General features: G+C 49.6%; 1 protein-coding gene across 2 annotated transcripts; it reads left to right on the plus strand.

Moving 5' to 3' along the window:
- Window positions 1-15,855: 15,855 nt before the first annotated feature.
- LOC142258069 (serine/arginine-rich splicing factor 5-like) lies at window positions 15,856-50,315 on the plus strand. Of its 2 annotated transcripts, none has more exons than XM_075330515.1 (8): window positions 15,856-15,946; window positions 26,939-27,069; window positions 42,734-42,804; window positions 43,975-44,088; window positions 45,018-45,090; window positions 47,478-47,551; window positions 47,735-47,845; window positions 49,267-50,315. In XM_075330515.1, the coding sequence occupies exons 2-8, from the start codon at window positions 26,944-26,946 to the stop codon at window positions 49,451-49,453; spliced, it is 756 nt and encodes a 251-aa protein (XP_075186630.1). In that variant the 5' UTR covers window positions 15,856-15,946; window positions 26,939-26,943; the 3' UTR covers window positions 49,454-50,315. The 2 variants fall into 2 exon arrangements, with proteins under 2 accessions (XP_075186630.1, XP_075186631.1); XM_075330516.1 differs by having other exon boundaries at window positions 45,021-45,090.
- The last annotated feature ends 21,614 nt before the right edge of the window (window positions 50,316-71,929 follow it).

Here is a 71,929-nt window from a genome sequence, read left to right on the forward strand (position 1 = left end):
GACTGCGGTGATATAAGAAAACACAATACACAGATGATAGGATTAGAAAAGGTGAGTGACTAAATAGGACATGATAGGAAAGGGGCTGATGGTGGCCAGAGAAAAACCCTACAAAAATCCAAAAATCTGATCGTACAAAAAGCCCTCAGATCGCTAGATCTGAACTCCGTCCTATACCAGGCGCTCTTGTCATACCAATGAACAGGAATCATTACAAATTCAAGAAGCAACAAACACATGGACATATAGGAGCAATACTCCAAACATAGCTGCAGGGAGATTTCCAGCTAAGCAACTGAGAGGGAAAATTCCTGCATGTAAATAAACGGACAATAACCACAATAAATGACAAACCCAGAAAAGAGCACAAAGAACAAAACAACATAAGAAAGAACCAAGCACTTATCTGGGGTAGATGTGGTCTGGAGCAAGATGAGTAGGCTGGTAAACTGAAGTACAAATGACAAGTGGCTCAGACTGCTAGCAGACCAAGGTTTAAATAGGCAGAGCGTTAGCAATGGAAACGCCCATTTCTCCAGCACTCTTAGTCTCTGTCCAAACTATTCCTGGCCACAAGAGGGAGCCTCACAGCAGCAAAAGCATAACTGACATTCACAACAGTACCCCCCCTTGAGGAGGGGTCACCGAACCCTCACCAACGCCACCGGGTCGCTCAGGATGAGCATGATTGAAGGCGCGAACCAACCTGTCCGCATGAATGTCAGAAGCCACAACCCAAGAGTTATCCTCCTGCCCATAACCCTTCCATTTCACAAGGTACTGAAGCTTCCGCCTACTGCGACGGGAATCCAGAATTTTTTCAACCTGATACTCCAGATCTCCTTGTACCAAAACAGGGTAAGGAGGCGCTGCTGCAGGAATTATTGACTCCACATGTCTCTTCAACAAGGACTTATGGAAGACATTGTGAATCTTAAATGAGGCAGGCAGAGCCAAACGGAAAGATACAGGGTTGATAATCTCTGAAATCTTATAAGGTCCAATAAATCTGGGCTTAAATTTAGGAGATGGAACTCTCATAGGAATATTTTTAGAGGACAACCACACCATGTCCCCCACTTTAAACCAGGGACCAACAGTCCGACGCCGGTTGGCAAACGTTTGGGCAGTTTCTTGGGATTGAAACAATTTATCCACTACCTGCCCCCAAATCTGCTACATTCTGTTCACTACAGAATCCACCCCCGGACAGTCAGACGCCTCAAGCTGCCCCGAGAGGAACCTGGGGTGATACCCAAAATTGCAGAAAAATGGGGACACCAATGTAGTAGAGCTAGCCCTATTGTTAAGGGCAAATTCAGCCAAAGGCAAAAACGAAACCCAATCATCCTGATCCGCAGAAACAAAACACCAACACAGTTGGTCTGAGGATGAAACGCTGAGGAGAAAGACAGCTGAACATCCAATTTGGAACAAAAAAATCCTCCAAAATCTGGATACGAACTGCACTTCTCTGTCAGAAGATATTTTCGGGAATACCATGCAAACGAACAACATGTTGGAAAAACAAAGGCACCAACTCTGATGAAGACGGCAACTTAGACAGGGGAACCAAGTGGACCATCTTTGAGAATCTATCACAAATCACCCAAATCAGTGTCATTTTCTGAGAGACTGGGAGCTCTGAAATAAAATCCATAGAGATGTGCGTCCAAGGTCTCTTAGGTACCGGCAAAGGCAATAATAGCCCACTAGAACGTGAACAACAGGGCTTGGACCTAGATCAAACTCCACACGACTGCACAAAACTACGGACATCCTGGGACGGGACAGGGAAGGCCACCAAAAAGAGCGACTTACAAGATCCCGAGTACCAAAAATGCCAGGATGAACTGCCAAAACAGAGCAATGAACCTCTGTGAGAACTCTGTTTCTAAAACCATATAGAAAAAATTCCTCTTAAAAATGTCAAATTTTATTAATTATATACTCTAAAAAACTGTCAGTGCAGTCATACAGAATAGCCACTTAAAAGTGGTTAGGCGGGTGAGGGGGACAAGTGCGCCAAAGGTCGATATTTGAGATGTTATTGGGTATAGGTGGGGGTAGGCTAACCTCTCCCTATTAATTCCCCCTACCTACCAGCGGAGTGTAAACACCCTAACACTCGGTGCCCCCGCTCCTCGGCGGCTGTCCCTTACTGACCCTCCAATCCACAGAACCACCATCACCATAAATAGTGTACGTGAAAAGACAGGCAGGTCAAAAAATGTCAGAGTTACTACTCTTTATTAGTCAGTAATTATCAGTTTATCAAATTACAAGGTTCCCTTAGGGAAAAATAGAATGCATTTTCATCCCAAACCGTATGTAAATACACTTGTATTAAACCAATTAAATGCCTTGGCCCCTGCACACCTATCTCAGGGTATAGTATTTAACATCTCTACAAGATTATAGACGTGCAGGCGACAATTGGAGCTGTTAGAGTCACAACTCTTATTGGTCAGTAGTTATCAAATTATCAAATCACAATAATTCCCTTAGGGATGATTCAAGACCTGAAAAGCATGTAGATACATGCACATAAAACCAGATAAATGCATATACACCTGCACACCCGTCTCAGATTATGATATTAAACATCTCTATATGATTATAGTACTTATCTCATAATGTCTGTCATCTCGACGCGTTTCTCCCTCAAATATCTGGGGGTTCATCAGGAGATGTTCAGAAATCCATAGAACCAATACCACAATAGGGATCCGGTTATCACTGTGCCTGGTAGCGCCACTAAAGACCACACTAATCTGGGTCCTGTCTCATTAGTGGTGTTAGGAAGAATGCCTCACCACACCACAGGCCACCTCCACTTAAATCGGCTCGGTCAGTGCCGTATTGCTCCGCCCCATGCAGCTTACCGTCCGTTTCCTTTGAACCGCCGCGCCATTTTCGTGAGCGGTCACTTCCGGTGAGGGTTCCGTCTGACGTCATGCAGGAAATCAATATCCCCCACAAGGCCTTGCTCACACTTCCAGGCCTCAGACGTCCCACCGGAAGTTACGGACTGTGGAACGCACACTGCGTTCCACTTGTAAGCACCTCCTCTCACAGCGACCAGGAAGTCGCGTGTGGTGGGAGGATATTCAAAACAGATCATTCGAACGGTCAATCACGGAACTGAAGAGTCTGACCAGGCTATTCATAGCAGTAAACAAATAGGGGAGGGCGACATAATTAAATCGCCACAAGATTAACCAATGCTTGTCCTATAGGGACAATAAGCACATAGGCATACCTGCCTGCTCCAGTAAATAACTCATCTCACACTTATGGATTTGAAAAAGAGGGGGACCTAAACCACCAAATAACATTTTCGAGGAGAATCATATGAAACTAGTGAAGTTTAACTGTTCATTAATCCCATCCGGGCACATACTACGTAACAGATAAATCCACCTAGTTTCCCTCTGAAGAATTAGCCTATTCCGGTCACAAAGTCTTTCATTTTTCTGTACGGTCTCAATTGCTTTAAATAGGACACTTTTTGTATCCCCATTATGGTATTGAACTACATGTCGGGCTAGCGCAGTGTCTCTTTTGTGGAGAATGTCCCCTATGTGCTCCCCTATCCTTACTCTTAGCTCTCTTTTGGTTTTGCCCACATAATTTTTGGGACATTGACAGGTACACATATAAACCACGCCAGTGGTCTTACAGTTCGCAAAATCCTGGTTGGAAAAAACTCTTCCTGTCACCGCACTAGTGAATGTTTTTGAGGGGTCAATAAATCTACAGAAACTGCAGGACCCAAACTCGAAAATGTTATTTGGTGGTTTAGGTCCCCCTCTTTTTCACATCCATAAGTGTGAGATGAGTTATTTACTGGAGCAGACACTCCTGGAAAGGGAATTGGCCTTAACATTCTTGGTGCCTGGCAAAAAAGAGACCACAAAATTAAACCGGGTAAAAAACAAAGCCCACCTGGCCTGCCGAGGATTCAACCTCTTGGCAGATTCCAGATAGGTAAGATTCTTGTGGTCCGTAAGCACCACAACTTGATGTCTAGGCCCTTCCAACCAATGTCTCCATTCTTCAAATGCCCACTTCATAGCCAATAATTCCCGGTTGCCCACATCATAATTCCGTTCAGAAGGAGCAAACGTCCTAGAGAAAAAGGTACAGGGCTTAAGTTTACCCGAAATAGAGTCTCGTTGAGACAGAACAGCTCCTGCTCCGATCTCTGAGGCATCGATCTCAACTTGAAATGGGCGAGACACATCAGGTTGCTGAAGGACCGGGGCAGAAGTGAACCGCCTTTTAAGCTCCTGGAAGGCCACAACTGCCTCTGGGGTCCAATTCTCAGCATCAGCTCCCTTCTTGGTCAAATCTGTCAGAGGTTTGGCAATGGCAGAAATATTTGCAAACTCCAAAAACCGCTGCAAGGATCTTAGAGAAGTCGGTTGCAACCAGTAGTAAATAGCCTGAACCTTAACCGGGTCCATTTCGATAGCGGCGGGAGACCATATGAACCCCAGAAAGGAAATACTTTGCACACCAAAGAGGCACATTGACTCCTTAAAAGCCGTCTTCCATTCATCACCCTCCTTAATGCGGATGAGATTATACGCACCCTTGAGATACAGTTTCGTAAACCATTTGGCGCTTGAAGAGCAAAGAAAAGATCAGACATCAGAGGCAAAGGGTACTGATATTTGACAGTGATTGTATTAAGAAGGCGGTAATCAATACAAGGTCTCAACGACCCATCTTTCTTTGCAACAGAGAAAAAGCCAGCACCCAAAGGAGAAGATGAGGACCGAATGTGCCCCTTTTCCAATGATTCCCTGATGTATGACCGCATGGCATCATGTTCGGGCACAGACAAGTTGAAAATCCGCCCCTTGGGAAATTTACAACCGGGTACCAACTCAATGGAACAGTCGCAGTACCGGTGTGGGGGCAGAGAATCAGATTCCTGGTCACTAAATACAGCACGGAAATCAGACAAGAAAGCCGGAACATCAACTGTCTGAGCAGACGTGGACGACACGGAAAGGTCCTGATGCAAACCTTGACAACCCCAACTAGCTACCGAAAAGGATCTCCAGTCAAGAACTGGATTATGGGTCTGCAACCACGGAAATCCTAGTACCAAAGTATCATGTAAATTATGCAATACTAAAAATGTACAAGTTTCCTGATGCGCTGGTGCTACTCTCATAGTCACCTGGGTCCAAAATGAGGGTTTATTTTCAGCCAAACAGGTAGCATCAATGCCCCTTAAAGGAATAGGAGTTTGCAAAGGAACCATGGGGAAATTACAATCCCTAGCAAACCCAAAATCCATCAAATTGAGCGCTGCCCCTGAGTCCACAAAGGCCATGGCAGAAAATGAAGAAAATGAGCAAATTAGCGTGACAGACAATAGAAACTTTGGTTGCAAAGAACCCACAGTTAAGCTGGTGTCACACACAACGACAACGACGTCGCTGCTACGTCACCATTTTTTGTGACGTTGCAGCGACGTCCCGTCGCTGTCGCTGTGTGTGACATTCAGCAACGAGCTGGCCCCTGCTGTGAGGTCGCCGGTCGTTGCTGAATGTCCTGCTTCATTTTTTGGTCGTCACTCTCCCGCTGTGAAGCACACATCGCTGTGTGTGACAGCGAGAGAGCGACGAAATGAAGCGAGCAGGGAGCAGGAGCCGGCGTCTGGCAGCTGCGGTAAGCTGTAACCAGCGTAAACATCGGGTAATCAAGGGAAGACCTTTCCCTGGTTACCCGATATTTACCTTCGTTACCAGCCTCCCCTCTTGCTGCCAGTGCCGGCTCCTGCTCTGTGCACATGTGGCTGCAGTACACATCGGGTAATTAACCCCATGTATACTGTAGCAAGGAGAGCAAAGAGCCAGCGCTAAGCAGTGTGCGCGGCTCCCTGCTCTCTGCACTGTGACATGTAGCTGCAGTACACATCGGGTTAATTAACCCGATGTGTACTGTACCTAGGCGAGCAAGGAGCCAGCGCTAAGCGCGGCTCCCTGCTCTCTGCACATGTAGCGACGTTATGATCGCTGCTGCGTCGCTGTGTTTGACAGCTAAGCAGCGATCATAACAGCGACTTACAAGGTCGCTGTTACGTCACAGAAAATGGTGACGTAACAGCGACGTCGTTGTCGCTGTCGCTTAGTGTGAACCCAACATAACAGAAGTAGCCAATCTCCTTTCACGTTTAGGGCAGACAGAGATATTATGAGAAGTGTCTCCACAATAGAAGAACAGTCTATTCTTCCATCTGAACCCCTGCCAACTAGCATTAGAGAGGACCCTATCACACTCCATTGGCTCCAAAGGCTGTTCCACAGGCACAAAACCAGCAGGTATCTTCCTGCGCTCACGTAACAGCCTATCAATCTGAATGGCTAAGGTCATAGAGGCATCAAGACCAGAAGGGACAGGAAATCCCACCATTACATCCTTCACATTATCAGCAATACCCTTCCGTAAAAGAGTCGCAAGCGCGTCATCATTCCATTTGGTAAGGACCGCCCACATTCGAAACTTCTGACAAAACGTTTCTGCAGAATCCAGACCCTGAGTTAAGGACAACAAGGCCTTTTCTGCTTGGTCCACAATATTGGGTTTGTCATATAATAATCCCCAGTCCACATCACTGAGAATCGGATCATCAGACGCCAAAGAGAAGGTCCAGTCCTAAGGGTCACCACGCAGTAAGGAGATGACAATCTTGACCTGCTGTACGGGATTCCCTGAGGACTTGGGGCGCAGGTCAAAAAATAATTTACAATTATTTTTGAAGCTCAAAAATCTCGACCTATCTCCCGAAAAAAAATCAGGAACGGGAATCTTAGGCTCTGCAAGGGGAGTCTGTGCAAGATAAGACTCTATACGACGAACCTTAGCATGAAGATGAGCAACACGCTCACCCAAGTCATCCATGCTAGGAAAAAAAATAATAAATCTTCCACGGAACCCAAAGAAAAAGAGGAAAAAAACAACAATTTTTTTTAGCAGACTTTTTTTTATCTTCTTAAGAGTACCCTTTAAATTTTAGGCCACTTGTACTGTTATGATCCATGGAAGGTCACAATAGATCATTGGCAAAAAGGTGACAAGAGCATGGCAACTAATCTGGCCGCCATCCCCTTACTAACCATCAACACTAGAAGTAGCTGAGGGGTGAACTAACATCCTATGCACCGCGAACTCAGCCGGAGAACTAAAGGATGGAAGGATGAATAACTCTGCCTCAGAAATAGACCGCAAAGGTATAGCAAGCCCCCCACATTCACAGACTACGGTGATATAGGAAAACACAATACACAGAAGGATGATAGGATTAGAAAGAAGGGAATTTTGTTTACTTACCGTAAATTCTTTTTCTTCTAGCTCCTATTGGGAGACCCAGACAATTGGGTGTATAGCTTCTGCCTCCGGAGGCCACACAAAGTATTACACTTTAAAAAGTGTAACCCCTCCTCTCTGCCTATACACCCTCCCGTGCATCACGGGCTCCTCAGTTTTGGTGCAAAAGCAGGAAGGAGGAAACTTATAAATTGGTCTAAGGTAAATTCAATCCGAAGGATGTTCGGAGAACTGAACCATGAACCAAAAGAACAATTCAACATGAACAACATGTGTACACAAAAGAACAACAGCCGAAGGGCACAGGGGCGGGTGCTGGGTCTCCCAATAGGAGCTAGAAGAAAAGGAATTTACGGTAAGTAAACAAAATTCCCTTCTTCTTTGTCGCTCCATTGGGAGACCCAGACAATTGGGACGTCCAAAAGCAGTCCCTGGGTGGGTAAAAGAATACCTCGATAAAAAGAGGCGAAAAAACGGCCCCCTCTTACAGGTGGGCAACCGCCGCCTGAAGGACTCGCCTACCTAGGCTGGCATCTGCTGAAGCATATGCATGCACCTGATAGTGTTTCGTGAAAGTGTGCAGACTAGACCACGTAGCTGCCTGACACACCTGCTGAGCCATAGCCTGGTGCCGCAATGCCCAGGATGCACCCACGGCTCTGGTAGAATGGGCTTTCAGCCCTGAAGGAATCGGAAGCCCAGAAGAACGGTAGGCTTCAAGAATCAGTTCCTTGATCCACCGAGCCAAGGTTGACTTGGAAGCCTGCGACCCCTTACGCTGGCCAGCGACAAGGACAAAGAGCGCATCAGAACGGCGCAGGGGCGCCGTGCGAGAAATGTAGAGCCTGAGTGCTCTCACTAGATCTAACAAATGCAAATCCTTTTCACATTGGTGAACTGGATGAGGGCAAAAAGAAGGTAAGGAGATATCCTGATTGAGATGAAAAGGGGATACCACCTTAGGAAGAAATTCCGAGACCGGACGCAGAACCACCTTATCCTGGTGAAAAACCAGGAAGGGGGCTTTGCATGACAGCGCTGCAAGCTCAGACACTCTCTGGAGTGATGTAACTGCCACTAGAAAGGCCACCTTCTGCGAAAGACGTGATAGAGAGACATCCCGCAGTGGCTCGAAAGGTGGTTTCTGAAGAGCCTTTAGCACTCTGTTAAGATCCCATGGTTCCAGCGGCCTCTTGTAAGGTGGGACTATGTGGCAAACTCCCTGCAGGAACGTGCGGACCTGCGGAAGCCTGGCTAGACGCTTTTGAAAAAACACGGAAAGCGCCGATACTTGTCCCTTGAGAGAGCCGAGAGACAAACCCTTGTCCATTCCGGATTGCAGGAATGAAAGAAAAGTGGGCAAGCCAAACGGCCAGGGAGTAAAACCCTGATCAGAGCACCAGGATAAGAAGATCCTCCAAGTCCTGTGATAGATCTTGGCGGACGTTGGTTTCCTGGCCTGTCTCATAGTGGCGATGACATCTTGAGATAACCCTGAGGACGCTAGGAGCCAGGACTCAATGGCCACACAGTCAGGTTGAGGGCCGCAGAATTCAGATGGAAAAATGGCCCTTGAGACAGCAAGTCTGGTCGGTCTGGGAGTGCCCACGGTTGACCCACCGTGAGGTGCCACAGATCCGGGTACCACGACCTCCTCGGCCAGTCTGGAGCGACGAGGATGGCGCGGCGGCCGTCGGACCTGATCTTGCGTAACACTCTGGGCAGCAGTGCCAGAGGAGGAAATACATAAGGCAGTCGAAACTGCGACCAATCCTTAACTAATGCGTCCGCCGCCAGAGCTCTGTGATCTTGAGACCGTGCCATGAATGCCGGGACTTTGTTGTTGTGTCGAGACGCCATGAGGTCGACGTCCGGCGCTCCCCAGCGGCGACAGATCTCTTGAAACACGTCCGGGTGAAGAGACCATTCCCCTGCGTCCATGCCCTGGCGACTGAGAAAGTCTGCTTCCCAGTTTTCTACGCCCGGGATGTGAACTGCGGAGATGGTGGAGGCTGTGGCCTCCGCCCACAGCAGAATCCGCCGAACTTCTTGGAAGGCTTGACGACTGCGTGTGCCGCCCTGGTGGTTGATGCACGCGACCGCCGTGGCGTTGTCCGACTGTATGCGGATCTGCCTGCCCTCCAGCCACCGATGGAACGCCTTTAGGGCTAGATACACTGCCCTTATCTCCAGAACATTGATCTGAAGAGAGGACTCTGTCGGAGTCCAGGTTCCCTGAGCCCTGTGGTGGAGAAAAACCGCTCCCCACCCTGACAGACTCGCGTCCGTCGTGACCACAGCCCAGGATGGGGGCAGGAAGGATTTTCCCCTCGACAAAGAAGTGGGAAGAAGCCACCACTGAAGAGAGGTTTTGGTTGCCAGTGAAAGAGATACGTTCCTGTCTAGGGACGTCGACCTCCTGTCCCATTTGCGGAGAATGTCCCATTGAAGAGGACGCAGATGAAACTGCGCAAAGGGAACTGCCTCCATTGCTGCCACCATCTTCCCTAGGAAGTGCATGAGGCGCCGTAAGGGGTGTGACTGGGCCCGAAGAAGAGAGTGCACCCCTGTCTGTAGCGAACGCTGTTTGTCCAGCGGAAGCTTGACTATCGCTGAGAGAGTATGAAACTCCATCCCGAGGTAAGTCAGTGATTGGGTCGGTGTCAATTTTGACTTTGGGAAATTGATGATCCACCCGAACCTCTGGAGAGTCTCCAGAGCAATGGTCAGGCTGTGTTGGCATGCCGCCCGGGAGGGAGCCTTGACTAGGAGATCGTCTAAGTAAGGGATCACCGAGTGGCCCTGAGAGTGTAGGACCGCCACCACGGATGCCATGACCTTGGTGAAGACCCGTGGGGCTGTCGCCAGGCCGAAAGGCAGTGCCACAAACTGAAGGTGTTCGTCCCCGATGGCGAAACGCAGGAAGCGTTGATGCTCCGGTGCAATCGGCACATGGAGATAAGCATCCCTGATGTCGATTGATGCTAGGAAGTCTCCTTGGGACATCGAAGCGATGACAGAGCGGAGAGATTCCATCCGAAACCGTCTGGTTCTCACGTGTCTGTTGAGCAGTTTGAGGTCCAGAACGGGACGGAATGATCCGTCCTTTTTTTTTTTTTTTTGGCACCACGAACAAGTTGGAGTAAAAACCGTGACCACGTTTTTGAAGGGGAACGGGGATCACAACTCCTTCTGTCTTCAGAGTGTTCACCGCCTGAAAAAGTGCATCGGCTCGCTCGGGGGGCGGGGATGTTCTGAAGAAACGAGACGGAGGACGAGAGCTGAGCTCTATCCTGTAACCGTGAGACAGAATGTCTCTCACCCATCGGTCTTGGACATGTGGCCACCAGGCGTCGCAAAAGCGGGAGAGCCTGCCACCGACCGAGGATGCGGTTTGGGGAGGCCGAAAGTCATGAGGAGGCCGTCTTGGAGACGGTGCCTCCGGCGGTCTTTGGAGGACGTGACTTAGACCGCCATGCATCAGAGTTCCTCTGGCCCTTCTGTGGCCTGTTGGACGTGGATGATTGGGACCTGGCTGAGGGCCGAAAGGACCGAAACCTCGACTGAATTTTTCGTTGCTGAGGTCTGTTTGGTTTGGACTGGGGTAAGGACGAGTCCTTTCCCTTGGATTGCTTAATAATTTCATCCAATCGCTCGCCAAACAAACGGTCGCCAGAAAATGGCAAACCGGTTAAGAACTTCTTGGAAGCAGAGTCTGCCTTCCATTCGCGTAGCCACATGGCCCTGCGGACTGCCACCGAATTGGCGGACGCTACCGCTGTACGGCTCGCAGAGTCCAGGACTGCATTCATGGCGTAGGATGAAAATACCGACGCCTGAGAAGTCAAAGACGCAACTTGCGGAGCAGAGGTACGTGTGACCGCATTAATCTCAGACAGACAAGCTGAGATAGCTTGGAGTGCCCACACTGCTGCAAAGGCCGGGGCAAAAGACGCGCCTGTGGCTTCATAGATGGATTTCATCAGGAGTTCTATCTGCCTGTCAGTGGCATCCTTGAGCGATGAACCATCTGCCACTGATACTACGGATCTAGCCGCCAGTCTAGAGACTGGAGGATCCACCTTGGGACATTGAGCCCAACCCTTAACTACGTCAGCGGGGAAGGGGTAACGTGTGTCATTAAGACGCTTAGAAAAGCGCTTGTCCGGAAATGCTCTGTGCTTCTGGACAGCATCTCTGAAGTTAGAGTGATCGAAAAACGCACTCCGTGTACGTTTGGGAAACCTGAACTGGTGTTTCTCCTGCTGAGAAGCCGACTCCTCTACAGGTGGAGGCGGGGGAGATAGATCTAACACCTGGTTGATGGACGCTATAAGGTCATTTACTATGGCGTCCCCTTCCGGTGTATCAAGATTGAGAGCAACGTCAGGGTCAGAGCCCTGAGCTGCGACCTCCGCTTCATCCTCCAGAGAGTCCTCAAGCTGGGAACCCGAACAGTGTGATGAAGTCGGGGAAGGTTCCCAGCGAGCCCGCTTAGCCGGTCTGGGACTGCGGTCCGTGTCGGAGTCCTCCCCGTGAGACCTAGGTGTCACCCCAGGAGCACGCTGCTGCGCAGACCGAGAGGGGCCTGGGGGCGATGAACTCACAGTGCCCGAGGCCTGTGCGGGAATCTGGTGCCCCACAGTGATCAGTGAGGGGGGAGGAGAACACCTAAGTATGCTCCAGCCCTCACTGCCGACGTCCAGTCGACCGTCCCGCCCTTACCCCTGACTGGCAGGCCCGGGGGCGGCAGTTATGGTACTAGGCCGCATGAAGCCGGGGACTAAAGTTAATAACGCGGCCGGCAAACAGGCGCTGTCGGCGCGGTAGTCCCGGTCGTCACAAAAAAACAGCAGCCGCTGCAGCGTCTGTGACACAGGCGCTCCATGCACCGTCCCCAAGGGGACACAGAGTACCTTTAGATGCAGGGCCCTGTCCCTGATGATACCAAGTCTCCTGTCCGTCAGATTCCCCCAGGGGCTGCGGAGGGAGCCCGGTCCCAGTAAATGGATGACCGGATAGGATCCCACTTCTCCCAGAGCCTCTAAGGGATGGGGAAGGAAAACGGCATGTGGCTCCAGCCTTTGTACCCGCAATGGGTACCTCAACCTTAACAGCACCGCCGACTTAGTGGGGTGAGAAGGGAGCATGCCGGGGGCCCTGTGGGGGCCCTCTTTTCTTCCATCCAATACAATCAGCAGCTGCTGCTGACTAAAATGGGAGCTTGAGTGAATGTGTGCCTCCTTCAACACAAAGCATAAAAACTGAGGAGCCCGTGATGCACGGGAGGGTGTATAGGCAGAGGGGAGGGGTTACACTTTTTAAAGTGTAATACTTTGTGTGGCCTCCGGAGGCAGAAGCTATACACCCAATTGTCTGGGTCTCCCAATGGAGCGACAAAGAAAGGTGAGGATCCACTGACTAAATAGGACAGGATAGGAAAGGGGCTGATGGTGGCCAGAGAAAAACCCTACAAAAATCTGATAGTACAAAAAGCCCTCAGATCGCTAGATCTGAACTCCGTCCTATACCAGGTGCTCTTGTCATACCAATGAACAGAAAGCAGGAATCATTACAAATTCAAGAAGCAACAAACACATGGACATATAGGAGCAATACTCCAAACATAGCTGCAGGAAGCTTTCCAGCTACGCAACTGAGAGGGAAGATTCCTGCATGCAAATAAACTGACAATAACCACAGTAAATGACAAACCCAGAAAAGAGCAAAAAGAACAAAACAACATAAGAGAGAACCAAGCACTTATCTGGGATAGATGTGGTCTGGAGCAAGATAAGAAGGCTGGTAAACTGAAGTATAAATGACAAGCGGCTCAGACTGCTAGCAGACCAAGGTTTAAATGGGCAGAGAGTTAGCAATGGAAACGCCCATTGCTCCAGTACACCTGATCTGTCCAAACCATTACTGGCCACAAGACGGAGCCTCACAGCGAAAGCATAACTGACATTCACAACAACTTGGGTCCTGACAGTGCTACTGCTGCCATATCTTCATCCTCATCAGATGAGGAGTTTAACTTTGACAAGTATTTGGATGACATGGAGCAGGCAAAGCATTGCCGCAAGGAAAAAGATTTCACTCCGTCTCCTATAGCAGCAGATTGACCATATTTCAGCAATATTTTTCACTTGCTTGCAAAGAAATTGAAAAATTCAACCGTTCATCAAAACTGACTGTGCATGAGGCAATTCCTTTATACCCGGAAATTGATAGAGATGTTGCCCATGTGGTTACAGCTTTGCCTCCAACCCAAGTTACTGTAGAGAGGTTGTTCTACAGCCATAAAATTATTAGGTCAGATTTGAGGTCATCTGCGAAGGAGGCTCTGATGGAAGCAATTCTATTTCTTACAACAAATTCATGGACTGCACAAATGTTATTTAATTTGTTTTTTGTTGAAAACTGCTTTCTGCCACTTACATAGTGTATTACATAGTGTTATTTTTATATATATATATATATATATATATATATATATATATACAGTATATGTAATCTAGATTACATAGTGTATTACGTATTTATAATTTATTACAGTTTTTTGTGTTCTAAATTTGTATTCCAATAAATATATTTTATCTAAATATCTTGATTATTGTATAAAAAAAATGATTAAATGTCTGATGTTCACATTTTACTACAATACATTTTTTTACTTAAATATAAGCTATATATGTGGGAGTTGGAGTCGGTGAAGGGAAATTGAGGAGTCAGAGTCGCAGACTCCACAGCCCGGGTGATATCAGTGATATTAGTTCTGGACCTGTCCGCACAGGTACAATCCCCTGTAGTGACTGCAGCGCTTGTAGAGTGATTAGGACACAGGTATTTGGCGGAACAATCCACTAATAAGGGAAGCAAAGAGCAGAAAATACATCAAGGTCTGCTACACACTGCAAAAATGTGTCACATAGTGCCATACAGTACTCACATAATGCCATACAGTACTCAGAATGCCATACAGTGTCACATAACGCCATAAGTACACACACAGTGCCATACAGTACTCACATAGTGCCACACAGTGTCACATAATGCCATACAGTGCTCACATAGCGCCATACAGTGTGACAGAGTGATACAGTACTCACATAGTGTCATACAATGTTACATAATGCCATATAGTGCTCACATAGCGCCATACAGTGTGACAGAGTGATAGTGTCACATAGTACCATACAGTACTCACATAGTGCTATACAGTACTCACATAGTGCTATATAGTGTCACATAATGCTATAGAGTACTCACATAGTACCATACAGTGTCACATAACGCCATAAGTACTCACATAGTACCATACAGTGTCACATAACGCCATACAGTACTCACATAGTGCCATACAGTGTCACATAATGCCATACAGTACTCACATAGTGCCATACAGTACTGACATAGTGCCATACAGTACTCACATAATGCCATACAGTACTGACATAGTGCCATACAGTACTTATAATGCCATACAGTGCTCACATAGCACCATACAGTGTGACAGTGATACAGTGCCATATAGTGCCATACAGTGTCACATAATGCCATACAGTGCTCACATAGTGCCATACAGTGTCACATAGCACCATACAGTGACAGTGATACAGTGTCACATAGTGCCATACAATGTGACAGAGTGATACAGTGTCACATAGTGCCATACAGTACTCACATATACAAGTGCACAAATATATTACACATTCACCACGCGAAAAGTGGGCCTGTGTACCCCCAAATGCCAGGGCTGAATTTTAGTCCCAGTCCAGCCCTTGGCCAGGCACCATTGTTTTGGCATCACTCAGGCGTGGTGCACGCAAATGTCCGTCTACCATCATGGGGCTGTGCATGTCCATGTTGTTGGATTACGCTATAAAGTTGCAAAATTTTGGCGGAATATGGAATTGAGCAAAACGTTTGGTGTTTTCATGCAGGTTTTTGTCAGCTCTGCCAGTATGGGAGTAACTGGGGTGTGACGGGCGATGTCTGCTCGCCTAATTCATGATGAGCCGTGGCATGTTTTCTGCTGATTCTGGTCCCTGACTGGAGTAAGATTTGTGCACGTCTCAGGGAGCACATCATTTTTTTTTTTTTTTTAGCAGCGCTCATGTGTTTCGAGTTGAGCGCTTATTATTGAATCAGGTGCATGAAATATGAGAAAAATGGACATGTGAAGCAAGAAACAATGAACATCAATGTTTATACCTGTATTCAGGCGTAGTGTACACCTTGTAGGACTGTTTGCAGTTATTTAGTAATGGTGCAGGATTTTAAAGGTGAGGGGGGTTTATTCCACTTTTTTTTTTTCTATTTTTGAGGAGATTTCGGGGGCATCTATTGCCCATAGAGAAATATGTTCTACAAGTGGCCAGAAAATGACTTTTGTGCACATCTGCAGTGGAGGAATCTCTTCACAAAAGCTGCTAATATTTACCACAACTGAGGCGCCATGATGAGCAGAGCACGGCCAGGCCGGAGCCCTGCGGTTTCCATGACAACACGCCTCTCCCCGCGCCGCCATCTTGTTAGAGTCATATCCGGAGGTGCTCGGTCGCCATTTCATTCTCGGGAAGCGGCGGTGGCGTTGGTGAGTTTGCGGTGGAGGGTGATGGTGGATGGGTGCAGGGGAGGGCGCGGGTCCTCCCGGGGAGCGGAGGGTGCAGGGTGATGTACGGGACTGCACAGGGAGGCCCCCGGGGCGGGATGTGAGCAGCAGACAATACTATGCCCGGTATCTCCAGGGAGCGGCGGAGCGGGGAAAATGGAGGCTGTGCACGGTGTGTGCCTGCAGCCCGCCCGCCAGTGCACGCTGGGAGTTGTAGTCTGACCACAGCGGGTGATGGGCCTGATCACTATTGCTATTGTATGGAGCCATCACTGGGGACACGTGATCTCCAGGCTGCGGGCGTCAGGGCCCAGGACGGCGGAGGCACCATGCTCCTGTGTGTTCCCTCCATAATCACAGACACACATGATGGCGCCAGACACCACGGAGGCTGCTGGAATAATGGCCGGGAGGCCCGGGGCAGAAGGGAGGCTGCTGGAATAATGGCCGGGAGGCCCGGGGCAGGAGAGAGGCCGCGTAATGGCCCGGGGGCAGGAGAGAGGCCGCGTAATGGCCCGGGGGCAGGAGAGAGGCCGCGTAATGGCCCGGGGGCAGGAGAGAGGCCGCGTAATGGCCCGGGGGCAGGAGAGAGGCCGCGTAATGGCCCGGGGGCAGGAGAGAGGCCGCGTAATGGCCCGGGGGCAGGAGAGAGGCCGCGTAATGGCCCGGGGGCAGGAGAGAGGCCGCGTAATGGCCCGGGGGCAGGAGAGAGGCCGCGTAATGGCCCGGGGGCAGGAGAGAGGCCGAGTAATGGCCCGGGGGCAGGAGAGAGGCCGGGTAATGGCCCGGGGGCAGGCGAGAGGCCGGGTAATGGCCCGGGGGCAGGCGAGAGGCCGGGTAATGGCCCGGGGGCAGGCGAGAGGCCGGGTAATGGCCCGGGGGCAGGCGAGAGGCCGGGTAATGGCCCGGGGGCAGGCGAGAGGCCGGGTAATGGCCCGGGGGCAGGCGAGAGGCCGGGTAATGGCCCGGGGGCAGGCGAGAGGCCGGGTAATGGCCCGGGAGGCAGGCGAGAGGCCGGGTAATGGCCCGGGAGGCAGGCGAGAGGCCGGGTAATGGCCCGGGAGGCAGGCGAGAGGCCGGGTAATGGCCCGGGAGGCAGGCGAGAGGCCGGGTAATGGCCCGGGAGGCAGGCGAGAGGCCGGGTAATGGCCCGGGAGGCAGGCGAGAGGCCGGGTAATGGCCCGGGAGGCAGGCGAGAGGCCGAGTAATGGCCCGGGGGGCAGGAGAGAGGCCGAGTAATGGCCCGGGGGGCAGGAGAGAGGCCGAATAATGGCCGGGAGGCCCGGGACAGAAGGGAGGCCGAGTAAGGCCCGGGGCAGGAGGGAGGCCGAGTAATGGCCGGGAGGCCCGGGGGCAGGAGAGAGGCCGAGTAATGGCCCGGGGGCAGGAGAGAGGCCGAGTAATGGCCCGGGGGCAGGAGAGAGGCCGAGTAATGGCCCGGGGGCAGGAGAGAGGCCGAGTAATGGCCGGGAGGCCCGGGACAGAAGGGAGGCCGAGTAAGGCCCGGGGCAGGAGGGAGGCCGAGTAATGGCCGAGTAATGGCCCGGGGGCAGGAGAGAGGCCGAGTAATGGCCCGGGGGCAGGAGAGAGGCCGAGTAATGGCCCGGGGGCAGGAGAGAGGCCGAGTAATGGCCCGGGGGGCAGGAGAGAGGCCGAGTAATGGCCCGGGGGCAGGAGAGAGGCCGAGTAATGGCCCGGGGGCAGGAGAGAGGCCGAGTAATGGCCGGGAGGCCCGGGGGCAGGAGAGAGACCGAATAATGGCCCGGGGGCAGGAGAGAGGCCGAATAATGGCCGGGAGGCCCGGGGCAGGAGGGAGGCCAAGTAATGGCCGGGAGGCCCAGGGGCAGGAGGGAGGCCGAATAATGGCTGGGAGGCCCGGGGCAGGAGGGAGGCCAAGTAATGGCCGGGAGGCCCAGGGGCAGAAGGGAGGCCGAATAATGGCCCGGGGCAGAAGGGAGGCCGAATCACTAGTTACGAGTACTGAGCACCCGAGCATGGTAGTGCCCGCTCATCACTAGTTACCAGTACTGAGCACCCGAGCATGGTAGTGTCCGCTCATCACTAGTTACCAGTACTGAGCACCCGAGCATGGTAGTGCCCGCTCATCACTAGTTACGAGTACTGAGCATGGTAGTGTCCGCTCATCACTAGTTACGAGTACTGAGCATGGTAGTGCCCGCTCACCACTAGTTACGAGTACTGAGCATGGTAGTGCCCGCTCACCACTAGTTACGAGTACTGAGCATGGTAGTGCCCGCTCACCACTAGTTACGAGTACTGAGCATGGTAGTGCCCGCTCACCACTAGTTACGAGTACTGAGCATGGTAGTGCCCGCTCACCACTAGTTACGAGTACTGAGCATGGTAGTGCCCGCTCATCACTAGTTACGAGTACTGAGCATGGTAGTGCCCGCTCATCACTAGTTACGAGTACTGAGCATGGTAGTGCCCACTCACCACTAGTTACGAGTACTGAGCATGGTAGTGCCCGCTCACCACTAGTTACGAGTACTGAGCATGGTAGTGCCCGCTCATCACTAGTTACGAGTACTGAGCATGGTAGTGCCCGCTCATCACTAGTTATCAGTCAGATTTGCAATGTTTTGGGCTTTGTCTTCTGAAGCCTGATGTGATGGTATCGGCTCATGCCTTGCTGTATTCAGACACATTGTACAATTCTTTTCTCACGTGGCTGATTATCCTGGAGGGGTCATCGATACGACAGGCGATTGCATCCAGCGTGTGACTAAATATGTGACATGTTGGGAAGAGGTTATCTGACCGCATGCAGACGCTTGTGCTCCCCCTAGTGGTGGCTGCTGAGAGCTGAAGTATAGTCACTGCAGTCACTATAGGAAATGTAGGCACTTATTTTATTTTGGTAACCTTTTTTTTACGCTTAATATTTTAGATTTGGAAACAAGATTGAACCAAGTGATTCATTTTTTTTTTTTTGTTTACATACTGTTGCTGTGTTATAAAGTTAGTGAAACACATTAATTCGACATAGGCTATAGTCATGTTCAGGTCAAAACGTGCCATAAAAGAATATATTTTTATTTTTAGATTCCTGTTTTATCTACAAATATGCTAGTTCAGCTACGGTTAAAACCCAATCCCCCTAGTGTGGCGGGCACTTCAGTGGCATAGCTAGCTTAGTCACTGCCGGCTTCTGCACACTTGGCCATTTGGGGAATTTATACAGTGTGTCCACCCATATCCTGTCCACCGCCATTATCTTGAGAACGGCAGCCGCTATAGGCATAGAAGTGGTGTCTAGGTATAGTAAAGTAGCCATGCACTACACAATGAAACCACCTATAGCGCCACCTGGTGGAAAACAACGGAGTTAGCATTTTTATTTTAAAAACGGAACGAGATAGAGAAAAAAAGTGAATTACAAAGTTGTAGGGCATCATCAATTCAATATGAATCGACACCTTGCATGCAGAAATGCTATAATTAGAACGTGTAAAACTCACAAGGCTGCGGACGTGAAGCGATACCTCATGGAGACCTTCCTACAAGTCATTGGGTATGGTGGCTGTGTGGAGTGGCCTCCACGCTCACCTGACCTGACCCCATTGGACTTCTTTCTGTGAGGTCACATCAAACAGCCGGTGTATGCGACCCCTCCACCAACATTGCAGGACCTACGACGACGTATCACAGATGCTTGTGCAAACGTGTCACCTGCCATATTGCACAACGTGCAGCAAGATACAGTATGCTGTGCAGAGGCCAGATGTGCATTGCAGCTGACGGGGGCCACCAAGAGCATCAAAGTTAAATGAGCGCCATATGCGTGACCAGCATTCAATGTTTGGGGGGGTCATGGGTTTCACATTTCTGTATGCAAGGTGTCGATTCGTATTGAATTGATGATTCCCTGCAACTTTGTAATTCACTTTTTTTCTCTTATTCCATTTTCGAGATAAAAATGCTAACTCCGTTGTTTTCCACCAGGTGGTGCTATAGGTGGTTTCATTGCGTAGCGCATGGCTACTTTACTATACCTAGACACCACTTCTATGCCTATAGCTGCCGCCGTTCTCAAGTTAATGGCGGTGGACAGGATATGGGTGGACACAATGTAACCGATATAGCCAGTCACTGGTCCGATGCTTCATGGCATGCCAGTATAGGACGGAGTGTAGAGAGACCGAGCTGATGACCCACCAGGAAGGCGGTGCTCTATTTTTCGATGTTGGGAAGTCTCCATGAGTTTGTGCAGATTGTTCTGCAGCGTCTGGAACTGTTGCAGATCGGGTACAGCTGAGTGTATCTGTAGGGAAGCCGTTTTCTGACTCCGTTTTGGATGAGAACACACAGAAAAGCTTGGGCAAGAGCGCGGTCACAGCATCCAGGTCCAGAGTCCAAGCACTGAAAAATTGCATAACTACACACGTGGTCAAAACTATTGGTCCCCTTCATTTAATGAAAGAAAAACCCACAATGGTCATAGAATCTGACAAAAGTAATAATAAATAAAAAAAATCTATGAAAATAATCAAATGAAGGTCAGATATTGCTGCTTTTTTGCTTCCACAAAATTTTTGAAAAAATAAAACTCATGAAATAGGCCTGGACAGAAATGATGGCGCCCTCCTCCTCCTTAATATTTGGTTGCACAACCTTTTGAGGCAATCACTGTAATCAAATGGTTCCTGTAACGGTCAATGAGGCTTCTGCTCCTCTCCACAGGTATTTTGGCCGCTCCTTAAGAGCAAACTGCTCCTTGTGTCTGTGGTGTGTGAAGGTTGCCTTTTCCAGATGTTTCAGCTCTTTCCAAAGATGCTCAATAGGATCTAGGTCAGGGCTCATAGAAGCCACTTCAGAATAGTCCAATGTTTTCCTCTTAGCCAGTCTTGGGTGTTTTTAGCTGTGTATTTTGGGTCATTATCCTGTTGCAAGACCCATGACCTGCGACTGAGACCAAGCTTTGAAATTGAGCAGCACATTTCTCTCTAGAATCCCTTGATAGTCTTTGAGATTTCATTTTACACTGCACAGATTATTATTATTATTATTTATTTATAGAGCACCATTAATTCCATGGTGCTGTACATGAGAAGGGGGTTACATACAAAATACGTATACAAGTTACAGTAGACAGACTAGTACAGAGGGAAGAGGGCCCTACCCTTGCGGGCTTACATTCTATAGGATTATGGGGAGGAGACAATAGGTGGGGTGTATTCAAGACACCCTGTGCCAGATGCAGCAAAGCAGCCCCAGAACATAAGAGCCTCCTCCATGTTTCACAGTAGGGACAGTGTTCTTTTCTTGATATGCTTAATTTTTCCGTCTGTGGACATAGAGCTGATGTGCCTTGCCAAAAAGTTCAATTTTTGTCTCCTCCATCCATAGGACATTCTCCCAGAAGCTTTGTGGCTTGTCAATGTGTAGTTTGGCAAATTCCAGTCTGACTTTTGATTTTCCACATTGGCTCAAAGAATGACAGATGGTGCGAACTGACACTGATGTTCCTTGTGTTTGAAGTTCACCTTTAATCTCTTTTGACGTTTTTCTGGGCTCTTTTGTTACCATACGTAATGTCCGTCTTTTTAATTTGTCATCAATTTTCCTCCTGCGGCCACGTCCAGGGAGCTTTGCTACAGTCCCATGAGTCTTAAACTTATGAGTAATGTGTGCAACTGTAGTCACGGGAACATCAAGCTGCTTAGAGATGGTCTTATAACCTTTGCCTTTAACATGCTTGTCTATAATTTTCTTTCTAATCTCCTGAGACAACTTTCCTTCGCTTCCTCTGGTCTATGTTGTCAGATTCAGGTTATTTCTGTGGCCATTGTGGGGTTTTCTTTCATCAAACGAGGGGTACCAACAATTTTGACCACGTGTGTATGGCTGGGATCCCATGTTCTGGCCGTGGGAAGGAGAATGGCAGGATCACTGTATGTGGTCCCTACCTCGTCTCGGCAGGAACATGTGAACACTATATTACAAAGTTGGATTTTATTGATCCTTGCTGCAGCCAATCACTGGGTGCAGTGTTTTTTCCTTGATTGTGAGATTTTTTTTTGGTTGTTTTTTTTGGTTTGCTAAAAGCTAAATAGACACATATGGTTGATGGAGAACCTACAGCAGAGGTGTGAGGGAGAGAGCAGGTTGGTGGTATACTCTAGGTGTTGGCATCGGAGGAGCGCGGGGGCGCTGAACCTGGACGGATTCAGCAATCCAGCCGGCTTCACAGCAAAGCTTGCAATCCATGTATCAAAGAGCTTACAAGCAGGCTCCGTGTACCTAGGACAAAATATTATAGCAATCGCTAGAATTGACATTGCTTTCTCCTAAGACCACAAGACTGTGGCCAGGAGCAGTAAAGAAAATGTAAAGTCCCATCAGATAAAGTGCGGTACACCTTGTTGTGTCTGATCGGCCTTTCATTTATCAGCTCTCAAAGCAGATTCTCTGGGAGATTGTGTCCTGCAAATACATTTTAAAGGGAACCTGTCATTTAACAAAAAATCCCATTAATCTGCAGCCTAATAGCGATCCGAACTTGCCCAGCTTCTGCACCAAGAGCCACGCTGCCGAGAAGAAATGGACTTACGGCATTCGACTTTTAGTCATCGCTCTACATTCAGTGAGCAGCCCTTCCTTCCACTGACTGACAGCCGGCTCTATATGCTGTAGGCTGTCAGTCACTGCAAGAGGCACGTTACAGCAGACGCTCATTATACAGAGCCGTGACTGAACCGCGCCCACACTGTCCTGATGACTGAAAGACAAATGCTGCCAGGAGGAATTCGGTTCATTTCCTCCAGGCAGCAGGGCTCTGTGACCGAGTGCTTGGAAAGTACACTATGAACCTGGGAATGCCAGGGTGTACTAGGGTCAGTATGTCTGATGCTTATACTGCGTATCTTGCCATCTAATGCTTTATCTATAAATCCCTTTATCTGCTGTTTACAGTGAAAAATCAGTTTTTGGTTTTGTCTGTATTTGGTATTTTTCCTTTTTAACTTAAGTTACATTTTAACAAGTGTTCCAGAGGTTTGACACTTAATGTACCCTTTGTTGAAGATTAGCCACGGCTTTGGTATGTTTTTTTCCTGCTGACAGATTCCCTTGAATATTTACTGTCTTCTATAATAGTATTTTGGCTGAGTGCTCCGAGAGGAAGAGTATTAAGGCTGGGGCTACACTTCGCATCCGATGCGAGGTGCTAATGAGCCTCGGCTCCCGCCGTGCTGCGAGCGTCAGCCGAGTGTCCTTATACTGTCATCTGATTTTGCGCTCAGATCACAGCTGCAGGAGAGAGGGAGGGATTAATCTCTACAACTCCTCCATTGTCAGTCTGTGCGTATGTCGCAATGCACTTGGATGTCATCCGAGTGCAGTCCAAAGTTTCATTCGCACGCACAGACTTGTATGGGTGCGAGTGATCCGAGACCTTCTGATTCTCGCAGCATTCTGCGATTTTCTCCGTCAGATAAGGGCTCAGAAATAAAAAAAATCACAGATGGGATCGACCCCCATAGTGTTTATCATTGGTCCGAGAGGAATGCAAATTTTTTTTCTATCGCATTGCACTTGTCTGATTTTACTTGCCGTCTGTCCTAGGCCTTAGGGGTACTGTGCGCTCTGTTCTGTGCTGTTTACCCCAGGCATTATACCACACATGCTGTATGTGATGTCCTGTCCTGTGCTCGTTACAAAGTACCGTAGCTTTTCCAACATACCTGCACATTTTTATTTACACCATTGTAATGACCCAAAACTAAAGTACTTCTAAAACAAATACCCCTGCTATCAGATATTTATGACCTATCCTTAGGCACTACTTAAAGATTAAGGGACCTTAAATAGATAACTGTCAGTGTAGTGGATCTCCTATTTTAAAGGAATTGGTCAGCAGGATTTTACTCTGCTACTGAAAGCAATACAGTGTAGGGGCAGAGAGCCTGATTCCAGTGATGTCACTTACTTTACTACTTGGTGCAGTTTTGCTAGAATCCGTGTGTTTTCTCTGTTGCAGATCTAAGAGTTCTCAGAATGCTGAGCTGTGTATAACCCCGCCCACACCACTGATTGGCTGCTTACTGTATAAACTGCATTGTCAGCAAGCTGCCAATCAGTGGCGGGGGTGGAGTTACACACATTAGCCTGACTGTTTGTTGCATCTAGTCCAGTAGTGATGATCTCCTGCAGATAAAACACTTATTTTATTGAAACTACAGCACACATCCTAATAAGTGACACATCCCTGGAATCAAGCTCTCAGTGGCTAAATCATGCTGCTCTCGGATTAAAAATAAAAAACCTGCTACCTGATTGATTCCCTTTAATCACATGCAATTAGAGTAAGTTGAGCATAGATCCGTCCTTACCAGGGAGGGAGCTATAGATTGTTTCTCAGTATCATGATGATTTATGTCCTCTTTTTGCAAGACAGCTGCGGTCCTCTTCAGTGTATAGGAAGCTCCACATCGGTCCGAATCTGTGACTGATCTGTTCTTTTTACTGTCAATTGTCATCTAAAATTATAGCGACGGGTTTAAAATGGTTGTCCCTATTCAGAAATCTTCCTGACATGCAGTTCGTTCATTCCCGGTCCAGGTCAGTCTCCACAGCTGCCATAATCTGTGTTTGGCTGCAGCGCTGACGTATGCTTGACATCACTGCAGCCAATCCATGAGCTCTGCAGCTTGCGCCACACTTGTGTACCCAAGTATAATGGCAATCCATGGGGAAGTCGAGCATTATTCTAGTAGAATGATAGATTTCCCCATAGACTTACATTATACTCTGTATACGAGTCGAGCCTGTCCTGAGCGTCTTGACTTGCTCGTATAGAGTACCAAGAATGGTAGGGACAGCTCCTCACCAGTCCACATCAGGAAAGGTTTTCTGAAAGGAGACAACCCACCCTTTTAAGTGTGGATCTGGTATTCCTCATATACAGGCGAAGAATGTGGCATGTGTTCACACATTGCAGTATTCCACGTCGGCTGCCTTGGTTAGCGAGAACAATCCGTTCTGGGCCTGTGCTTGTTACCCAAGCTACTCGTTCAGCAAAGCAAGATTTCCCATAGGAAATCATTACAATGCAGAAAATTCCTTCCACAACTTGTTAAATGTCCCATATTCTGCCATTCCCCACACACACACGCACACACGCGCACGCACGCACACAAACACGCACATATTATGCTCACCTTACCTTCCATTCCATCGCCGGCGTGCTGGGACTTGCTGTTCGCTGGTACGGGCTGTGTATCGGGTTACCATCACGACGAGGGAGGAACTTTCGCACCCAGAGCGCTGACGTCAAAGGCAGGAGCCTCTGATTGGCCAGCGCGCTGCCTTTGAGTAGTGGCTGACAGAGGAAGTTCCTGCTTCATCGCTATGGTTGCCGATACACAGCCTGGAGCGGCGAACTACAGGACCCAGGAGGCCGGCGATGGAACGGAAGGCACACATATTATGCTCACCTTACCTTCCATTCCATCGCCGGCTTGCTGGGACTTGCTGTTCGCCGGTACGGGCTGTGTATCGGGTTACCATCACGACAAGGGAGGAACTTTCGCACCCAGAGCGCTGACGTCAAAGGCAGGAGCCTCTGATTGGCCAGCGCGCTGCCTTTGAGTAGTGGCTGACAGAGGAAGTTCCTGCTTCATCGCTATGGTTGCCGATACACAACCTGGAGCGGCGAACTACAGGACCCAGGAGGCCGGCGATGGAACGGAAGGCACACATGTTATGCTCACCTTACCTTCCGTTCCATCGCTGGCCTCCTGGGTCTTGTAGTTCGCGGCGAGGATTCCTCTCTTGTCGCAATGTACCGGTGAACTACAAGAACCATGAGGTCTGCGATGTAAGGTGAGCATAATACTGTGTGTGTGTGTGTGTGTGTGTGTGTGTGTGTGTGTGTGTGTGTGTGTGTGTGTGCTTGTGTGGACTGCAAGAGCGGGTCAGAGCGCGGTGGATGTATGGAACCGGAAGTGTGTGCGGTGAGGATTCCTCTCTTGTCGCAATGTACCGGTGAACTACAAGAACCATGAGGTCTGCGATGTAAGGTGAGCATAATACTGTGTGTGTGTGTGTGTGTGTGTGTGTGTGTGTGTGTGTGTGTGCTTGTGTGGACTGCAAGAGCGGGTCAGAGCGCGGTGGATGTATGGAACCGGAAGTGTGTGCGGTGAGGAGTCCTCTCTTGTCGCAATGTACCGGTGAACTACAAGAACCATGAGGTCTGCGATGTAAGGTGAGCATAATACTGTGTGTGTGTGTGTGTGTTTGTGCGTGTGCTTGTTTGGACTGCAAGAGCGGATCTGAGCGCGGTGGATGTATGGAACCGGAAGTGTGTGCGGTGAGGATTTTGCTCGTACGGCAAGGCTTTCTCGTAAACTGAGTTACAAACTTACAGAAAGCTTTGCTCATTAAGTGAAATTCTCGTTAACTGGGTTACTCGTTAAGCGAGGTACCACTGTATTGCTAAGTCTTGCTTTAACACATCTATACTCCCTCCCACAAAGAAACAATTACACAAGGCTAAAAGTGTAAAAATACATTTAATTGTGATCTCCCGTCTCCAAGGCATCTGACATCTGCACAATATGTAGAAGAAAAGCTCCTGGGATTTGTGCCTCCTCCTGCGCAGCCCCTTTGTGTAAGACTGGGAGCTCACCTGATCATTCCTGGTCTTCACACGGACAGGAGAAGACATGGACTATCCTACTTGGCGCTGGACACCTGCACAGTATCCGGGTATATGAGACGCAGCTGATTTTCTAGGGTAGTGTCCTCATTTCTGCCCGTTGGAGACGATGATGACCCCTCTTACATTATATCATGTACTTCTCTATGAGCGGGTCCTCTGCTGTTGTGAGAGGGCCTGTTTCTGGGGGCGGTCGTCACACTGGTCCTATACAAGTCCTATATAGTGTGCAGGATGTAGCCATTTTTATCTTTCTTTCTAGAACGTTGTACATTTTGTTTTCTTTCCTACAGATAAGATGAGTGGCTGCAGAGTGTTTATAGGGAGGCTCAGTCCTCATGCTCGTGAAAGAGACGTGGAGAAGTTCTTCAAGGGATATGGACGTATCAGAGAGATTAACTTAAAAAGTGGATTTGGCTTTGTGGTAAGTGTCCTTCGTGTTGTTCTCTTTGTATTACCTTGTTTTTCCTCCGAGTGTCTGTAGAATAATAGTCCCCCATGATAAACGTTACACTCCGGAGAGATGGAAAAATAGACTTGTTGACAGAAGACTCGTTTACCTGGTATCCATTGTTGATGCATGGGCTTCATAGAGCAGGCATTGGCTGTATTATCTCAGCCCAGGTGTTTTCACTCTGAAAAGCCGCCGGTGACCAATTTCTCCTTCTATACACACACCCAAATCAAAACGATCCGTGCAGCCTCTGTTAGGAGTCTCCACACAGGCATTGCTCCCACTAGCCAGTTTCCTACTCCACACTGATGAGGGGGAAATACCCCGAAACAGCTGTCTGTTGTACCATGTTTTGGCCTCGGTGGTTTCCTTGACCGGAGACTGCCCTTCCCGTGGTTTTTCCTTCCTGGTGAAAGACCTGGCTAGTTTCCTGCCAGCGTTGAGAAACATGTGATGGTGTCTCCGCGGCTTCCTTGTTCTGTTAGGAGTCTCGACACAGAAAATAGCCAGATATCCCTCCGGGAAGGACCCGGCCAAGGAGTGGCTCTTTTTAGGAGACCACCATAACCACCATATTAAGTGGCCCTTTTAGTCAATATTGAGCTCTTGACGAGTTTAAAGATATGACAAGAGAAATACCAAGGTCAGGTATCCATCCACAGACAGCTGTTTCGGGGTATTGCCCCTCATCAGTGTGGAGTAGGATTCTGGCCAGGTGGGAGCAATGCATAGTAGACCAGCAAAACAAAACAATTACTGATATCGGGGGCAGACCAGCCAGAGAAAACACTGCCGGCGGCTAACAACGGCGCTCAACTCAGTGAAATCCTAGGTGCATTGCCCCCTGGGAAGTATGCAAATCAAAAAGGTCCTAACAGATTCTCCATGGACCTTTTTTGATTTGCACACTTCCCAGGGGGCAATGCACCTAGGATTTCACTGTGTTGAGCGCCTTCGCTGGCTGCCGGCAGTGCCCACCGAGGAGCGGTGAGCGTCCGGAGGTGGACTCACTGGACCGTGCACCGGACTCCCCCCGAGAAGACGACCAGCAGCGAACCCCTATACAGGGACTGCGGTGCCTCCTCAAAGGGCCTAGATGCACGGCAGCCAGGAACTGGTAGTAGGAGTCTCTGTAAGGCCAGGCGTAGCACGGGTGTGACGTCCGCAGCAGGCAGAACACTGTTATGGCACCGGAGATGTTCACAGCAGGTGGCGTCCACAGTAGGTACGGCACCGGTGACGTCCACTGTAGGTATGGCCGGTGACGTCCACAGCAGGAATGGTACAGATGGCACGGCGAGACAGAGGATTAGAAACAGGTAGATAATGCACGGATGCAAACAATGGTACTCAAGGGCCTGGACATTAGCAATGCACTAATAGGAGCGTTGCTCTGGCGCCTATTGCCAGGGGAGGCGAACTTAAATACCCATATGGTAACAGGTGACCTCTGAGGTCACTTACAGATAATGGAGCGCTACCACTTTAAGAAAGGGGGCGTGGCCTCGCGCACAGCCTAGAATCACTCGCTGCAGATCTCTGTGTGGCCGGGAGACAGGAAGAGGCTGCAGCAGCCCCTGGAGCTTGACGCACCGCAGGAGCCGAACCAGGAGCAGAGCCTGCAGAGCCATGGGACCGGTAAGAGGAAGGATGTCGCTGCCGGAGGCTGGGACCAGGAGTGCACGTGGGGGCCATGCTGGGGCTGGGCAGATGTGAGGGGAGAGCGCCCACCTCGGGATCTGGCGGGACCAGGCGCTACACTGCCTGTGACTAGTTTCCAGCATGGCTCAGTCCTCAGCCGATTAGTAAAGTATGTTTTGGGGTTCTCTTTCCACTAGCGTCAACTAGCGTCTGAGCCAAACATACCTGGCTGAGATCGCACAGCCAGTGTCTGATGCATGCTGTCTGTGATCGGACAGTATGTATCCGCAGTCAGGATCACTTTAACCCCTTCACGATGAGACCAATTTCAATTTTTCGTTTTTTCCACCCCTTCTTCCCAAAGCCATAACTTTATTTTTCTGTCCACATAAACCATATGACAAGATGTAATTTTTAACTACACCATTGATGCTACTACATAGCATACTGCGAAACAGAAAAAAATCCAATTGTGATGACATAAAAAAAAACAACCTGAATTCTGACATTATTTTGGCAAATTATTTTTACAGTGTACATTTTATGGTAAAAATGACCTCACAATATGATTCCTCCTCATCAGTACGATTACGGCGATACCGAACATGTCCAGTTTTTTATTTTTCTTCGGCGCTCCATTGGGAGACCCAGACGATTGGTGTATAGCACTGCCTCCGGAGGCCACACAAAGCAATTACACTAAAAAGTGTAAGGCCCCTCCCCTTCTGGCTATACACCCCCAGTGGGATCACTGGCTCACCAGTTTTCTGCTTTGTGCGAAGGAGGTCAGACATCCATGCATAAGCTCCACTGTTCAGTCAGCAGTAGCTGCTGACTATATCGGATGGAAGAAAAGAGGGCCCATACTAGGGCCCCCAGCATGCTCCCTTCTCACCCCACTTGCGGTTTTTAAGGTTGAGGTACCTATTGCTGGTACGGAGGCTGGAGCCCACATGCTGTTTTCCTTCCCCATCCCCCTGAGGGGCTCTGAGGAAGTGGGATCTTTCCGGCCACCAAGCCCTGAGGCCGGGCTCCATCCACAGACCCATAGAACCTGCTGGATGTGGAGCGGGAGTGCCGTTCAGGGACAAGGCCCTGCAACTTTCAGGTACTCTGTGTCCCCGTATGGCAGGACACGCACACTCCAGGCTTGCTGGGTGTGCTAGTGCGCCGGGGACTGTAGCGCTGTGCGCTGGGCTTATAGTCCCTGCAGATTACTGGGGGACTTTACGTGTGGGGACCGCCGCGCCGACCGCCCCTGGAGCGGCGGCGCAGCTGCGACTTGTAGTGCGCCGGGGACGCGCCGACCGCGCTTTTACGGCGGCGGCGCTTCTAACTTTAGTCCCCGGCTTTTGCGGCCTAGCGCCGCTTCGTTCCCGCCCCCACCCTGTCACTCAGGGACAGGGAGAGACGCTGTTCTATAGCAGCGCCGAGGGCTGGAGCCTTATTTGCATTCTCCAGCCCCCTTTACTAGACACAGTGGGCGCCGGGTTCCCGCTCTTGTCTCGGGCACGCCCTCGGCCCGCCCCTCTCCTCTGGACGCCGGCAGCCATTCCGGCACGCAGAGCGGGAAAACGGAGACACTGAGCTACCAGCACAGGATTCCGGCGCCACACACCCGCTTTTGTGCGGGCGGTAAGCGGCAACTAAAGTGCTGACCCACTAATGCCGAAGTGTCCTTTTGTACGGTCGCTATTCAGGATGCAGACCTAGAAACAGCAGCAAAAGATCAGGGGTGCTAAAGCACAGACTCTATATGCTGCTTGTCTTGCATGTGCTGCAGTGTCATGTGTCCTTTATGCTTGTATGCTTTACATTGCACTGTAAGGGCTATTCTTGGCTGTCTACCCGCCTAGATGGCTAGACAGCGGCAGCAAACAGCAATGGTGCTAAGGCACAAGCTTTCAATGCTGCTTGGATTGCATGTACTGCAGAGTTTATTTTCATGCTTGTACATTCACTGCATGTCGCTATTCTTGGCTAATGCTCCTTGATGACTAGACAACAGCAGCAGAAAAGCAAGGGTGCTAAGGCACAAGCTTTCAATGCTGCTTGGATTGCATGTGCTGCAGTGGTTATTTTCATGCTTGTATGCTATACATTCACTGTATGTCGCTTTTCCTGGCTAATGCTCCTGAATAACTAGACAACGGCAGCAGAAAAGCAAAGGTGCCAAGGCACAGGCTTTCTATGCTCCTTGTACTGCATGTGCTGAAGTGTTTATTGTACTTCATGCTTGTATGCTATACATTGCACTGTACGGTCGCTATTCTTGGCTAATGCTCCTAGATGGCTAGACAGCAACAAAAAAACAAAAAAAAAAAGGCATGGGTGCCAAGGCACAGGCTTTCTATGCTGCTTGTACTGCATGCGACTGTTCCAGGACCCCCAGTGTGTGCAATTACTCAACGGGGTCTCTGCTACAGGTGGCCAAAAGAACCACCTGTGATCCCTGTCCAGGGACAGGGACGGAGTTGCAGTTTCCGCTGATATATTGTCTGTGGCTATGACTAACATCTTACAGACTTTGCAGTCCAGACAGACCTTGGGCAATGTTGATTCAATGCCCCTGGCCACCCGGATTTCGAAACAAATCATGGCTCCAGGAGGGTCCCATGCATCCCAGGGTGCAGGCTCTGACACGGACGACAGTCCCAGACGGCCTAAGCGAGCTCCCTAAGAACGGCCCTCGACTTCATCACAGTACTCTCTGTATGATGAGGCAGACGTAGCTGTTCAGGACTCCGATCCTGAGACCGCTCTCAATCCGGATACACCGGATGGTGACGCTATAGTGAATAATCTTATAGCGTCCATCGATGGAAGGTTGGGTATTTCTCCCTCAACTCCTCCAGTGGAGGGGTCAGCTTCACAGCAGAAGAAATCCCTATTTCGGTATCTCAAGCGTATATTGAGTACTTTTCTGGTCACTCTGACTCCAGAGAAGCAGTCCAGGAACACCACGCTTATCCCGATAAGCGTTTCTCCAACCGTATTGAAGATACGCGTTGTCTCTTCCCCCCTGACGTGCTCAAGCGCTCCAAGGGTGGATCCCCCAATCTGCAGGCTTGCGGCTAGATCTATAGTTGCAGTGGAAGATAGGAATTCACTTAAAGATGCCATTGACAGACAGATAGCCCTATCGGCGGGTCGGTTGCCCCGGCATTCGCAGCCATAGAGGCACTCCAAGCTATTTCAGCTAGTATTGCGCAGAGGGACGCGGTCACATGTACATCTTGGCCGCAGTAGCGTCCTTCACCTCGCAATGTCGGCATTGCGACTCAACCTGTTTATGCTGTCCTGGACTCTACGAGCCGTACGTCAGTGGCGTCCGCCAACTCCGTGTTGTTACGCTCCTAGTGTTAAGGGATTGGAGCAGATGCTGCTTCCACAAAAGTGCTTAACCAGATTGCCTTTATCTGGTGACAGACTGTTTCGTGAGCGGTTGGATTAAATCATTCAACTGTCCAAGGGTACGGATTCTTCCTTACCCCAGCTATCAAACAAGACCCATCAGGAGAAGGGACAGTCGAGGTTTCGGTCCTTCCCAGGCTCGGGCACGTCCCAATTGCCCTCGTCCAACAGGACTCAAAAGGCTCAGAGGGGCGCAGGTTCCTGGCGGGCTCAATCACGCCCGGAGAAGGCAGCCGGAGGAACCGCTACCAAGGCGGTTTCCTCATGACTTTCAGCCCTCTCTCTCCGCGTCCGCGGTCGGTGGCAGACTCCCCCGCTTTAGCGACATTTAACTGCCACAGGTCAATGGCCGGTGGGTGAGAGACAGTTTGTCGCAAAAACTTCCTCACCGGCCGAGCCGAGGCTCTTCTGCAGGCAGTAGGAGTCGTAATCCCGGTTCCTCCTCAGGAACAAGAGACACTTTTTACTCCGATCTGGTCGGGGTGACAAAATAGGACGACTCCTTCCGTTCCGTTCTGGACCTTAAACTGCTCAACAAGCACGTGAAAACCAGGCGGTTCCGGATGGAATCCCTCCGCTCCGTCATTGCCTCAATGTCTCAAGGAGATTTCCTAGCATCAATAGACATCAGGATGCTTATCTCCACGTGCCGATTGCTCCAGAGCACCGGCGTTTGCTACGATTCGTTATTGAAGACGAGCATCTTCGGTTCGTAGCCCTACCCTTCGGTCTGGCGACAGCCCCACGGGTTTTCACCAAGTTCATGGCAGCAGTGGGACCACTCCCGCACTCTCAGGGTCACCCTGTGATCCCTTACTTAGACCATCTACTTGTCAAGGCACTCTTTTAAGAGGCATGCCAACACAGCCTGAACATGGCGCTGGAGACTTCCCAGAGTTTCGGGTGGGTCCTCAACTTTTCAAAGTTAAACCCAATCGCTGGCATATCTTAGCTTGGGGTTTCACACTCTCTCAGCGATGGTGAAGCTTCCACTGGACAAACAGCGGTCACTACAGACGGGGGTGCAGTCTCTCCTTCAAGGAGACACCTCATCCAGAGGCAGTCCCTTTCACGCAGTTTCATCTGCGTCCACTTCAATAGAACATTCTTCGCTATGGGAGGGGAAGTCGATGTCCCTACACAGGAACGTCCCCCTTTCTCAGACGATCAAGGACTCTCTTCAGAAGAGTCCACTCTTCAGATCAATTGTCTGGAGCTCTGGGCAGTGCATATGGCCCTGCAAGACTTCCTGCAGTGGCTGGAAGGCAAACAGATCCGAATTCAGTCGGACAATCCACAGCGGTGGCATACATCAACCACCAAGGCGGACTACGCAGTCGGCGAGCCTCCCAGGAAGTCCGCCGGATTCTGCTAGGGGTGGAAGACAGAGCATACACCATATCCGCAGTTCACATCCCGGGCGTAGAAAACTGGGAAGCAGACTTCCTCAGTCACCAGGGCGTGGACGCAGGAGAATGGTCTCTGCACCCGGACGGGTTTCACGAATCGGCACAACAGCAAGGTCCCGGTTTTCATGACGATCAAAGAGCTCTGGCGACAGGCATCTCACGGTCGGTCAACCGTGGGCACTACCAGACCGGCCAGACTTACTGTCCCAAGGGCCGTTTTTCCATCTGAATTCTACGGCCCTGAACCTACTGTGTGGCCATTGCGTCCTAGATCCTAGTGTCCTCAGGATTATCCCACGGGGTCGTTGCCACCATGAGACAGGCTATGAAGCCCACGTCTGCTAAGATCTACCACGGAAGTGGAAGATTTTCTTTTACTGGTGCTCTGTACAAGGAGTGTCCCCCTGGCCATTGGCATGGCCTACTTTTCTTTCCTTCCTGCAATCTGGGTTGGAAAAGGGCTTGTCGCTCGGCTCCCTTAAAGGGCAAGTCTCGGCGCTATTGGTGTTTTTTTCAGAAGCGTCTAGCACGACGTCCGCAGGTACGCACGTTCCTGCAGGGGGTTTGGTCATATCGTCCCCCCGTACGAGCGGCCGTTAGATCCATGGGATCTGAACAGGGTACTAGTTGCTCTCCAGAAGCCGCCTTTCGAGTCTCTGACGGATGTTTCACTCTCTCGACTATCACGGAAAGTGGCCTTTCTGGTAGCGATCACGTCTCTTCGGAGGGTGTCCGAGCTAGCAGCGCTGTCATCCAAGGCTCCCTTCCTGGTGGTCCACCAGGACAAGGTAGTGCTGCGCCCCATTCAGGAGTTTCTCCCTAAGGTAGTATCCTCGTTTCATATTAATCAGGATATCTCCTTACCTTCTTTTTGTCCTCATCCGGTTCACCGGTATGAAAAGGATTTACATTTGTTAGATCTGATGAGAGCACTCAGAATCTACATTTCCCGCACGGCGCCTCTGCGCCGCTCTGATGCACTCTTTGTCCTTGTCGCTGGCCAGCGCAAGGGGTCGCAGGCTTCCAAAGCCACCCTGGCTCGATGGATCAAAGAACCAATTCTTGAAGCCTACCCTTCTGCTGGGCTTCCGGTTCCATCAGGGCTGAAGGCCCATTCTACCAGAGCCGTGGGTGCGTCCTGGGCATTACGACACCAGGCTACGGCTCAACAGGTGTGCCAGGCAGCTACCTGGTCGAGTCTGCACACTTTCACCAAACATTATCAGGTGCATACCTATGCTTCGGCGGACGCCAGCCTAGGTAGAAGAGTCCTGCAGGCGGCAGTTGCCTCCCCGTAGGGGAGGGCTGTCTTTGCAGCTCTAACATGAGGTATTTCTTTACCCACCCAGGGACAGCTTTTGGACGTCCCAATCGTCTGGGTCTCCCAATGGAGCGCCGAAGAAGAAGGGAATTTTGTTACTTACCGTAAATTCCTTTTCTTCTAGCTCCTATTGGGAGACCCAGCACCCGCCCTGTTGTCCTTCGGGATTTTTGGTGGTTTTTCGGGTACACATGTTGTTCATGTTGAATGGTTTTTCAGTTCTCCGACGTTACTTCGGAGTGAATTTGTTTAAACCAGTTATTGGCTTTCCTCCTTCTTGCTTTTGCACTAAAACTGGTGAGCCAGTGATCCCACTGGGGGTGTATAGCCAGAAGGGGAGGGGCCTTACACTTTTTAGTGTAATTGCTTTGTGTGGCCTCCGGAGGCAGTGCTATACACCAATCGTCTGGGTCTCCCAATAGGAGCTAGAAGAAAAGGAATTTACGGTAAGTAACAAAATTCCCTTCTTTTATTTTCTTTGTCGCTCCATTGGGAGACCCAGACAATTGGGTGTATAGCTATTGCCTCTGGAGGCCACACAAAGTATTACACTTAAAAGTGTAAGGCCCCTCCCCTTCTGGCTATACACCCCCAGTGGGATCACTGGCTCACCAGTTTTGTGCTTTGTGCGAAGGAGGCAACACATCCACGCATAGCTCCACTTTTTAGTCAGCAGCAGCTGCTGACTATGTCGGATGGAAGAAAAGAGGACACATATAGTGTCCCCAGCATGCTCCCTTCTCACCCCACTGTATGTCGGAGGTGTTTGTAAGGTTGAGGTACCCATTGCGGGTACGGCGGCAGGAGCCCACATGCTGATTCCTTCCCCATCCCTTTTTACAGGGCTCTGGGTGAAGTGGGATTTACCGGTCTCCAGGCACTGAGACCGTGCTCCATCTACAGCCCCTGGAGAAGATGCTGGATGGAGCGGAGTACATCAGGGACATGGCCCTGCTTCCTCAAGGTACTCTGTGTCCCCGTGCATTTGGCGCTCACACCGCAGCATGCTGGGTGTTGTAGTGCGCCGGGGGACATCAGCGCTGCGGCGCCTGTGCCATGGCCTCATTCAGCTTTGCTGAAGCAGGCTCACTTATGGGAATTGGTCGCGCCGGCCGCTGGGACTGCGGCGCGGCTGGCACTTGTAGTGCGCCGGGGACTTCAGCGCGGCCTGCGCTTTTACGGCGGCCGCGCTGATAACTAGAGTCCCCGGCTTTTGCGGCCTGCTTCCGTTCGTTCCCGCCCCCAGACCTGCCAGTCAGGAGAGGGGCGGGACGCTGGCCACTTCCAGGAATCGGTCGCGCCGGCCGCTGGCAGCGGCGCGGCTGGCACTTGTGGTGCGCCGGGGACTTCAGCGCGGCCCGCGCTTTTACGGCGGCCGCGCTGATAACTAGAGTCCCCGGCTTTTGCGGCCTGCTTCCGTTCGTTCCCGCCCCCAGACCTGCCAGTCAGGAGAGGGGCGGGACGCTGGCCACTTCTATGAATCGGTCGCGCCGGCCGCTGGAACTGCGGCGCGGCTGGCACTTGTGGTGCGCCGGGGACTTCAGCGCGGCCCGCGCTTTTACGGCGGCCGCGCTGTTAACTCGAGTCCCCGGCTTCTGGGCCTAGTCTCCCTTCGTTGCCGCCCACAGCCCTGACAGTCAGGGTAAGGGCGTGACGCTGCATAGAGCAGCGCTGAGAGCTGGAGTATGTTTTGCATACTCCACCCCTCTCACTGTGTGCACTGTGAATCCGGATTCCCGCACTTTCTCAGGCACGCCCACGGCTTCCTTCTCTACAAGGACACCGGCAGCCATTAGTGTCAGTTTCTGTACGATACAGAGACAAGTGTGGAAGACCCTGGCATTCTGATAGTCACACAATCGCTGTAACAGGCGTTAAGCAGCACCTGTGGTGCTAACCCCACTAGTGCAGAAGTGCACTTATAGATATGCTTGTACTATATACATTGCACTGTTTGGTCGCACGTTGTATATACCCTCCTGGATTATGCGGAGGAGTTATCAGCATATTCTCTGTGTAAAACAAAGGTGCAGAACCACATGTTTTTCTATACAGCTGGTACAGCATGTACGGCTATACGGCCGGCAGGTACATAGACTCCCATTGTATGCACTAATGGCCAGGGGATGAGGACGGTGTCTGCAGTATTTACTGACAGTTTTTCTGAGACTATGGCTATGATACTAGAAGCCTAGCAGTCCGGACATGTCTCTCACAATATGGGCACTGTTGAATCATTGATCCATGGCCCCCCTCAGTGTGAATAACTAACAGCTCCGGGAATGTCACACGCATCCCAGAGTCACGGCTCTGCACGGACGTCAGTCCCAGACAGCCTAAGTGGGCTCGCTATGAGCGGCCTCGGTTTCATCAGGGTCCTAATAGAAGGACTCGCTGTGTAATGAGGCGGAAGTGGCGGCTCAGGATTCTGATCCTGAGACCGCTCTCAATCTGGATACACCTGATTGTGACGCCATAGTAAATAATCTTATAGCGTCCATCTATAGAATGTGGGTTATTTCTCACAGCTCCTCCAGTGGAGGAGTCAGCTTCACGTATTTTTCTGGACCACTCTGCCTTCAGAGAGGCAGTCCAGGAACACCACGCTTATCCAGATATGCGCTTCTCCAAACGGCTTAGGATACACGTTATCCCTGTCCCCTGACTTGGTCAAGGACTGGACCCAATGTCCCGAGCGGCATCCTCCAATCTCCAGGCTTGTAGCTAGATCCATAGTTGCAGTGGGAGATGGAACTGCAAACTCAAAGATGCCACTGACAGACAGATGGATCTCTGGTCGAAAGCCATCTATGAGGCTGTCGGCGCACCGTTGGCTCCGGCATTCTCTCCCTTGGGGCACTCCAAGCTATTTCAGCTTGTCTTACACAGATTGACACGGTTACACGTACATCTGTGCCGCAGGTGGCATCCTTAACCTCTCAAATGTCTGCATTTGTTTCTTACGCGATTCAGGTTGTCCTGGACTCTGCGAACCGTGCGGCGGTAGCCTCCGCTACTCCGTGTTTTTAAGCAGAGCCTGGTCTGCTCGTTAAGTGAATGGAAGGCAGATTCTGCTTCCAAAAAAGGTTGCCTAACCAGTTGCCTTTTTCTGCTGACCGACTGTTTGGTGAGCGTTGGATGTAACCATTAAACAGTCCAGGGGTAAGGATTCATCCTTTCCTCAGCCCGGACACAACAAACCCCAACAGAGCAAGAGGCAGTCGGGGTTTTCGGCCTTTCGAGGCTCGGGCAGGTCCCATTTTTCCTCGTCCAATGTGGACTCAAAAGGATCAGAGGAGCTAAGATTCTTAGCGGGCTCAGTCTCGCCCAAAAAAGCGACAGTCTGAAAACCCGCTTCCAAGGCGGCTTCCTCATGACTTGCGGCCTCGGTCGGTAGCAGGCTCTCCCGCCTTGGCGATATTTAGCTGCCATAGGTCAATGACCATTGAGTGTGAGACATTCTGTCTCACGGGTACAGGATAGAGCTCACTTCTCGTCCTCCAACTCGATTCTTCAGAATTTCTCCACCTCCCGGCCGGGCCGCTGCTCTTCTGCAAACAGGGTGCACTCTATAGGCAGAAAGAGTGATGACCCCCGTTCCTCTTCAGGAACAAGGTCACGGTTTTTACCCCAAATTCTTTGCGGTACCTATAACAACGGGCCGTTCCGTCCCGTTCTGGATCTAAAAATGCTCAGCAAGCTCGTGGACACCAGGCGGTTCCGGATGGAATCCCTCCGCCATGTCATCGCCTCAAGGTCCCAAGGATATTTCCTAGCATCATTAGGCATCAAGGATGCTTATCCACACGTGCCGATTGATCCAGAGCACTAGCGTTTCTACGCTTCGTTATAGGAGACGAACACCCTCTGTTCGTAGCTCTACCTTCCGGCTAGCGACAGTCCAACTGGTCTTCGCCAAGGTCAGGGCAGCAGTAGTCACAGTCCTGCACTCTCAGGGTCACTCTGTGGTCCTGTATTTAGACGATCTACTTGGCAAGGCACTCTCTTAGGAAACATGCCAACACTGCCCGAACGTTGCGCTGGAGACTCTCTAGAGTTTTGGGTGGATCATCAACTTTTTAAAGTCAGATCCGACCCCGACCCTATCGATAACATATCTAGGCATAGAGTTTCTTACTCTCTCAGCGATAGTGAAGCTGCCGCTAGACAAACAGCATTCACTACGGGCTGCAAGCTCTTCTTTAAGAACCAGTCGCACACATTGAGACGCCTCATGCACTTCCTACGTAAGATGGTACCAATGGAGGCAGTTCCTTTCGCGCAGTTTTACTGCGTCCACTACAATGGGACATTCTCCGCCAATGGGACGAGGAGTCGACGTCCCTCAACAGAGTCGTCGTTCTTTCTCAGGCGGCCAAGGAATCTCTACGGTGGTGGCTTCTTCTCACCTCTTGGTCAAAAAGAAGGTCCTTCCTATCCCCGTCCTGGGCGATAGTTACGACAGACGCGAGTCTATCAGGGTGGGGAGCAGTTTTTCTCCACTACAGCGCTCAGGGTACGTGGACTCAGCAAGAGTCCACTCTTCAGATCAATGTTCTTGAACACAGAGCAGTGTATCTTGCCCTACAATCCTTCCAACAGCGGCTGGAAAGCAAGCATATCCGACTTCAGTCGGACAGCTCCACAGCGGTGGCATACATCAACCACCAAGGAAGAACGCGCAACCGGCAAGCCTTCCAGGAAGTCCGGCAGGTTCTGATGTGGGTGGAAGACACGGCATCCACCATATCCACAATTCACATCCCAAGTGTGGAAACTAGGAAGCTGACTTCCTAAGTCGCTGAGGTGTGGCCGAAAGAGTATGGTCTCCTCACCCGGACGGGTTTCAGGAGATCTGGCGCCGCTGACAGAGGCCGGACGTCGATCTAATGGCGTCACGGCACAACAACAATGTGCCAGCTTCATGGCACGGTTTCACAATCATCGAGCTCTGGCGGCAAACGCCTTAGTTCAGCATTGGTCGCAGTTCCAGCTACCTTAGGTGCCACCTCTGGCATTGTTGCCCAGAGTACTGCGCTAGATCAAGACCGACTGCGGCCGCGCCATCCTCGTCGCTACAAATTGGCCGAGGATGTTGTGGTACTCGGTTCTGTGGTGCCTCACGGTAGGCTAACCGGGGGCACTACCAGACCAATCAGACTGGCTGTCTCAAGGGCCATTCTTCCATTTGAATTCTACGGCCCTCAACCGGATGGTGTGGCATTGAGTCCTGGAACCTAGTGTCGTCAGGATTACCTCAGGACGTGGTTGCCACCATGAGACAGGCTAGCATACAACGTCCGCCAAGATTGACCACAGGACGTGGAAGATGTTCTTATCTCGGTGCTCGGCGCAGGGTGTTTCTCCCTGGCCGGTTGCATCGTCTATGTTTCCTTCCTTCCTGCAATCTAGGTAGGAAAATGGGTTGTCGCTCAGTTCCCTTTAGGGACAAGTCTCAGCGCTATCTGTATTTTTTCAGAAACGACGACTTCCTCAGGTACGCACGTTCCTACGGGGAGTTTGTCTTCTCAGCACTCCGTACAAGCGGCCGTTAGAGCCCTGAGATCTGAACAAGGTTCTAATTGCTCTCCAGATGCCGCCTTTCGAGCCTTGGAGGGATGTCTCCCTTCCCGTTTTTCACGGGAAGTGGCCTTCTAGTAACGGTCTCGTCTCTTAGGAGAGTTTCCGAGCTAGCAACGCTCTCATACAAACTCCCTTCCTGGTCCTTCACCAGGACAGGGTAGTTCTGCGTCCGGTTCCGGAATTTCTCCCTAAGGTGGTATCCCATTTTCATATCAATCAGGATATCACCTCACCTTCTTTGTGTCCTCGTCCAGTCCATCAATTTCAGAAAGATTTGCATCTGTTGGTTCTGGTGAGAGCACTCAGGTTCTACTTCCCGCATGGCGCTCCTGCGCCACCCGGATGCACTCTTTGTCCTTGTCGCTGGTCGGCGTAAACAGTCGCAAGCTTCCAGATCCACCCTTGCTCGGGGGCTCGAGGAACCAATTCTTGAAACCTACAGTTCTACTGGGCTTCTGGTTCTCTCAAGGCCGAAGGCCCATTCTACCAGAGCCGTGGGTGCATCCTGGGCATTACGGCACCAGGCTACGGCTCAGCAGGTGTGTCAGGCACCCACCTGGTCGAGTCTACTTACTTTTACCAAGCATTATCAGATGCATACCTACGCTTCGGCAGACGCCAGCCTAGGTAGATAAGTCATTCAGGCGGCGGTTGGCCACCTGTAGGAGAGGGCCGTTTGACGGCCCTATCATGAGGTATTCTTTTACCCACCCAGGGATTGCTTTTGGACATCCCAATTGTCTGGGTCTCCCAATGGAGCGACAAAGAAGAAGGGAATTTTGTTTACTTACCGTAAATTCCTTTTCTTCTAGCTCCAATTGGGAGACCCAGCACCCGCCCTGTTTTCTCGGGGTTTTTCTGTTTTTTCGGGTACACATGTTGTTCATGTGGTATGGTTCAGTTCTCCGATGTTTCCTCGGATTGAATTGGTCTTTAAACCAGTTATTGGCTTTCCTCCTTCTTGCTTTGGCACTAAAACTGGTGAGCCAGTGATCCCACTGGGGGTGTATAGCCAGAAGGGGAGGGGCCTTACACTTTTAAGTGTAATACTTTGTGTGGCCTCCAGAGGCAATAGCTATACACCCAATTGTCTGGGTCTCCCAATTGGAGCTAGAAGAAAAGGAATTTACGGTAAGTAAACAAAATTCCCTTCTTTTTTTTTTAGTGGTGACAAAATCAGAGGGTTGCAAAAAATAAATTTGGGGGGTTGTCGGCCATTTCCAAGACCCGTAACCATTTAATTTTTCTGTCGGTGGAGCTGTGTGATGGCTTAATTATTGTGGGGGGATTATAAGACACACCCCAAATTTACAGGAAGAAAATAAGATAAAAATATTTTTAAAATCAGAGTTCGTTTAATAATCTAGATATAGCTTACTGGGGGCGGCGCAGCTAAAAGGAGTGGGTGGCAGCACTGCATGCTGCGGGCCCCAGTTTGGGAGGAGGGGGTGTCTCGGCGGCATGATATGGGCACCTTTGATCTCTGGTCAGTAGAAGAGACGGACTTCGGGATAGTAGCTGCGGAGGCAGCGCATGCGCAGACTGAGATCTCAGAGTCGGAATCTCAATCTGCGCATGAGCCTGAAGTCCATCGCATTGGATGTGGCGAATGTGCAGACTGCGAGCTCAGGTCTCTATCTCAATCTTTGTGTGCGCTGCTTCCGATGTGATTGCCTTCAGGTAATAACAGTTGCACATGCGCAGTTGCACATGCGCAGATTAAGATTTCGACTCAGATCTCAGTCTGCGCGTGCGCTGCCTCTGCAGCTATTATCCTGAAGCACATCTCATCCACTAACCGGAGATTAATGGCGCCCGTATCACGCCACTGCGACGCTGCCTCCTGTGACCCCTCCACCGCGCCCACCAGTAAGCTCTGTATCTGGATTGTACAACCCCACCTTTTTTTTTTTTTTTTTTTTTTTGTTGGGGGTGTGTTATGGTATATTTCAAGCTGTTGACTTTTACAATCCCTTCTCCATCCATATGTTTCCCCCTAACACCTACACGTCCCTCCAGTGATGTCACTGCCTCTCCCGGGCATCACTGCTCTCACTTCCTCTCGATGTCTTGGTCCTTCAGGTTGAGAGGTGAGTGCAGCCAGCACTGATTGGCTGCAGGGATCAGGTGACATAATGTCTTGTGTTCCCCGGGAGAGTTTTGGTTTCTTTGCTTGTATGGGTGGTGCAGATGAGCTATATAAAACCTTCTGACGTTGCTTTTAGGCAGTGCGGTATAATGCACCTTCTGTTTTTCTTTGCATTAGGAATTTGAAGACCACAGAGATGCGGATGACGCTGTGTATGAACTGAATGGCAAGGAGCTGTGTAACGAAAGGTGAATGCTATGTAAAATGCCAAGTCTCCTTTTGTAAAACCTGTAATTAACTGATCACTTAAAGGTGTAACTGTTTTATTGTCTATACATAGAATAGGTGATCACTTGTAGATCTGTGAGGATCTGACCTCTGGGACACACACCAAATGCTGGATCTGGGCACTTTAATTCCCTTTAGATTGGAGTGGTAGTGTGCCTGCTCAACCAGCTCTACATTCATCCTCTGGAGAGGGCAGGAATTGACAAATACCCTATGGAAAATGAGTGAGATTGCGGCAAAGTATGTGCAATGCTGCTCCATTCTAAAGTGGCTAAAGACCTCCATTCTGGTGATCAGTGCGGGTCCTAGTGGTCACCAATATATCTATCCTTGATTTCACTGGACAGCCGCTTTAAATTTACAGGCTGATATCTGTTGGTTTTATTAAAGTTCATCTGTCAGCATAGAATGACTGTTCGGCCTAAGCCACACGGCATGAAAATCTGATTTAGTGGAGTACAATAAAACATCGCATTCCACTCGGACCAATATTGGCCTATGTGCTCGCACCCATGAGCAATTTTTTTTTTTTTTTTTTTTTCAGGCCGAGAAAACAGTCACAGCATGCTGCGGGTGCAATGCGATCCTTGTTTCTCTTGCACCCATTCAAGTCTGTGGGGCGAGAGAAAAATCGCACTGTACGCACAGTACACCGGTGTACCGCGAGAGTGCAAGGCGAGAATGGCAATAGCCGGCAACGGAGGAGAGAGGGAAGTAAACCCTCCTGCCGCTCCTCGGCGCTGGCCCGCCCCCCCCGCAGCTGTGGTTCGATCAGACCTCAGTTGCAGTGACACTCGCATGACCCTGTCATGTGAGGAACGCAGTAGTCCCCGTGTGGCCCCGGCCTTCAAAGCAAGCACAGGCTTTTTGTGCATCATGGCGGCGATAAATTATATATATTTTTATGATTATTATTATTATTATTATTAATTTTTTTTTTTTTTAGTATTTCCCAAGAACTTGTCAGGAAGTTTTAATTACTGTAATAGTAAAACGTAGAATGAACTGTATTTTTTTAAGAAATTTCTGTAGCTAAGTAAAAGCGAAGCCTCAGATAAGCAGTAATACTAATAGATGGGCGCTAGGGAACTACTGATCATACTAATGTATTCTTATGTCCATTGATTCAGAGTCACAATTGAGCATGCCAGGAATCGGAGAGGAAGAGGAGGGGGCATGATGGGTGGCGGAGGGCGCTATCCTATGCGCTTTGGCTATCGACAGTCAAACAGTGGCGGACCCAGGTAATGATATTTCTTGGGCTGTGGCGTGTTTCAGTAAATGTAGTAAAAACTCTTATGTGATACCTGTAAGGTGAATCATGTCTCAGGCGAACCCCGATTATATCAGCTGTCCAGATAATTGTTGGTCAATTGGTATTGTTCTCCAATTGTAAAGCGGGCTTTACACGCTGCGGCATCATTTGCAATATTGCGAGCGATAGCGCCTGCCCACGTCTGTGGCACGTGACGGGGTGATCACTGCCGTAGCAAACAATACCGCTACGGCAGCGTCACACGCAATTACCTGTTCACTGACGTCGCTGTGGCCGCCGAACAATCTCTCCTTTAAGTGGGAGGTTCATGCGGCGTCACACAGCGGCCGCCCAATAGAAGAGGAGGGGCGGAGATAAGTGGCTGGAACATGCCGCCCACCTTCTTCCTTCCTCATTGCCAGCGGCCGCAGGTACGATGTTGTTCCTCGTTCCTGGGGTGTCACACATAGCGATCTGTGCTGCCGCAGGAACGACAAACAATCTGCGCTCCAAATGAGGAATGATGTTTTTAAAAATTAACGACGTGTAAACGACAAATGATTGTTAGCGATATCGTTGTGTGTAAATGGGCCTTAAGGTCTTCTGATAGAACTATGCAGACACACTGTGACTATAGACTATTGAATCCTGAATAAGGATTCACCATTGGTGGGAGATTTGCAAACATGTGATCACATGCCAACTAGACGTGCTCAGCTTTTCTCAGCTAACTTGTATGAAGAGAGGCCAAAAATGTCTAGTGGGACTGTGGCCGGGTGTTTGCGGTCACTGCCTTGTCTGCTTTTGGAATGAAGAATTAAACACATGTAATGTAAATGTACTGCTATTATTTAATGCCAATCCTCAGAACTATGAGATCTGTAATGATATTTGTCACTTACTCTTTGCTTTTGGCAGTAGGTATGGACCCCCTGTACGCACCGAGCATAGAATAATAGTGGAAAACCTCTCCTCTCGTGTCAGCTGGCAGGTGGGCATTTTTATATCTTCTACAATGATTGCTTGCATAGATTGCTATAGGACTAGGTATTAAAGTGTAAGTGGTCACAGCAATACCAAGGCTGCTGTCACTGTTGTGCCTGATCATCCACACACAGTTCATGACTATGGTCTATGTAATGCTGCCACTGAATTGTCATTTTTTTTTTTTTTTTAATATAGAAGTTATTGGCACTGCATGTTCTCAAACACCCAACTATATGGCAAGGGTCATATCCAGAAGGTGTAACTAAAAGCTGAAGGATCCCTGTGTCTAGTAACACGTGCTGTCGTTAAAGCTTTGTCTGCTGCTCTGTGGCCTTGTCTTGGACCTCCGGTCCGGGGCTCATTTTGGAAATACATCATAACCTGACAGTTTGCATAGCTTCTAAAGACGGGTTGTCGAGATTGAAATGCTCACTAATTCATACGACTGTATCATGGCTGCAATTCTCCATCCAACCATAGGTCTCGTGAGCCTGCCTGACCGAATCATAGGCCCATGTGATCCTGGTTAGTTTAGGTCACGAAGCCGACAGTTGGACCTGAAATTACAGCCATAATACGGACAAGAAGCTATGGCCGCAGTAGGGTTATGTGGACGTTCCCGGACTGTTTCTGTTGGAGGTTTGATGTCACTCAGGTTATAGCGTCAGTAGGATGTCTGATAATGGTGTGAGCTCACAGACGGCTGGACACGTTCCTTGACGTAGTATTGAGGAGTTTGTAGAAGATGTGAAGAGTAACAAGATAGTTGTCTCCATGCGGCTTCTTGGATTGCCATAAATTGTGAGCTTATGGACACCTCCCCATGACTTTTCGTAGCTGTTTCTTAGAGCAATGCGTCCATTGAGTCTTTCTACAATTGGCTAACGTTCACTGATAAAATTAGAGGCTCCTATGAGAAAGCAGGGACCGTGCTTAAGAGCAACCCAGTATAGGGAAGAGGTGCGGTCAGGTCAGTCACGGTCGTTACATCGGCATTTCCCAAAACTGAAAATGGTGCATTTATTGGCTTTATCCAGGCATGTGGCCATGTGTCCAGCTAGTCAGGTCAAACACGAGTGCAAACCTAGACCTCTGAAAGAATGGTGTGTAACCAGTGGCCTCCTGGATACGGAGGTGTCTGGCTCCGCTCCTGGGGCGTGCGGCCGACGGTTTCCATATTATGTGCCGCTGTTGGTTTCATTTGCAGGATTGTGCACATGTGTAGAAACCCCTTTACAGTTACTTATATTGCGTTGTGAACATGCCCGGACTCACCGTAGAGGTCTTAACGTGACCGCATCTGTCAGGCTACTGAGGTTTGGAAATGTTTTAGTTAAGAAGTGATCCAGGATTGCTTGTTTCTCTGTCGCTTTATCCTATAGTGTAAAATGTGCCAATGTTTGATAAATGTAACTAAATCACTATTCAGAAAATGTGTTCTGCGGATGGCCCTGTATCGGAGCCATGCAAAAGGACGCATCTAAAGTGTGTGGGTGTTTTTTGTTTGTTTTTGTTTTTTTTCTGTTAAGTTGCACATCTACTTTTTATTATTAGTACTAAACTGATATTGCTCCATCCTGTGTTGTAGTAAATATTTTTTTTACAGACATATTTCTAACCACGTGCATTTTGAACCTCTTTTAACAGCCTTTCTTTGGGTTAAGCCTCGTTTCTCTTGTGTGGAGGAGAGCCCAAGAGTTTTTGGTTTGCTAATGGCTGAAATTCTAGGGCTGGGCCTGTTCTGAAGTTTCCTTTTGGTTCCTATCACCCTCCCGCTTTGCCGATCTAGATCTTGGTTTGCCCAGATTTGAGCAAGAGTGGCTAGCTCAGGTCAGCCTCAGGTTCTCTAGCCACTTCCAGTGATTGCATCCAGTGGTTTCAGGTTTAACGTCACTCACTTACTGAGACTCTGGTGCTTCCCTGCCGCCTTCCACCCTTGTCATGTAAGTGAGTTGCTCACAAGGCCATCTAGGTTATGGACAAGCGACTCTTTGCTTAAGGTACCTCCGACCACTGGTTATATTCTGTGGTAAGTAACTTGGGTTTGAAATAATATAACACCAAGTAATAAATTGAGCATAGTTAAGCATATGTAGCAGTGAAGTTGTTACATATAGAGTAATACCATCCTATAACCATATATGCTCCTGTTCCTATTGTAACCACATTAGTAGAATTTTGTGTAAGACTTTAATATGTTACACCTCACTTAATGTATCTGCATATTATGTAGATCAGCTTCCATACATGACACTAACACTGATTTATCATAAAGTTTTTTAGCTAAACCTCAGGTCCTCTCAGCGCAGGATCAGTATTTTATACTATATACAATTGGAGTATTCTAAAGGGTCAGACTAGTGAAATGCTAACCAACCTTTCTTGTTTCAGGATCTGAAGGACTTTATGAGAAAGGCTGGAGAGGTGACATACGTGGATGCCCACAGGAGTAACAGAAACGAGGGGTAGGCACTCACCCGCCCTAAGCTTTCACAATTGAAATTGCCAATCACTCAAACCATGTGGTTTTTTTAGAGTTCTAATGCTAAAGTGCATTTTTTAGACTGTTTCTCCATGTGCAGAGTTGGGGATTAGAAGTATTTAGACATTTTAAAGGTCTTTTTTTTTGTTTTGTTTTGTTTTGTAAGGGTTGTGGAGTTTGCATCCTACAGTGATATGAAGAGCGCTTTAGACAAGCTGGATGGCATGGAGCTGTGTGGTCGCAAAATAAAGCTGATTGAAGATCGCAAAAAACACAGGTATGTGCCTTGTGAAGAATGTCTGCGATTAGTCACCTTCATCCCATTTTCATATTAAGGCCTAAGACACACGGCATGAAAATCAGAGCGAGTGGAATGAGATGTTTTGTCGCATTACACTTGGACCAATATTAGCCTGTGTGTCACCGCCCATGAGCGATTATTTTCTCAGCCCTAATCAAACCGAGAAAAGAATCACAGCATGCTGCGGGTGTAATGCGAGACTATTTCTCTCGCACCCATTCAAGTCTATGGGGCAAGAGAAAAATTGCACTGCACTCGCAGTACACCGGTGTACCGCGAGAGTGCCAATAGCCGGCTACGGAGGAGAGAGGGAGATAGAGCCGGGGCCCGCCCCTCCTCAGAGCCGGGGCCCGCCCCTCCTCAGAGCCGGGGCCCGCCCCTCCTCAGAGCCGGGGCCCGCCCCTCCTCAGAGCCGGGGCCCGCCCCTCCTCAGAGCCGGGGCCCGCCCCTCCTCAGAGCCGGGGCCCGCCCCTCCTCAGAGCCGGGGCCCGCCCCTCCTCAGAGCCGGGGCCCGCCCCTCCTCAGAGCCGGGGCCCGCCCCTCCTCAGAGCCGGGGCCCGCCCCTCCTCAGAGCCGGGGCCCGCCCCTCCTCAGAGCCGGGGCCCGCCCCTCCTCAGAGCCGGGGCCCGCCCGAGCCAAGTGTCATGTGAGGATCACAGTAGATCCCCATGTGGCCCCGGCCTAATTCACATTACACATTTCGGTCCATTTGCATTTAGGCACCTATTAAACCATTCATTTCATATTTCAGTCCTATTTCTCCTCTTTTTTTTTGTTTTCGCTGGTCGAATGCATCCAGTGTTTGTTTTCACCTTTTCAACTTTTTATAGAATACTTAACAAAAAAAAAAAGACATACCATATTTTTTAGGTTCTAAGACAGAAAATAGGAAAAAAAAGAATTTTTAATGTTAAAAAAGGGGTGTTCGTCTTATAATCCTAGAGTCAGTTTTATTATTTATTTATAGAGCACCATTGATTCCATGGTGCTGTACATGAGAAGGGGTTACATACAGAATACATACACAAGTTACAATAGACAGACTGATACAGAGGGAAGAGGGCCCTGCCCTTGCGATTCTAAAGGATTTTGGGGAGGAGACAGTAGGTGGGGTGTATAATCCAGATGTAGTACACAGGAGAGAGGTGGGGGGCGCAGCGGCGTCTGAGTGTGGTCACAGCTGAAGAACAGTGGCAGCACGAGGAGGTATTGCAGTGGATTGATGCGGGCGCCATTTTTTCCGGGCAGTGGGCTTCAGAAAAAGGCAAGCTCTCAATCTACGCATGCGCCACTTCCGATGCAATGAACTTTAGGAAACGGCTGCGGGATTTCTGCACGGCCTAAAGTTTCCCAGATTGTCAGAGTTTTACTGAATTGCTGTTATTTCCTCCCAAAAGTAGGTCCAAGTCAAGAAGCTACTCCAGATCCCGCAGCAAGTCCCGTGGATCCTCTAGGTCGGCAAGCAGATCTCGCTCTCCTAGCCGTACGCCTGAAAAGAAATACAGTCAGAAATCTAGTGGTGAACCTTCCCAGAGCTCCCCCAAACGCCAGTCCCGATCCAGTTCAGCCGAGAGCCGCGGTTAATCCTGACACCTGGTAGATGTAGAAACGCTGAATGAAGGTTATGTGCCCCAAGAGGAAGACTGCTGGGGATGAAAGGTTTTCACTGTTTTATGTAACCAAAGCGCCTGTAAAGTAATCTGGCATAAAAAAAAGGTGTCCTAATGCTTTTTTTTTTTCTTTCTTGTAAATATGCGATCTGGCTTTTCTGCCTACACCCGGGGATTGGCAGCAGTAACTCTTCCTCTTCCCATTCGACATGTTTCACTGTGTAAATGAGTGGAACCTGCCTGATTATTTTTGATTTTCTGACTTGTTTATACATTAAATTAAGCGATGTACGTAGATTTATGGAGTCAATATGTTCATTGACATCACATACTGCCCTATTATCCTATTCTTTATAAACTTACACTGTTATTGCCAGGAAAATGTAAGTTTCACCGACTGTATATGGAAGCAAAATCATAAGTGGTGTAATAGCGCATGTTACATCGATTAGGTGTCTTTGTTACAGATTGAGGTCATTTATTTACAGCCAAAGCCTAGGTTTTGATTCGTCTCGTTCTATTGGCTTCATTAGTTATTGTGTGTGTGAAAACTAAAATCTCTTAATACTACAAAACATAGAATTTCCAGCTTTATTTAGGTCTTTCAAAATTTCAAGGACAGGTTTTTTATTTTTCGGTTCCCCCCCCCTTTCCCCTCTTTAGACTTTTGTAACTTTAAATTTTGTGTTTCATTGATTTGATTTGTGTCAATCGATATTGTTTGCTCTTATGCTTAATAACTAGGGAAAATAGTTTAAAACAGTTTTGTCCAATTTTGATCTGTTCTGTATTCATATTTCTGCTTTTGGTTGATTAAATAAACTTTGAAAACAACATTTTCTTAGCAAAGTTTGTGGACTATCTTTTAATCTTGTTTTACAGGTTTTTATTTACAAGGAATTTATCACTAGGCCCTATTGAGGACAAGCAATGGGCAGAAATATTAGAAAGGATTCCTAGTCTATCATTGGGGAGGCATACAGACTGTCACACTTGTATGTTGTTCACCATGTATATCGCACTCCTAGGTGTTATGATCCGGAACCATGGAAGATCACAATAGATCATTGGCAAAACGGTGACAAGAGCATTGGCAACTAATCTGGCCGCCATCCCCTTACTCATCAACACTTACATCAACACTAGAAGTAGCTGAGGGGTGAACTAACAATCCTGTGCACCGCGAACCCAGCCGGAGAACTTGCTATCCTAAAGGAAGGAAGGATGAATAACACTCTGCCTCAGAAATAGATCGCAAAAGGTATAGCAAGCCCCCAACATTCAAAGACTACGGTGATATAGAAAAATACAATGCACAGATGGATGATAGGATTAGCAAAGGTGAGGCCCCATTGACTAATTAGGAAAGGGGCTGATGGTGGCCAGAGAAAAACCCTACAAAAACCCAAATACCTGATAGTACAAAAAGGTCCTCAGATCGCACGATCTGCACTCCGTCCTATATCAGGCGCTCTTGTCAAACCAATGAACAGAAAACAGGAACAATTACAAATTCAAGAAGCAACAAGCACATGGACTTATAGGAGCAAAACTCCAAACATAGCTGCAGGGAGCGTCCCAGCTAAGCAACTGAGAGGGAAGATCCCTGCATGCAAATAAACTGACAACCACAATAATTGACAACCCAGATAAGAACAGAACAAAACAAGTTAAGATAGAATAAAGCACTTATCTGGGGTAGATGTGGTCTGGAGCAAGATGAAAAGGCTGGAAATTCAAAGAACAAATGATAACCGGCCCAGACAGCCAGGAGGAAAAGACTTAACCCTAGAACGCATACCTTGGGCCTCGCAGGCCTGCTAGGTCATTTGTTTTCTATGGTAGATTGAATTGCTTGCGCGTTCTAGGGTTAAGTTAGGGTCACACGTAGCGACGCAGCAGCGATCACGGCGACGACCTGACCTTATCAGGATCGCTGCTGCGTTGTTACATGGTCGCTGGTGAGCTGTCAAACAGGCAGATCTCACCAGTGACCAGCCCCCAGCCAACAGCGACGCGTGGAAGCGATGCTGCGCTTGGTAACTAAGGTAAATATCGGGTAACCAAGCAAAGCCCTTCGCTGGTTACCCGATATTTACCGTTTACCAGCGCACACCGCTTAGCGCTGGCTCCCTGCACTCCTAGCCAGAGTACACATCGGGTTAATAAGCAAACCTTTGCTTATTTACCCGATGTGTACTCTGGCTACACATGCAGGGAGCCGGCACTGGCAGCCTGAGAGCGGCGGACGCTAGTAACTAAGGTAAATATCGGGTAACCAGCGAAGCACTTCGCTTGGTTACCCGATGTTTTACCTTGGTCACAGCTTACCGCAGGCTGCCAGAAGCAGTCTCCCTGCTTGCTTCAGTTCATCGCTCTCTCGCTGTTACACACAGCGATGTGCGCTTCACAGCGGGAGAGCAACGTCCAAAAAATTAAGCAAGACATTCAGCAACGACCGGCGAAATCACAGCAGGGGCCAGATCGTTGCTGGATGTCACACACAGCGACGGGACGTCGCCGCTACGTCATAGAAAATGGTGACTTAGCAGCGACGTCGTTGTCGCTGTGTGTGACACCACCTTTAAATAGGCAGAGAACAATGGAAACGTCCATTGCTCCAGCACACCTGGTCTCTGTCAAAACCATTCCTGGCCACAAGAGGGAGCCTCACAGCAGCAACAGCATAACTGATATTCACAACACCTAGGTTCTTGTTTGATATTGGAGTTAGAACTGATCCCTTCTGCCCGCGATGCAAAATATGTTCGGCAGATCTATTACATACTAGAAGGTGGCCCGATTTTACGCATCGGGTATTCTTGAATTTACGTATTGTGTAGTTCATGTATGATTTTTGTTATAGATAGATAGATAGATAGATAGAGATAGATATATAGAGATATATATATATATATATATATAGATATAGATATATAGATATAGATATATAGATATAGATATATAGATGTTGTTGTGTGTAGTTACCAAGTGTTTGTGTAGGGCGCTGTACATGTTCTGGGTGTGACGGGGGGTGAGAGCGGTGTTGTTTGTGGAGCGCTGTGTGTCTGTCGCGTTGTGTGTGTGTGTGTTGCGCGGTTTGTGTGGGTGTGTTTTGGGGGGAGGTATGTTTTGTGCAATGTGTGTGTTGTGCGGTATGTGCGTATATTTGTGTGTGCAGCGTTGTCTGTGTGTGTGGGTGTCTGTTTAGGGCAGTTTGTGGTTCCCAGTGTGTGTGTGGTGTGTTGTGCAGTGCGCGCGCGTGTGTGTGTGTGTGTGTGTGTTGGGGGGAGGTGTGCACTTCCCATCGTGCTCCATCCCCCATGCAGCGCACCCCCCATCGTGCTCCATCCCCCATGCAGCGCACTCCCCATCGTGCTCCATCTCCCATGCTGTGCACTCCCAAACGTGCTCCATCCGCCTTGCTGCGCACTCCCAAACGTGCTCCATCCGCCATACTCCGCACTCCCCATCGTGCTGCATCCGCCATGCTGCGCACTCCCCAACGTGCTCCATCCGCCATGCTGCGCACTCCCAAACGTGCTCCATCCGCCATGCTGCGCACTCCCAAACGTGCTCCATCCGCCATGCTGCGCACTCCCAATCGTGCTCCATCCGCCACGCTGCGCACTCCCAATCGTGCTCCATCCGCCACGCTGCGCACTCCCAAACGTGGTCCATCCGCCACGCTGCGCACTCCCAAACGTGGTCCATCCGCCACGCTGCGCACTCCCAAACGTGGTCCATCCGCCACGCTGCGCACTCCCAAACGTGCTCCATCCGCCACTCTGCGCACTCCCAAACGTGCTCCATCCGCCACGCTGCGCACTCCCAAACGTGCTCCATCCGCCACGCTGCGCACTCCCAAACGTGCTCCATCCGCCACGCTGCGCACTCCCAAACGTGCTCCATCCGCCACGCTGCGCACTCCCAAACGTGCTCCATCCGCCACGCTGCGCACTCCCAAACGTTCTCCATCCGCCACGCTGCGCACTCCCAAACGTGCTCCATCCGCCATGCTGCGCACTCCCAAACGTGCTCCATCCCCCATGCTGCGCACTCCCAAACGTGCTCCATCCCCCATGCTGCACCAGCATCAGCCTCTCTACCCGCAGCATCAGCCTCTCTACCCGCAGCATCAGCCTCTCTCCTCCCAGCATCAGCCTCTCTGTCCCTAGCATCAGCCTCTCTGTCCCCAGCATCAGCCTCTCTGTCCCCAGCATCAGCCTCTCTGTCCCCAGCATCAGCCTCTCTGTCCCCAGCATCAGCCTCTCTGTCCCCAGCATCAGCCTCTCTGTCCCCAGCATCAGCCTCTCTGTCCCCAGCATCAGCCTCTCTGTCCCCAGCATCAGCCTCTCTGTCCCCAGCATCAGCCTCTCTGTCCCCAGCATCAGCCTCTCTGTCCCCAGCATCAGCCTCTCTGTCCCCAGCATCAGCCTCTCTGTCCCCAGCATCAGCCTCTCTGTCCCCAGCATCAGCCTCTCTGTCCCCAGCATCAGCCTCTCTGTCCCCAGCATCAGCCTCTCTGTCCCCAGCATCAGCCTCTCTGTCCCCAGCATCAGCCTCTCTGTCCCCAGCATCAGCCTCTCTGTCCCCAGCATCAGCCTCTCTGTCCCCAGCATCAGCCTCTCTGTCCCCAGCATCAGCCTCTCTGTCCCCAGCATCAGCCTCTCTGTCCCCAGCATCAGCCTCTCTGTCCCCAGCATCAGCCTCTCTGTCCCCAGCATCAGCCTCTCTCATCCCAGCATCAGCCTCTCTGTCCCCAGCATCAGCCTCTCTCATCCCAGCATCAGCCTCTCTCCTCCCAGCATCAGCCTCTCTCCTCCCAGCATCAGCCTCTCTCCTCCCAGCATCAGCCTTTTCTGTCCCCAGCATCAGCCTCTCTCCTCCCAGCATTAGCCTCTCTCCTCCCAGCATCAGCCTCTGTCCCCAGCATCAGCCTCTCTCCTCCCAGCATCAGCCTTTTCTGTCCCCAGCATCAGCCTTTTCTGTCCCCAGCATCAGCCTTTTCTGTCCCCAGCATCAGCCTTTTCTGTCCCCAGCATCAGCCTTTTCTGTCCCCAGCATCAGCCTCTCTCCTCCCAGCCTCCCCCAGCATCAGCCACTCTCCTCCCAGCATCAGCCTCTCTCCTCCCAGCCTACCCCAGCCTCAGCCTCCCCCAGCATCAGCCTCTCTCCTCCCAGCATCAGCCTCTCTCCTCCCAGCCTACCCCAGCCTCAGCCTCCCCCAGCATCAGCCTTTTCGGTCCCCAGCATCAGCCAGCCTACCCCAGCCTCAGCCTCCCCCAGCATCAGCCTCTCTTCTTTCAGCCTCCCCATCCCAGCCTTCCCCAGGATCAGCCTCTCTCCTCCCAGCACGCCGTGCTCCTCTGCCGACACTCACAGATCCGATCGCATACACCCACACACACTCACCCGATCGCATACACTCACACACACCCGATCGCATACACACACACACACATTGACGATATTGCACATACGCGCTCATACTAACAACATCCGGAGATACCACATGCTTCTGGCCATGTGATCCTCCGGCAGGTCCTGGAAGCTCACAGCAGTGTGTGATGTGTGTGTGAGAGTGAGTGTGATCTGATGTGTGTGTGTGTGTGTGTGTGCTGTTATGTGTGTGCGTGTGTGTATGTTCCGCCGCTGCAGGACCTTGATGTGTGGATGCGATGTGAGTGTGTGTGTGTGTGTGAGGTGTATATGTGTGTGTGTGTGTGTGTGTGTGTGAGGTGTATGTGTGTGCTGTTATGTGCGTGTGTGTGTGTATTTTCCGCCGCTGCAGGACCTTGATGCGCTGGTAACTATGCTACCATGGTTACCAGCGTATCTCGTCCCCCCGCTCGCACGGGAGCCCACACCAGCATACGCCCCAGCAATGCGAGGGTATGTGTCGGCTGGTTTGGCGGCGTACGCTGATGTGGGCTCCCAGGGGTACAGTACTCACCTGGTAGTCGTGGCTCCGTGACCGTGTCGGTTCGGGGAATGCGTGGGGGAAGCGGGGCCAGAGCTAGCGTGCATTGCGTGAGGGGCGGGGCGTGGCAGAGTTGCCAATGCCTGCAGGGTGCCGGGGCGAGAGGCCAATTTGTGGGGGGGGCGGAGCCTCGGCGAGCGGCCGGCCAATCCGTGTGGGGGCGCAGCCTGGGCGAGCGGCCAATCCGTGCGGGGGGGCGGGGCCAGGGCGAGCCCAGCGGCCAATCAGCTTTGTGTCACCGTAAGGACACAATTTTGGAGCAAGACAGACAGACAGACAGAATAAGGCAATTATATATATAGATCATGTGGTAGTGTCCCAATATTGAACCATTTTGGAGAGAGGTGATAGAAATAGTTAACAGTGTATATATGATTGAGACGAGCTTGACGCCCGTTGTGTGTATTTTGGGATATGTGGAGGATTTACCTTTGCAAGAAGAGGGCAAAGTGGCCGTATCTAGAATGTTATATATTGCCAGGAAATGAATCGCTCAGCACTGGATCTCGGACCACATGCCTACGATTCCTGAATATGTCAAACTCAATTGGTAGATAAATGTAGAGAAAAGTATATACTGGAATAAAAAAATTGTTTAAAAGAACTGAGAGTCCTCAGTGGTTGATACCTTTTAATGGCTAACTAAAAAGATGGTAATAATTGCAAGCTTTCGAGACTACTCAGGTCTCTTCATCAGGCATGGTATAACACAAAATCTGAAGAGAAAACTTGCAATTATTACCATCTTTTCAGTTAGCCATTAAAAGGTATCAACCACTGAGGACTCTCAGTTCTTTTAAACAATTTTTTCTTTGTCGCTCCATTGGGAGACCCAGACAATTGGGGTGTATAGCTATGCCTCCGGAGGCCACACAAAGTATTACACTAAAAGTGTAAAGCCCCTCCCCTTCTGCCTATACACCCCCCGTGCTTACGGGCTCCTCAGTTTTTATGCTTTGTGCGAAGGAGGCAGACATCCACGCATAGCTCCACAGCTTGGTCAGCAGCAGCTGCTGACTAGGTCGGATGGAAGAAAAGAGGGCCCATAACAGGGCCCCCAGCATACTCCCTTCTCACCCCACTTTGTCGGCGGTGTTGTTAAGGTTGAGGTACCCATTGCGGGTACATAGGCAGGAGCCACATGCTGTTTTCCTTCCCCATCCCTTAATGGGCTCTGGGTGAAGTGGGATCCTAATCGGTCTCCAGGCACTGGGACCGTGCTCCCTCCGCAGCCCCTGGGAATCTGCAGGATAGGAGCCGGGTATCGTCAGGGACAAGGCCCTGCTACTATGAGGTACTCTGTGTCCCTGTGGGGACCGCGCATGGAGCGCTTGTGCCAGACACTTTCCAGCACTGCTGGGTGTGTTAGTGCGCCAGGCATGGAGCGCTTGTGCCAGACACTTTCCAGCACTGCTGGGTGTGTTAGTGCGCCGGACATGGAGCGCTTGTGCCAGACACTTTCCAGCACTGCTGGAGGTATTAGTGCGCCGGGGGACTACCGCGCGGCCGCGCTTATTGCCGGCCGCGCTTATAACTTTAGTCCCCGGCTTCTGCGGCCTAGTGTCGTTTATTCCCGCCCACAGGCCTGCCAGTCAGGGGAGGGGCGGGACGCTGCACGGATCGTCAGCGGAGGGCTGGAGCATACATTAGTATCCTCCTCCCTCCTCACTCAGTACAGTGGGGCACTGGATTCCCGCACTTTTCTTGGGCACACCCACGGTCTCCTCCTCCCCACAGAACGCCGGCAGCCATTCCTGTCAGCGATTCAGACGCTGGAGAGGAGAGACAACACAGGGAGACCCAGGCAGGGAATCTGGTGACCACACAACCGCTCTGAGCGGTCGGTAAGCAGCACCTGTGGTGCTGGCCCCACTGAGTACCGAAGTGTGTATATAATATAGGCTTATAGGCTATACATTGGCACTGTACGGTCGCTCTGTTGATTTTTGGCTATATACCCTCCTGGTTGTTCTCAGAGGAGACAACATGTCATCTGCAAAAAGCAAGGGTGCCAAAGCACAGGCGTACTTTGCAACCTGTACCTCATGTACAGCTGTACTACCGGCAGGTTCCACTGACCCTCATTGTGTGCAATGCTCGGCCCCTGTGGCACTTACTCAGCCGGAGCCTCTGCTACAGGTGGCCCAGGTGGATCCACCTGCTACCACTGTCCAGGTGACAGGGACGGAGTTTGCAGCCTTTGCTGACAAACTGTCTGAGACTATGGATAAATGGTCTGCTAAAATACTGGAAGCATTGCAGTCCAGACCGGTGATTCAGGCCCCGGGCTCTATCCAATCCTTCACCCCTGGTCCCCCTCAATTGGAACAGCAAAGTGCCCCGGGGGTAACCCATAGGTCCCAGGGTGAGGTCTCTGACACGGACCGCAGTCCCAGGCCACCCAAGCGGGGTCGCTGGGAAATTCCCTCCACTTCATCACACTGTTCAGGGTCCCAGCAGGACTCTCTGGAGGATGAAGCGGAGGTATCAGATCAGGATTCTGATCCTGAAGCCGCTCTCAACCTAGATACACCTGAAGGTGACGCAGTAGTGAATGACCTTATAGCGACCATCAATCAGGTGTTGGATATTTCTCCCCCAGCTCCTCCAATTGAGGAGTCTGCTTCTCAGGAGAAGTTCCGTTTCAGGTTTCCAAAGCGTACATTAAATATGTTTCTGGATCACTCTGACTTCAGAGAGGCAATCCAGAAAAACCGAGACTGTCCAGACAAGCGTTTTTCCAAGCGCCTTAAGGACACACGTTATCCCTTCCCCCCCGAGGTTGTCAAGGGCTGGACTCAGTGTCCTAAGGTGGATCCTCCAATCTCCAGACTGGCGGCTAGATCCATAGTTGCAGTGGAAGATGGGGCTTCACTCAAAGATGCCACTGACAGACAGATGGAACTATGGTTGAAATCCATCTATGAAGCTATAGGCGCGTCTTTTGCCCCAGCATTCGCTGCCGTATAGGCACTCCAAGCTATCTCAGCTTGTCAGGCGCAGATTCATGCAGTAACACGTACATCTGCCCCGCAAGTGGTGTCCTTAACCAATCAGGCGTCGGCGTTTGCGTCCTACGCCATTAATGCTATCCTGGACTCTGCGAGCCGTACGGCGGTGGCATCCGCCAACTCGGTGGTACTCCGTAGGGCCATGTGGCTACGTGAATGGAAGGCAGACTCTGCTTCCAAAAAGTTCTTAACCGGTTTGCCATTGGCTGGCGACCGCTTGTTTGGTGAGCGATTGGATGAAATCATTAAACAATCCAAGGGAAAGGATTCATCCTTACCCCAGTCCAAACCAAACAGACCTCAACCACGGAAGGTACAATCGAGGTTTCGGTCCTTTCGGACCGCGGGCAGATCTCAATTTTCCTCGTCCAAAAGGCCTCAGAAAGATCAGAGGAACTCCGATGCATGGCGGTCTAAGTCACGTCCTAAAATGACCGCCGGAGGAACCGCTCCCAAAGCGGCCTCCTCATGACTTTCGGCCTCCTCAAACCGCATCCTCGGTCGGTGGCAGGCTCTCCCGCTTTTGCGAAGCCTGGCTGCCACAAGTAAAAGACCGATGGGTGAGAGACATTCTATCTCACGGTTACAGGATAGAGTTCAACTCTCGTCCTCCGACTCGTTTCTTCAGAACATCTCCACCCCCCGACAGAGCCGAGGCTCTTATGCAGGCGGTGGGCACCCTGAAGGCGGAAGGAGTGGTGATCCCGGTTCCTCTTCAGCAACGGGGTCACGGTTTTTACTCCAACTTGTTCGTGGTGCCAAAAAAGGACGGATCCTTCCGTCCCGTTCTGGACCTAAAGCTGCTCAACAAGCATGTGAAAACCAGGCGGTTCCGGATGGAATCGCTCCGCTCCGTCATCGCCTCAATGTCCCAAGGAGATTTCCTGGCATCAATAGACATCAAAGATGCTTATCTCCACGTACCGATTGCGCCAGAGCATCAGCGCTTCCTGCGCTTCGCCATAGGGGACGAACACCTTCAGTTCGTGGCACTACCTTTTGGCCTGGCAACAGCCCCACGGGTCTTCAACAAGGTCATGGCAACAGTGGTGGCAATCCTACACTCTCAGGGACACTCGGTGATCCCTTACTTAGACGATCTACTTGTCAAGGCACCCTCTCAAGGGGCATGCCAACACAGCCTGAACATTGCTCTGGAAACTCTCCAGAGTTTCGGGTGGATCATCAATTTTCCAAAGTCAAATCTGACACCGGCCCAATCACTGACATATCTTGGCATGGAGTTTCATACTCTCTCAGCGATAGTGAAGCTTCCGCTGAACAAACAGCGTTCACTACAGACAGGGGTGCAATCTCTCCTTCATGGTCAGTCACACCCCTTGAGACGCCTCATGCACTTCCTAGGGAAGATGGTGGCAGCAATGGAGGCAGTTCCTTTTGCGCAGTTTCATCTGCGCCCACTTCAATGGGACATTCTCCGCAAATGGGACAGGAAGTCGACGTCCCTCGACAGGAACGTCTCCCTTTCTCGGGCAGCCAAAGCTTCCCTTCAGTGGTGGCTTCTTCCCACTTCTCTGTCGAAGGGGAAATCCTTCCTGCCCCCATCCTGGGCTGTGGTCACGACGGACGCGAGCCTGTCAGGGTGGGGAGCGGTCTTTCTCCACCACAGGGCTCAGGGGACTTGGACTCAGACAGAGTCCTCCCTTCAGATCAATGTTCTGGAGATAAGGGCAGTGTATCTTGCCCTAAAGGCGTTCCAGCCGTGGCTGGAAGGCAAACAGATCCGAATTCAGTCGGACAACTCCACAGCGGTGGCATACATCAACCACCAAGGCGGGACACGCAGTCGGCAAGCCTTCCAGAAAGTTCGGCGGATTCTGCTGTGGGTGGAAGCCACAGCCTCCACCATATCCGCAGTTCACATCCCGGGCGTAGAAAACTGGGAAGCAGACTTTCTCAGTCGCCAGGGCATGGACGCAGGGGAATGGTCCCTTCACCCGGACGTGTTTCAGGAGATCTGTTGCCGCTGGGGCATGCCGGACGTCGACCTAATGGCGTCCCGGCACAACAACAAGGTCCCGACGTTCATGGCACGGTCTCAAGACCACAGAGCTCTGGCGGCAGACGCCTTAGTTCAGGATTGGTCGCAGTTTCAACTCCCTTATGTGTTTCCTCCTCTGGCACTGTTGCCCAGAGTGTTACGCAAGATCAGGGCCGACTGCCGCCGCGCCATCCTCGTCGCTCCAGACTGGCCGAGGAGGTCGTGGTACCCGGATCTGTGGCATCTCACGGTCGGCCAACCGTGGGCACTACCAGACCAACCAGACTTGCTGTCTCAAGGGCCGTTTTTCCATCTGAATTCTGCGGCCCTGAACCTGACTGTGTGGCCATTGAGTCCTGGATCCTAGCGTCTTCAGGATTATCTCAAGAGGTCATTGCCACCATGAGACAGGCTAGGAAACCAACGTCCGCCAAGATCTACCACAGGACGTGGAAAATATTCCTGTCGTGGTGCTCTGCTCAGGGTGTTTCTCCCTGGCCGTTTACCTTGCCCACTTTTCTGTCCTTCCTTCAATCCGGATTAGAAAAGGGTTTGTCACTAGGCTCCCTTAAGGGACAAGTCTCTGCGCTCTCTGTCTTTTTTCAGAAGCGCCTAGCCAGACTTCCACAGGTACGCACGTTCCTGCAGGGGGTTTGTCACATCGTACCTCCTTACAAGCGTCCGTTAGAACCCTGGGATCTGAACAGGGTGCTGATGGTTCTTCAGAAACCACCGTTCGAGCCAATGAGGGATATCTCTCTCTCACGCCTTTCGCAGAAGGTGGTTTTCCTAGTAGCAGTCACTTCGCTTCGGAGAGTGTCTGAGCTAGCAGCGCTGTCATGCAAAGCCCCCTTCCTGGTGTTTCACCAGGACAAGGTGGTTCTGCGTCCGGTTCCGGACTTTCTCCCTAAGGTGGTATCCCCCTTTCATCTCAATCAGGATATCTCCTTACCCTCTTTTTGTCCTCATCCAGTTCACCAATGTGAAAAGGATTTGCACTTGTTAGATCTGGTGAGAGCACTCAGATTCTACATTTCTCGTACGGCGCCCCTGCGCCGCTCGGATGCACTCTTTGTCCTTGTCGCTGGCCAGCGTAAAGGGACACAAGCTTCCAAATCAACCCTGGCTCGGTGGATCAAGGAACCGATTCTCGAGGCTTATCGTTCCTCCGGGCTTCCGGTTCCCTCAGGGCTGAAGGCCCATTCTACCAGGGCCGTGGGAGCGTCCTGGGCTTTGCGGCACCAGGCTACGGCTCAGCAGGTGTGTCAGGCGGCTACCTGGTCGAGCCTGCACACTTTCACGAAACACTATCAGGTGCATACCTATGCTTCGGCAGATGCCAGCCTAGGTAGGCGAGTCCTTCAGGCGGCGGTTGCCCACCTGTAGGACGGAGCCGGTTGCGGCTCTATTATGAGGTATTATTTACCCACCCAGGGACTGCTTTTGGACGTCCCAATTGTCTGGGTCTCCCAATGGAGCGACAAAGAAGAAGGGAATTTTGTTTACTTACCGTAAATTCCTTTTCTTCTAGCTCCAATTGGTAGACCCAGCACCCGCCCCTGTTTTTTGTGTACACATGTTGTTCATGTTGAATGGTTTCAGTTCTCCGATATTCCTTCGGATTGAATTTACTTTAAACCAATTATAATTTTTTCCTCCTTCTTGCTTTTGCACCAAAACTGAGGAGCCCGTGAGCACGGGGGGTGTATAGGCAGAAGGGGAGGGGCTTTACACTTTTAGTGTAATACTTTGTGTGGCCTCCGGAGGCATATCTATACACCCCAATTGTCTGGGTCTCCCAATTGGAGCTAGAAGAAAAGGAATTTACGGTAAGTAAACAAAATTCCCTTCTTTATCTCTACTGGCTAACACGGTACAAAGATATATTTTACTTATACTGGAATAGAAATGGTGTCATCAAATTCAAAAAAATATGGGCCCAGTGGATTGATGGGTCAGGGTTAGCTTCAAGGGAATTGGCTAGGTTTAGAATGGGCCTACTTTAATATGTTACCAGGGGGAAAAGGTGAGAAGCGCCTGCAGAATATTTCAATAATATTGATGGAGACAAGGGGTGGAGCGAACGTCATGGGAAAAGGTTATAACTATCCTCAAAAGTTACATTTAAATGAGAACATCACTACAGTCTAATTGGGTAAACTGTTAAGGGGGCTTCACACGCAACGATATCGCTAACTAGATGTCGTTGGGGTCACGGAATTCGTGACACACATCCGGCCTCGTTAGAGGCGTCGTTGCGTGTGACATCTATGAGCGAGTGTTAACGATTAAAAATACCTGATCGTTGACACGTCGTTCCTTTCCTAGATATCGTTGCTCATTTTGGACGCAGGTTGTTCGTCGTTCCTGAGGCAGCGCACATCGCTACGTGTGACACCCCGGGAACGACGAACAACTGCATTCCTGCGTCCTCCGGCAACGAGGTGGGTGTGTCTTTAATGCGGCTGGTCTCCGCCCCTCCGCTTCTATTGGCAGGCCGCTGTTTAACGTCGCTGTGACTGCGAACGAACCTCCCCCTTAAAAAAAGAGGTTGTTCGCCGGCCACAGTGTCGTCGCTAGGAAGGTAAGTACGTGTTACGCGTCCTAGCAATATTGTGCGCCACGGATTGCTCACGTTATTGCTGGACTCTGCCTTGTCGTTGTTCACATTATATATATATATATATATATATATATATATATATATATACAGTGGAACCTTGCTTAACGAGAACAATCCGTTCTGGGACTGTGCTTGTTAACCAAGTTACTCGTTAGGCAAAGCAAGATTTCCCATAGGAAATCATTGCAATGCAAACGATTCGTTCCACAATGTGTTAAATTTCCCATCCTGGTCCCCTATTCTGCCATTCCACACATGCACAAACACGTGCAAATACACATGCACGCACGCACACGCACATATTATATGCTCACCTTACCTTCCGTTCCATCGCCGGTCTCCTGGGACTTGCTGTTCTCTGGTACTGGGCCGGGCTGTGTATCGGGTTACCATAACGACGAGGGAGAAACTTCCCGGCCAGAGCGCTGACGTCAAAGGCAGAGCCGCTTGTCTCTGATTGGCCAGCGCGCTGCCTTTCAGTAGCGGCGACAGGAAGTTCCTCCCTCGTCGCTATGGATGCCGATACACAGCGTGGACTAGAGCACAGCGGCGCACTACAGCACCCAGGAGGCCGGCGATAAAACGGAAGGTACACATATGTTATATTATATGCTCACCTTACCTTCCGTTCCATCGCAGGCCTCCTGGGTCTTGTAGTTCGCCGCGAGGACGTCGCGATGTACCCGGGAACTACAAGAACCATGAGAACGGCGATGGAACGGAAGGTAAGGGGAGCATAATACTGTATGTGCGTGCGTGCATGTGTGTTTGTGCGTACATGTGTGTGTTTGTGTGGACTGCAAGTGCGAGTCAGAGCGCGGTGGATGTACGGAACCGGAAGTGTGTGCGGTGAGGATTTCGCTCGCACAGCAAAGCTTTCTCGTAAACAGAGTTACAAATTTACAGAAAGCTTTGCTTGTTAAGCGAAATTCTCGTTAAGTGGGTTACTCGTTAAGCGAGGTTCCACTGATATATATATATGTATGTGTGTGTCTATATGTGTGTGTGTGTGTGTGTGTGTGTGTAATATATATGTATGTGTGTGTATGTATCTACGAGATATATATAATTGCCTTATTCTGTCTGTCTTGCTCCAAAATGACGTCATTACAGTGACAACCGTCGAATTGGCCGCTATGCTCGGCCTGGCCCCGCCCCCCGCATGGATTTTCCCTGTCTGTCACTTTCCCTGTCAGTCTGTCTCTTTGTCTGTGTCTGTCTCTTTGTGTCTGTCTCTTACCCTGTCTATGTCTGTTTCTTACCCTGTCTGTGTGTGTCTCTTTCCCTGTCTGTGTCTGTCTCTTTCCCTGGCTGCATTGTGACACGCCAACATTCCATATAAGGGCGTGGCTGCGCATTCTTCTGAAGCTCTGGCTGCACTGTGGCTCCCAGCTCCATTCGCTTTAATGGAGGCAGGATTTTGGTGAATAACTGTAAAGAGCGGGATTAAAATTTCCCCTCAAAACATAGCCTATGACTCTCTCGGGGGTCCAGAAGTGTGTGTGTGCAAAATTTTGTGGCTGTAGCTGCGACTGTGCAGATGCCAATCCCGGGGACACACACACACACTCAGCTTTATATATTAGATGTGTGTATATATGTGTGTGTATGTGTTTGTATATGTATGTGTGTATGTATATGGGTATGTATATGTGTGTGTATTTGTGTGTATATATGTGTGTTTTTATATGTATATGTGTCTGTATATATATTTATATGTGTGTGTATATGTGTGTGCAAATGTATGTGTGTATATGTATATGTGTGCACGGTGGCTCAGTGGTTAGCACTGCAGTCTTGCAGCGCTGGGGTCCTGGGTTCAAATCCCACCAAGAACAACCTCTGCAAGGAGTTTGTATGTTCTCCCCGTGTTTGCGTGGGTTTCCTCCCACACTCCAAAGACATACAGATAGGGACTCTAGATTGGCAACACTGTCCCCATTGGGGCCCACAATGTATGTAAAGTGCTGTGGAATTAATAACACTATATAAATGAATAAAATTATTATTATTAATTATATAAGTATATGTGTGTATATATACAGTACAGACCAAAAGTTTGGACACACCTCATTCAAAGAGTTTTCTTTATTTTCATGACTCTGAAAATTGTAGATTCACATTAAAGGCATCAAAACTATGAATTAACACATGTGGAATGAAATACTTAACAATAAAGTGTGAAACAACTGAAAATATGTCTTATATTTTAGGTTCTTCAAAGTAGCCACCTTTTGCTTTCATTACTACTTTTTGCACACTCTTGGCATGTGTGTGTAAGTGTGTGTATATGTATGTATGTGTGTGTATGTATATGTGTATGTATATGTGTGCATATATGTCTGTGTGTGTGTGTATATATATGTAAGTGTGTGTATATATGAGTGTGTATGTGTGTATATGTATGTGTGTCTGTGCCTATATGTGTGTGTGTGTGTGTGTGTGTGTGTGTGTGTGTGTGTGTGTGTGTATATATATATATATATATATATATATATATATATATATATATATATATATATATATATATATATATATGTGTATATACAGTGCCTACAAGTAGTATTCAACCCCCTGCAGATTTAGCAGGTTTACACATTCGGAATTAACTTGGTATTGTGACATTTGGACTGTAGATCAGCCTGGAAGTGTGAAATGCACTGCAGCAAAAAAGAATGCTATTTCTTTTTTTTTTAAATTGTGAAACGTTTATTCAGAGGGTCATTTATTATTCAACCCCTCAAACCACCAGAATTCTGTTTGGTTCCCCTAAAGTATTAAGAAGTATTTCAGGCACAAAGAACAATGAGCTTCACATGTTTGGATTAATTATCTCTTTTTCCAGCCTTTTCTGACTAATTAAGACCCTCCCCAAACTTGTGAACAGCACTCATACTTGGTCAACATGGGAAAGACAAAGGAGCATTCCAAGGCCATCAGAGACAAGATCGTGGAGGGTCACAAGGCTGGCAAGGGGTACAAAACCCCTTCCAAGGAGTTGGGCCTACCTGTCTCCACTGTTGGAAGCATCATCCGGAAGTGGAAGGCTTATGGAACTACTGTTAGCCTTCCACGGCCTGGACAGCCTTTGAAAGTTTCCACCCGTGCTGAGGCCAGGCTTGTCCGAAGAGTCAAGGCTAACCCAAGGACAACAAGGAAGGAGCTCCGGGAAGATCTCATGGCAGTGGGGACATTGGTTTCAGTCAATACCATATTACTTGCGTACTCCACCGCAATGGTCTCCGTTCCAGACGAGCCCGTAAGGTACCTTTACTTTCAAAGCATCATGTCAAGGCTCGTCTACAGTTTGCTCATGATCACTTGGAGGACTCTGAGACAGACTGGTTCAATGTTCTCTGGTCTGATGAGACCAAGATTGAGATCTTTGGTGCCAACCACACACGTGACGTTTGGAGACTGGATGGCACTGCATACGACCCCAAGAATACCATCCCTACAGTCAAACATGGTGGTGGCAGCATCATGCTGTGGGCCTGTTTCTCAGCCAAGGGGCCTTGCCATCTGGTCCGCATCCATGGGAAGATGGATAGCACGGCCTACCTGGAGATTTTGGCCAAGAACCTCCGCTCCTCCATCAAGGATCTTAAGATGGATCGTCATTTCATCTTCCAACAAGACAACGACCCAAAGCACACAGCCAAGAAAACCAAGGCCTGGTTCAAGAGGGAAAAAATCAAGGTGTTGCAGTGGCCTACTCAGTCTCCTGACCTTAACCCAATTGAAAACTTATGGAAGGAGCTCAAGATTAATGTCCACATGAGACACCCAAAGAACCTAGATAAGGCCCGTTTCACACGTCAGTGAAAAACACAGACATTTGTCACTGGCGTGTAAAACACGCACATGTCCCTGCGTGTGCCGAAAATCACGGCACACGTGGGTTGTCTAAGTGCAATCCGTGCTCTGTTCTCCGTGGCCCATGATTGCACTTAGAGATTCACTCACCTGTGCCCGCTCCCGCTCTCCATGGTGCTGATCGCTCCCGCAAGGCAGCATCCGGCCGGCGCTGACACCCGCAGCAGCTGCTTCCGGGTCGGCTGTGTTGCGCATAATGAATATGCGCGACAGTAATCAGCCGGCACAGAAGGATCAGGGAGAACGGGCTGCAGAGGACATCGCTGGACGCCGGGTGAGTTAAAATGTTTTTTATTTTAAAAGTACGTTTTTTCTGGCACGTGTTTCACGGACCACACCACTGCGTGGTCCGTGGAACATCAGTGATGCCAGAAAAAAATGGACATGTCTCCGTGCGGCAATCACGCACACGCGGGTACGCCGCACGGAGACACGTGCAGTGACAAATCACTGACGTGTGAGCAGACCCATTCATTATAATGTGTCTGCGTATGTCAGTGATTCTGGTACGTTTAAAAAAAAGCACAAACGTCCCAGAATCACTGACGTGTGAAAGGGGCCTAACTTGGAGAAGATCTGCATGGAGGAGTGGGCCAAGATAACTCCAGAGACCTGTGCCGGCCTGATCAGGTCTTATAAAAGACGATTATTAGCTGTAATTGCAAACAAGGGTTATTCCACAAAATATTAAACCTAGGGGTTGAATAATAATTGACCCACACTTTTATGTTGAAAATGTATTAAAATTTAACTGAGCAACATAACTTGTTGGTTTGTAAGATTTATGCATCTGTTAATAAATCCTGCTCTTGTTTGAAGTTTGCAAGCTCTAACTTATTTGCATCTTATCAAACCTGCTAAATCTGCAGGGGGTTGAATACTACTTGTAGGCACTGTATATATATATATATATATATATATATATATATATATATATATATATATATATATACATATATATATATATATATAAATATATATGTGTGTGTGTGTGTGTGTGTGTGCGCATATATGTGTGTATGTTTATATGTGTGTGTGTATATTTATGTGTGTATGTATGTGTATATGTATTTGTGTGTATATATGTATATGTGTGTATATGTATGTGTGTGTATATACAGTATGTGTGTGTGTGTGTGTATATATATATGTGTGTATGTGTGTATATATGTCTGTGTGTGTATATACAGTATGCGTGTATATATATATGTGTGTGTGTGTGTGTGTATATGTACGTGTGTGTATATATGTGTGTGTATACATGTGTGTATGTGTATATACAGTGTGTATAGTATACAGTGTGTGCGTATATACAGTGTGTGTGTATTTACAGTATTATTTATTATTATAGCGCCAGTTATTCAATGGCGCTTTACAAGTGAAAGAGGGTATACGTACAACAATCATTAACAGTACAGAACAGACTGGTATAGGAGGAGAGAGGACCCTGCCCGCGAGTACTCACAGTCTACAGGGAATGAGTGATGGTACAGGAGGAGAGAGGACCCTGCCCGCGAGGGCTCACAGTCTACAGGGAATGAGTGATGGTACAGGAGGAGAGAGGACCCTGCCCGCGAGGGCTCACAGTCTACAGGGAATGGGTGATGGTACAATAGGTGAGTATGTGTGTGTATGTGATTGTATGTGTATGTGATTGTGTGTGTATGTGTGTGTGTGTATGTGTGTGTATATGTGTGTGTGGGAATGTGTGGGTGTGTGTATATATATAGGTGTGTGTATGTATATGTGTATATGAGTATTTATATGTGTGTATTTATGTGTGTGTGCATATATATGTGTGTGTGTGTGTGTGTGTGTGTATATATGTATATGTGTGTATACTTTTGGCCATTTGGGATTAAATTTGTTCCATTGGGGGGATATTGCAACTTTTGGCCATTTGGGAGCAAGTTTGTACTTTTGGGGAGGTATTGCAACTTTTGGCCGTCTGAAGGCGAACTTGTTCCTTTAGGGGGATATTGCAACTTTTGGCCATCTGAAGGCGAATTTGTTCCTTTGGGGGGGTATTGCAACTTTTGGTCATTTGGGAGAAAGTTTGTTCCTTAGGGTTTTGTTCCTTAGGTATTGCAACTTTTGGCAATTTAGGGGCAAATTTGTTCCTTTGGGGGGATATTGCAAATTTTGGCCATTTGGGAGCAAATTTGTTCCTTTGGGGGGTATTGCAACTTTTGGCCATTTGGGAGCAAATTTGTTCCTTTGGGGGGGTATTGCAACTTTTGGCCATTTGGTAAAAAATGTGTTCCTTCGGTGAGGTATTGCATCTTTTGGCCATTTGGGAGGAAATTTGTTCCTTTCGGGGGGTATTGCAACTTTTGGCCATTTGGGAGCAAATTTGTTCCTTTGGGGGGGTATTGTAACTTTTGGCTATTTGGGAGCAAATTTGTTCCTTTGGGGGGTACTGCAACTTTTGGCCATCTGAAGGCGAATTTGTTCCTTTGGGGGGGTACTGCAACTTGGCCATATGGGAGCAAATGTGTTCCTTTGGATGGGTATTGCAACTTTTCGCCATTTGGGAGCAAATTTGTTCCTTGGGGTGATATTGCAAATTTTGGCTATTTGGGAGGAAATTTGTTCCTTTGGGGGGATATTGCAACTTTTGGTCATTTGGGAGCAAGTTTGTTCCTTAAGAGGGGTATTGCAACTTTTGGCAATTTGGGAGCAAATTTGTTCCTTTGGGGGGATATTGCAAATTTTGGCCATTTGGGAGCAAATTTGTTCCTTTGGGGGGTATTGCAACTTTTGGTCATTTGGGAGCAAGTTTGTTCCTTAGGGGGGGTATTGCAACTTTTGGCAATTTGGGAGCAAATTTGTTCCTTTGGGGGGATATTGCAAATTTTGGCCATTTGGGAGCAAATTTGTTCCTTTGGGGGGTATTGCAACTTTTGGCTGTCTGAAGGCGAACTTGTTCCTTTAGGGGGGTATTGCAACTTTTGGCCATTTGGGAGCAAATTTGTTCCTTTCGGCGGGTATTGCAACTTTTGGCTATTTGGGAGCAAATTTGTTCCTTTGGGGGGATATTGCAACTTTTGGCTATTTGGGAGCAAATTTGTTCCTTTGGGGGATATTGCAAATTTTGGCCATTTGGGAGCAAATTTGTTCCTTTGGGGAGTATTGCAACTTTTGGCCATTTGGGAGCAAATTTGTTCCTTTGGGGAGTATTGCAACTTTTGGCCATTTGGTAAAAAATATGTTCCTTTGGGGAGGTATTGCATCTTTCTGCCATTTGGGAGGAAATTTGTTCCTTTCGGGGGGGTATTGCAACTTTTGGCCATTTGGGAGCAAATTTGTTCCTTTGGGGGGGTATTGTAACTTTTGGCCATTTGGGAGCAAATTTGTTCCTTTGGGGGGTATTGCAACTTTTGGCCATCTGAAGGCGAATTTGTTCCTTTGGGGGGGTATTGCAACTTTTGGCCATTTGGGAGCAAATGTGTTCCTTTCGGGGGGTATTGCAACTTTTCGCCATTTGGGAGCAAGTTTGTTCCTTAGGGGGGTATTGCAACTTTTGGCAATTTGGGAGCAAATTTGTTCCTTTGGGGGGATATTGCAAATTTTGGCCATTTGGGAGCAAATTTGTTCCTTTGGGGGGTATTGCAATTTTTGGCCATTTGGGAGAAAATTTGTTCCTTTGGGGGGTATTGCAACTTTTGGCCATCTGAAGGCGAATTTGTTCCTTTGGGGGGGTATTGCAACTTTTGGCCATTTGGGAGCAAATTTGTTCCTTAGGGGGGTATTGTAACTTTTGGCTATTTGGGAGCAAATTTGTTCCTTTGGGGGGATATTGCAACTTTTTGCCATTTGGGAGCAAATTTGTTCCTTTGGGGGGGGTATTGTAACTTTTGGCTATTTGGGAGCAAATTTGTTAGTTTGGGGGGTATTGCAACTTTTGGCCGTCTTTTGCACTTCTCAAAAACGCTGCATTTTTGGCCGCAAAAAACACACCCATGGCAAAAACGCAGCGGTAAAAATGCATGTGTTTTTACTGTGTTTCGGTGCATTTTTGGCTGCGTTTTTCTGTGTTTTTGATCATTGCATTTTGCTGCATTTTTCCAATGCAGTGCATGGGTGAAAAACACAGTAAAACGCAGGAAAGAATTGACACGTCCATTTTTTCTTCGGCGCTCCATTGGGAGACCCAGACGATTGGGTGTATAGCTACTGCCTCCGGAGGCCACACAAAGCATTACACTAAAAAGTGTAAGGCCCCTCCCCTTCTGGCTATACACCCCCCGTGGGATCACGGGCTGCTCAGTTTTCAAGCTTTGTGCGAAGGAGGTCAGACATCCACGCATAGCTCCACTGTTTAGTCAGCAGTAGCTGCTGACTATATCGGATGGAAGAAAAGAGGGCCCATGCAAAGGGCCCCCAGCATGCTCCCTTCTCACCCCACTCTTGTTGGCGGTGTTTGTTAAGGTTGAGGTACCCATTGCGGGTACGGAGGCTGGAGCCCACATGCTGTTTTTCCTTCCCCATCCCCCGGAGGGCTCTGGTGAAGTGGGATCTTACCGGCCTCCAGACTCTGAGGCCGGGCTCCATCCACAGACCCGGAGATCCTGCTGGATACGGAGCTGGGTACCGTCAGGGACAAGGCCCTGCAACATTCAGGTACTCTGTGTCCCCGTACAGACAGGCACAGACACACTCCAGCGTTGCTGGGTGTTCTAGTGCGCCGGGGACAGTAGCGCTGCGCGCTTGGGTTATACTCACTGCAGCTTAGCTGAGTGAGTTTATGTGTGGGGAACTACCGCGCCGGCCGCCACGGAGACTGCGGCGCGGCTGCGACTTGTGGTGCGCCGGGGACTTCGCGCCGACCGTGCTTTTACGACGGCAGCGCTTATAAATCTAGTCCCCGGCTTCTGCGGCCTAGTTACGTTTCGTTCCCGCCCCCAGCCCTGTCAGTCAGGGAAGGGGAGAGACGCTGTACAATAGTCAGCGCC

Source organism: Anomaloglossus baeobatrachus, chromosome 12 (assembly GCF_048569485.1).
Source record: "Anomaloglossus baeobatrachus isolate aAnoBae1 chromosome 12, aAnoBae1.hap1, whole genome shotgun sequence".
NCBI classification, from domain to species: Eukaryota; Metazoa; Chordata; class Amphibia; order Anura; family Aromobatidae; genus Anomaloglossus; species Anomaloglossus baeobatrachus.

Coding starts and splice junctions, on each gene's coding strand:
- LOC142258069 (XM_075330515.1), top strand. CDS start 26,944: ATGAGTGGCTGCAGAGTGTTTATAGGGAGGCTCAGTCCTCATGCTCGT. Junction 27,070..42,733: donor AAAGTGGATTTGGCTTTGTG/GTAAGTGTCCTT, acceptor TCTTTGCATTAG/GAATTTGAAGACCACAGAGA. Junction 44,089..45,017: donor TCAAACAGTGGCGGACCCAG/GTAATGATATTT, acceptor TGCTTTTGGCAG/TAGGTATGGACCCCCTGTAC.